The following is a 70,754-nucleotide window of genomic DNA, read 5'->3' on the forward strand; positions in this document are numbered from 1 at the left end:
ATCATGGCTCACTGCAGCCTCTGCCTCCCGGGTTCAAGCAATTCTCCTGCCTCAGCCTCCCTAGTAGCTGGGACTACAGGTGCATACTGCCATGCCCAGCTAATTTTTGTATTTTTAGTACAGACGGGGTTTCACCATGTTAGCCAGGATGGTCTTGATCTCCTGACCTCGTGATCTGCCCACCGTGGCCTCCCAAAGTGCTGGGATTACAGGTGTGAGCCACCGCACCCGGCCTAGTCAACATTTTACTAGAAGTTGTAGCCAGAGCCTTTAGGTAAGAAAAAGCAATAAAAGGCGTCAAATTGGGAAAGAAGAAATAAAACCATCTCTATAAATACAGAAAATCCCAAAGAATACACACATACAAATTACTAGAGCTAATAAGCAAATTCAGCAAAATTTGACAGGTGTGAGCCACTGTGCCTAGACCAGTTGTGTTTCTATGCACTACCAAGAAACAATTCAAAAATGTAATTAAGAAAACCGCTGGGCGTGGTAGCTCACACCTGTAGTCCCACACTTTGAGAGGCCTAGGCGGGTGGATCCCTTGAGCCCAGGAGTTCAAGACCATCCTGGGCAATGTGGTGACATCCCCTCCCTACAGAAAATACAAAAATTAGCCGAGTGTGATGGCATGTGCCTGTAATCCCAGCTACTCAGGAGGCTGACGTGGGAGGATCACCTGAGCCCTGGAGGTCAAGGCTGCAGTGAGCCGTCACATCATGCATCATTGCATTCCAGCCTGAAAAAGAAGTGACATTCTGCAACATGTTACAATGTGAATGAACCTTGAAAACAAATATAAGTGAAATAAGCCAGACACAAAAAGACAATATTGCATATTTCCACTTACAGAGGTACCTACAAGAATCAAATTCATAGAGACGGAAAGTAGAAGAGTGCTTACAAGGGTCTGGGCAGAGGGAGGAAAGGGAAGTTTGTTTTTTGGGTACTGAGTTTCAGTTTGGGATGTCGAAAAAGTTCTGGAGATAAATAATGGTGATGGTTCCATACCAATGGCTACATGAAAGTACTTAATGCCACTGCATTGTATGTGTGAAAAATGGTTAAGATGGTACATTTTACGTCTATTTTATACCATCCCCCCCTAAAAAAATTATTTTTAAGAGTCAAGATCTCACTCTGTCTTCCAGGCTGGGGTGCAGTGGGGCAATCAAAGCTCACTGCAGCTTCGAACTCAGCCAGCTTCCCTGGCGCAAGCGATCATCCCGCTTCAGCGTCCGGAGTAGCTGGGTCTACAGGCGGTGCCACCACACCCAACTCATTTTTAATTTACTTCATTTTATTTATTTATTTATTTATTTATTTATTTATTTATTTATTTTTGAGGTGGAGTTTTGCTCTTATTGCCCAGACTGGAGTGCAATGGCGCAGTCTCGGCTCACCGCAACCTCTGCCTCCCGGCTTCTAGCGATTCTCCTGCCTCAGCCTCCTAAGTAGCTGAGATTACAGACATGCACCACCAACGCCCAGCTAATTTTGTATTTTTATCAGAGACGGTGTTTCTCCATGTTGGTCAGGCTGGTCTGGAACTCCCGACCTCAGGTGATCCGCCCGCCTTGGCCTTCCAAAGTGCTGGGATGACAGGCGTGAGCCACCGTGCCCAGCCTGATTTTTACTTTTATTATTATTTTTGTTTTCCCCTTGGTAGGGACCGGATTCCGCTACGTTGCCTGGGCTGGTCTCCAACTCACAGAACAAAGGATCCTCCCGCCTGGGCCTGGGCGTGGGAGCCCAGAACGCTGAGATTACCGGATTACAGGCGGGCGCAGCACACGAGGAACAAACACGTCCCACTTTAAAAGTTCAGGTTTGTCATTAAGCATTCCTTAAATTAAATTAATTTCGTTTAATTTAAATACATTTTAAAAACAATTTTTAAAAATTACATTTCCACCTAAAACATTAATATAAATTATTATTATTATTATTATTATTTTATTTTATTTATTTTTTTTTTTTGAGACGGAGTCTCGCTCTGTCGCCCAGGCTCGAGTGCAGTGGCCGGATCTCAGCTCACTGCAAGCTCCGCCTCCCAGGTTCACGCCATTCTCCTGCCTCAGCCTCCTGAGTAGCTGGGACTACAGGCGCCCGCCACCTCGCCCGGCTAATTTTTTGTATTTTTTTTAGTAGAGACGGGGTTTCACCGTGTTCGCCAGGATGGTTTCGATCTCCTGACCTCGTGATCCGCCCGTCTCGGCCTCCTAAAGTGCTGGGATTACAGGCTTGAGCCACCGCGCCCAGCCAATTTAAATTAATTTTTAAAACAAATTTTTAAAATTAAGTTTCCACCTGAAACATTAATATGTGTCGTTAAGTGATGATATTGGAAAAGAAGTTATTGCCAAACTATTTTCCTATTTATTTCCTAATGGAATCGGAAATAGCGAAAGTATCTCCCCATCAGTTAAAAGTGTGTGGCGGATGTGGACCCAGCAGAGGCTGAATGTGGGGGATTAAGACTATACTTTCAGGAATCATTTTTATTGTTTGTTAGTAGAGAAGTTTTTCTTTTTTTTTTTTTTTTTTTTTTTTTGAGACGGAGTCTCGCTCTGTCGCCCAGGCTGGAGTGCAGTGGCCGGATCTCAGCTCAATGCAAGCTCCGCCTCCCGGGTTCACGCCGTTCTCCTGCCTCAGCCTCCCGAGTAGCTGGGACTACAGGCGCCAGCCACCTCGCCCAGCTAGTTTTTTGTATTTTTTAGTAGAGACGGGGTTTCACCGTGTTAGCCAGGATGGTCTCGATCTCCTGACCTCGTGATCAGGCCGTCTCGGCCTCCCAAAGTGCTGGGATTACAGGCTTGAGCCACCGCGCCCGGCCAGTAGAGAAGTTTTTCTGAACGTGTAGAGCATGCAAAGTCACGAGGAAGAGGCGTAGTGTTCTTTCCTGAGCGTGAAGTGGGGGTTTTTGGTGTTGCCTCAGTGCAACTGCTCTTTGCCATTCATGATCGTTCTTCTCTCCACTTTGGAGAGTAAGAGGGAGAGGGCGTGGTCTGAGTGGTTTCCTTTCTTAGTGGTGTAAGGACGGATGATGGTTTAGTAAGTTCTGTGTTTTTATTTTGGTGGTGGTAAACCTGGCATTTTATCTTAGTGATTTTTAAATCTTAATCTTGACAGAGGGGATTCTGTGATATATTCTACCTGTTTTTCCATTTCTTCTCACCCGCTGCCTCCTCTGCTCTCGCTTTTTTTTTTTTTCTTTTTTTTTTTTTTTCTCCCCCAACAACCCTAGATGGAGTCTCACTCTGTCGCTCAGTTGCTCAGGCTCGAGTGCAGTGGCGCGATCTCGGCTTACTGCATCTTCTGCCTCCTGGATTCTAGGCGATTTTCCTACCTCAGCCTCCTGAGTAGCTGGGATTACAGGCGCGCACCACCACACCTGGCTAACTTTTTGTATTTTTAGTAGAGACGGAGTTTCACCATATTGGCCAAACTGGTCTCGAACTCCTGACCTCGTGATCCCCCAGCCTCGGCCTCCCAAAGTGATGGGACTACAGGCATGAGCCACAGTGCCCGACGTGCCTCCATTTTTTTCTCTCTCTTTTTTTTTTTTTTTGGAATCGGTAGCATTTGATAGCAGTAGGAGTCTGAGTTTCCCCAATTCGTCTGCTGTTCCTGTGTTTTAAGCAATGCGATACAGCCAACAGTGTAGTTGGCTCTCCTTAAAGAGACTTACAAAGGAAAGCAATTTAACATTCTTCTAATCACTCTTGGGTGCTATGCTTACTTCTTTTATGTTTCTTTAGTAAAATAAAAATCAGCTTTTCTTTTTTTTCAGACGGAGTCTCGCTTGGTCCCCCAGGCTGGAGTGCAGTGGTGCCATCTTGGCTCACTGCAACCACCGCCTCGCGGATTCAAGTGATTCTCCTGCCTTAGCCTCCGGAATAACTGGGACTATAGGCGCATGCCCACCACTCCCGGCTGATTTTTGTATTTTTGGAAGAGATGAGTTTCACCACGTTGGCCAGGCTGGTCTCAAACTCCCGACCTCAAGTGATCCACCTGCCTCGACTTCCCAGAGTGCTGGGATTACAGGCATGAGCCACAGTGCCCAGCCTACAGATACTTTAAAAAACATTGTATTTGTCACGCCTGTAATCCCATCACTTTGGGAGGCCAAGGCGGGTGGATCACGAGGTCAGGAGATCGAGACTTTCCTGGCCAGCATGGTGAAACCCCATCTCTACTAAAAATACAAAAAATTAGCCGGGCATGTTGGCACGCGCCTGTAATCCCAGCTACTTGGATGCTGAGGCAGGAGAATCGCTTGAACCCAGGAGGCAGAGGTTGCAGTGAGCCGAGATCATGCCACTGCACTCCCGCCTGGGCTACAGAGCAAGACTCCATCTCAAAAAACAAAACAAAAAAAACAAAACACACACACACACACACACACACACACACACACACACACATTTATTTGGGCCAGGCTCAGTGGCTCACGCCTGTAATCCCAGCACTTTGGGAGGCCAAGGCGGGTGGATCACCTGAGGTTGGGAGTTGGAGACCAGCCTCATCTCTACTAAAAATACAAAATTAGCCAGGCTTGGTGGCACATGCCTGTAATCCCAGCTATTCGGGAAGCTGAGGCAGGAGAATCGCTTGAACCCGGGAGGCGGAGTTTGTGGTGAGCTGAGATCGAACCATTACACTCCAGCCTGGGCAACAAGAGCGAAACTCCGTCTCAAACAATTTAAAAAAAAAAAACAAAAAACTGTGGTTTGGCATGGTGACTCAGGCTCACACCTGTAATCCTAGAACTTTGGGAGGCCGAGGTAGGAGGATTGCTTGAGGCCAGGAGTTCAAGACTAGTCTGGGCAACATAGCAAGATCCCATCTCTACAGAAAAGTAAAATTTAAAAAACTATGACATTTTGAGCTGCATGATGAAAAAAATTAAAAAAAAGAAAGAAAGGAAGAAAATTGCGGCTGGGCGCGGTGGCTCAAGCCTGTAATCCCAGCACTTTGGGAGGCCGAGACGGGTGGATCACGAGGTCAGGAGATCGAGACCATCCTGGCTAACACGGTGAAACCCCGTCTCTACTAAGAAATACAAAAAACTAGCCGGGCGAGGTGGCGGGCGCCTGTAGTCCCAGCTACTCGGGAGGCTGAGGCAGGAGAATGGCGTGAACCCGGGAGGTGGAGCTTGCAGTGAGCTGAGATCCAGCCACTGCACTCCAGCCTGGGCTACAGAGCGAGACTCCGTCTCAAAAAAAAAAAAAAAAAAAAAAAGAAAATTGGCCAGGTGCACACTTGTAGTTCTAACTAGTTAGGGTGCTGAGGCGGGAGGATCTCCTGAGCCCAGGAGTTCAAGGCTGCAGTGAGCTGTGATCGTGCCACTGATCTGCAGCCTAAGATACAGGAAAAACAAGTGTTTTTCTTTTCTTTCTTTTTCTGCTGTCATTGTATGAAATAGTCTATAGGTTTCCATTATATCCAGTTATAGAGGGTGTTACTGAGTTACGGATTTTCTGCCTGCTGGATCTGTCTGCTTCTGATAGAGGGACATTGAAGTCACCAATTATAATAGTTTCTCCTTGCAGTGCTATCGCTTTTTGCTTCACATATTTTGATGTCCTGTTGTTAGGATCATACATGTTAAGGATTGTTATGTCTTCTTTGAGCATTGACTCCTTAATAATTGTGTAATGCCCTGTCCTTATCCTGGATGACTTTCTTTTCTTTTCTCTTTTTTTTCTGAGATGGAGTCTTGCTCTGTTTCCCAGGCTGGAGTACAGTGGCTGGATCTCAGCTCACTGCAAGCTCTGCCTCCTGGGTTCACGCCCTTCTCCTGCCTCAGCCTCCGGAGTAGCTGGGACTACAGGCGCCTGCCACCATGCCCGGCTAATTTTTTGCATTTTTAGTAGAGATGGGGTTTCACCGTGTTAGCCAGGATGGTGTTGATCTCCTGACCTCGTGATCTGCCCACCTCCATTCCCAAAGTGCTGGGATTACAGGCGTGAGCCACCGCACCTGGCCTTTTCTTTTCTTTTCTTTTTGAGACAGGGTCTCTGTCAACCAGGCTGGAGTGCAGTGATCTCGGCTCAGTGCAACCTCTGCCTCCCACGCTCAAGTGATTCCCGTGCCTCAGCCTGCAGAGTAGCTGGGATTACAGGCAAGTGCCACCACGCCCCACTAATTTTTGTATTTTTAGTAAAGACAGGGTTTCATCGTGTTGGCCAGGCTGGTCTCGAACTCCTGGCCTCAGATGATCTGCCTGTCTTGGTCTCCCAAAGTGCCGGGATTACCGGTGTGAGCCACTGTGCCTGGCCTATTCCTGATGACTTTCCTTGCTCTGAAGTCTGTACTGTCTGAAATTCATATAGAGACTCCTGCTTTCTCTTGATTAGTGTTGGCATAGTAGATCTTTCTTTATCCATTAATACATATGTCTTTAAAGTGTAGTTCTTGTAAGTAACATATAGTTATGTCTTGTTTTTTGCTCTACTCTGAAAATCTCTGTCTTTTAATTGGTTCATTTGGACCATCGATATGCAAAGGGATGTTGATGTAATTGGATTAATAGCTGCCTAGTTTTGTTTTTACTGTTTTCTATTTGTTGCCATTGTTTCTATTTTTGTATTTTTGTCTTCCACTCTTTTTCTGCCTCTTGTAGTGTTTTGTCTTTGGTGTTTTTCTTCTCTTTTCTTTTCTTTCTTTTTTTTTTTTTTTGAGACAAAGTCTTGCTCTGTCAAGCAGGGTGGAATGCTGTGGCACAATCATGGTTTATTGTAGCCTCAAGCTCCTGGGATCAAGCAATCCTACCATCTTGGCCTCCCAAGTAGCTGGGACCACAGTTGTGCACCACCGTGCCTGGCTAATTTTTTTAAAATTTACTTTTTTGTAGAGACAGGGTCTACTATGTTGCCCAGGCTGGTCTCAAACTCCTGGGCTCAAGTGATCCTTCTGTCTCAGCCTCTCAAGTAGCTGGGACTACAGTCACATGCCACCATGCCCGGCTAATTTTTTTATTTTTTGTAGAGATAGGATCTTGCAGTGCTGTTCGGGCTGGTCTCAAACTCCTGGCCTCAAGCGATCCTCCCGTCTCAGCCTCCCAAAGCACTGGGATTACAGGTGTGAGCCGCTATGCCCAGTCATAAATAAAATATGTTTTAGAGTATCTGTGTCCACTGATAAGGGTGTAGTCACTTCTTCCCTCACCCGCTCCTATAAGTGCCGAGGATTCCACTGCACTGACCCAGGGAATGTTGTGCCCTCAGGGAATGTTGAGGCCTAGCAGATGTTAAACAACATATGACACACCTAAGGATTTCGTTGGACTTATAGTACACAGGTGGCTCTTGGTTTGATTTTCTTCTGACTTTATTTCTCTCACTCCTGCCTCTCAGAGTAAAAGATTTGCTGCTCATCTTTGCTGTCCGTGGGCTGTGGGGGCTGCTGGGCCGAAAGAAGGCACCACTTAAAAAGAAAGTCTTCGGCCGGGCGCGGTGGCTCAAGCCTGTAATCCCAGCACTTTGGGAGGCCGAGACGGGCGGATCACGAGGTCAGGAGATCGAGACCATCCTGGCTAACACGGTGAAACCCCGTCTCTACTAAAAAATACAAAAAACTAGCCGGGCGAGGTGGCGGGCGCCTGTAGTCCCAGCCACTCGGGAGGCTGAGGCAGGAGAATGGCGTGAACCCGGGAGGCGGAGCTTGCAGTGAGCTGAGATCCCGCCACTGCACTCCAGCCTGGGCGACAGAGCAAGACTCCGTCTCAAAAAAAAAAAAAAAAAAAAGGAAAGTCTTCTTGCTCTTATAAAAATTCTAATGTAACCCACTTAAGGTGAAGAGGTCGATGATGACAAGAGTAAGGAGAGCAGGCAAAGCTTTCTCAGGACAGAGAGAAGATGGGGTACCAGGATTAGATTCTCAACCTATTAGGAAAAAAAAAAAAATACCAGTGATTTATACAAGAAAAGGGTTTATTTCTCTCTCCCATAACAAAATCTGGGGGTAGACACTCCAAGACCAGTCTTGGACCTTGACTCTCTCCCATGCCACACTCAGTAAGGGCTGGTCTTGGTGACAGGCTCCTAAAACATGGAATGTGGCTAGTGGGAACAGTGGCTCATGCCTGTAATCACAACACTTTGGGAGGCTAAGGCAGGCAGATCACTTGAGGTCAGGAGTTCGAGACCAGCCTGGCCAACATGGCGAAACCCTGTCTCTACCAAAACTACAAAAATTAGTCAGGCGCGGTGGCACACGCCTATAGTCCCAGCTACTCAGGAGGCTGAGGGACAAGAATCGCTTGAACCCGGGAGGCAGAGGTTGCAGTGAGCCGAGATCGCACCACTGCACTCCAGCCTGGGTGTCAGAGTGAGACTTTGTCTCAAACAAACAAACACACAAAAAAACACAAAGAAATGGAATGCGGTCAGGCGCGATGGTGCACCCCTGTAATCCCAGCACTTTGGGAGGCTGAGGCTTGTGGATCGTTTGAGCTCAGGAGTTCGAGACCAGTCTGGGCAACATGGTGAGATCCTGTCTCTACAAAAAATGCAACAAATCAGCCAGGCACGATGGAGCATGCCTGTACTCCCAGCTACTTGAGAGGCTGAGGTGGGAGGACCTCTTGAGCCTGCGAAGTCGAGGCCGCAGTGAGCCAAGATTGCACCCCTGCATTTCAGCCTGGGCAACAGAGTGAGACCCTGTCTTTTAAAATAAATTTTAAAATAAAACTTTTAAATAAAGAAAAACAAGGAAGTTGATTTTTGTACTGTGTAAGATAAGGATCCAATTTGTTCTGCATGTGGGTATACAATTTTACCAATACCGTCTATTGCCACTTTGTCCTTGAAGAGACAGTCCTTGGTCCCTTTGTCGAGAATCAATTGGCCATAACTGTTGGGGTTTATTTCTGGGAGCGTGAGATCCTGTCTCAAAAGAAAGAGTGAAAGAAAGGGAAAGAACAAGCAAAGAAAAGAAAAGAGAAGAAAGAAAGAGAGAGAGAGAAAGAAAGGGAGAGAAAGAGAGAGAGGAAGGAAGGAAGGAAAGGAAGGAAGGAAGGAAGGAAGGAAGGAAGGAAGGAAGGAAGGAAGGAAGGGGAAACGAAAAGAAAGGGAAGGAGAGGAAGAAATGGAACGCAAAAGAAGTGACACTGTGTAAACTTCAAGGCTAGGTCATGAGCAGTGTCCACCCTCTCTCTGGAAAACTCACTCTTGGAACCCTGCCACCATCCTGTGAGGAGGGCCAGGCCACACACAGAGGCTGCCTGAAAGCCCCACTGAGGTCTCAGCTGACAGACAGACAGCATCCGCCATCAGACATGGGAGTGGTCTTCACTTGTGGTCTCCATCTCTGCCCTCCATCTGACAGAAACCACAAGGAAGACCCGAGGCAGCCACCATCTAGCTGAGCCGAGGCAATCACCAGAACCAAGAGACGTAATAAACAATTAATGATAATTTAACACCACAAGTTATGACTCAGGGACATTTCCTAAAGAAAAAAAAAAAAAAAAAAACCTTAAGTTTGGGGTGGTTCATTAAGTGGCAGCACGTAACAGCTGTGTTCTATCCTGTCTCCCAGAATTCCCTGACAGGATTAAGACCCAGTTACCTGTAGCAGTAATTTACTTAATAACAATGCCATTTGGTGACTATTTCCCCCATCCTACTCCCTTATCACTATTTCTTAAGGTCATCTCTCAGCCGGGCGAGGTGGCTGACGCCTGTAATCCCAGCACTTTGGAAGTCCGAGGCGGGCGGATCATGAGGTCAGGAGATCCAGACCATCCTAACTAACATGGTGAAACCCCGTCTCTACTAAAAATATAAAAATTAGCCGGGAGTGGTGGTGCTCTCCTGTAGTCCCAGCTACTTGGGAGGCTCAGGCAGGAGAATTGCTTGAACCCAGGAGGTAGAGGTAGCAGTGTGCCAAGATTGTGCCACTGCACTCCAGCCAGGGCGACAGAGCCAGACTCTGTCTCAAAAAAATAAAAATAAAAATAATAGTGATAATAATTTTTCACTATTTTTTCAAAAATCAATTTTAACTGGGCATCCTGTTTTTGCTTGTTCGTTTGTTGGTTTGTTTTGAGACAGAGTCTCACTCTGTTGCCCAAGCTGGAGTGCGGTGGTGTGATCTCAGCTCACTGAAAGTTCTATCTCCCGAGTTCATGCCATTTTTCTGCCTCAGCCTCCCAAGCAGCTGGAACTACAGGTGCCCACCACCACACCCAGCTAATTTTTTGTATTTTTAGTGGAGACGGGGTTTCACCGTGTTAGCCAGGGTGATCTCGATCTCGTGACCTCGTGATCCGCCTGCCTCAGCCTCCCAAAGTGCTGGGATTACAGGCGTGAGCCACTGCGCCCGGCCATCCTGTGTTTTTGAGGTGTGAAGCAGTAGTCATGGATAGGAAGTATGTGGCTGGCAGTTGCTGCTGGCTGCCAGCTAGAAGCTTAGCTGGGGCTGTTAGCCCAGGGCCTCAGTTCTCTGCATGGGTCTTTCTGTGTTGCTTCTTGGGCTTCCTCCCAACATGGTGGGTCATTTCCAGAAGGAGCATCCCAAATGATAGCAATCAGAAGCTGCTAGTCCTCTTGAGGTCTTAACTCGGAAGTCCCAGAACATTGCTTCTGGTGCATTCTAGTGGGGGTGCATTCCAGGGGTGAAAAGAGCCACAGGGCCAGGCCAGATGCAAGGGGAGGAGAAATAGGCTTCACCTCCGGATGTGGGAGTGGTGGAGTGTACAGGGCGTGGAGAAGTTCTTGGTGGCCACCTCAGTAGATAATCAACTATAGTGGGAAGGCAATTTCCTTCTTCATTCACTTTCATTCTGTGGATTATGCCCAGATAAAATATCTGCACAGTGTTAGGGCTTTCTGTATTTTGCACTCAGTTTTTTCAATTATGGGGTGTGACCGCTTAGTGAGCTATAAAGTTAGTATACTGAATCCAAACTAGTTTTTTTAAAAACTTCTTTTTAAGGCCAGACGCGGTGGTTCACGCCTGTAATCCCAGCACTTTGGGAGGCTAAGGCGGGCAGATCACGAGGTCAGGAGATCGAGACCATTCTGGCTAACACAGTGAAACTCCATCTTTACTAAAAACACAAAAAATTAGCCAGGCGTGGTCATGGGCGCCTGTAGTCCCAGCTATTCAGGAGTCTGAGGCAGGAGAATGGCGTGAACCCGGGAGGCGAAGCTTGCAGTGAGCCAAGATTGCACCACTCGCCGGGCGCGGTGGCTCAAGCCTGTAATCCCAGCACTTTGGGAGGCCGAGACGGGCGGATCACTAGGTCAGGAGATCGAGACCATCCTGGCTAACACGGTGAAACCCCGTCTCTACTAAAAAATACAAAAAACTAGCCGGGCGAGGTGGCGGGCGCCTGTAGTCCCAGCTACTCAGGAGGCTGAGACAGGAGAATGGCCCGAACCCGGGAGGCGGAGCTTGCAGTGAGCTGAGATCCGGCCACTGCACTCCAGCCTGGGCGACAGAGCGAGACTCCGTCTCAAAAAAAAAAAACAAAAAAAACAAAAAGATTGCGCCACTGCACTCCAGCCTGGGCAACAGAGCGAAACTCCCTCTCAAAAACAAAAACAAACAACTTCTTTTTAATTTGCAAATTAAATCTGGACATGTACAAAAGTGGAACGTATGAGCCATGAGCCCCCACTACCACCACTCAGCCACGACCCCCATCTGTTGTTTTTGTTTTTTTTTTTTTTTTTTTTTTTTGAGATGGAGTCTAGCTCTATCGCCCAGGCTGGAATGCAATGGCCGGATCTCAGCTCACTGCAAGCTCCGCCTCCCGGGTTTACGCCATTCTCCTGCCTCAGCCTCCCTAGTAGCTGGGACTACAGGTGCCCGCCACCTCGTCCAGCTAGTTTTGTGTGTTTTTTAGTAGAGACGGGGTTTCACCGGGTTAGCTAGGATGGTCTCGATCTCCTGACCTCGTGATCCGCCTATCTCGGCCTCCCAAAGTGCTGGGATTACAGGCTTGAGCTACCGCCTCCGGCCCCCCCACCTGTTTTTATACTTCTTGCCTCTACCCACCTTTGAGTGCTTTAAAAAATAAAAATAAATAGATGGAAAAACAGAGAATAGAAAATATCAGAAAAGGAAGAATGTTACTTTGTGAAAAATTGTGTCTACTGAGTTGGAATGTGAAACATGTTTGCAAAACTGTCCTTACACTTTGCTAAAATACACTTTGCTAGAACAAAGCACTCACCCTGCACAGCCTCTGTGGGGAAGCATCCAACAGCATTTAATAACGTTTTGTTTTCATTCTATTCACTTTCATTGTTATTGGCTATGAAAGTGACACAAAATTTCCAGTTAAGAGTAGCAATAGATAAAGTTCCCCTTTAAGTACATGTATTGACCAGGTGTGGCCGCTCACGCCTGCAATCCCAGGAACTCTGGGAGGCTGAGGCAGGAGGATGGCTTGAGTCCAAAAGTTTAAGACCAGCCTCCGCAACATACCAAGACCCCGTGTCTCTACAAAAAATACATCAATTAGCTGGGAGTGGTGGCACAAGCCTGTGGTCCCAGCTACTCGGGAGGCCGAGGCAGAGGATTGCTTGAGCCCACGAGGCGGAGGTTGCAGTGAACCGAGATTGCACCACTGCAGTCCAGCCTGGGGGACAGAGGGAGACCCTATCTCAACAAACAAACAAACACCCCCCCCATCTATTTATAGAATATAAAAATTTTAAGTTTTATTAGGTAGTTATAGATGAGGGAGGGTGTGGTGAAAACAGGAGAGTGGCCTCAGCCCAGTCCCACCACAGTCTGCGGAGCCGCTGTCTGTCCCGGCTCCTGGCCGATCTGCGGCAGATCCCGTCATTTCTGCCTCGGTCTCTGCGTCTATAGGTACCGGTTCGTGGGTGGGTCAGTCTCTCTCTTGCGTTCTGTGTCTGTGTGGCCTGGGCGCTGGCGGGTGTGGAGTGGCCCTGCCTCAGGCCGTCCTTAGCACATCCCCCGCGAGGACCCCTCATTCGCTTCTGGGACCGGAAGGCGACTGTAGTTCCGGGAGCCGCCGCAAGAGGGCAGAGGGGGCCATAGGATGGGGCTCTGCCCGTTGGGGCTGCCTTGGGATGAGACTAAGAATTAACTCGGCAGCCCTGGGAGGAACCGCACTCCCAGCGCCCCAGACTCAGATTCGAACCCGGGCTCCATTCCTAGGTTAAGGCTCTTAATCCTACCACCTTCAAAATGGGTTACTGTAAGCATTAAGGAATGTGAATATAAGGTACCTAGTTTGTGAACCTGTTTTTCCCGTTTGGTTGGGGAACTGTGGACCTCCCACAGGGGCTGCGACCATTTAATAAGTCATACAATTTCAGGAATTTTTATTTCCCTAGTGCCTGGTACTGAGAGCAGTGAGCAAGGGAATGACATGATTACAAAATGAAATAGAAGGAAAAGGAGGAGGGGGAGTGGAAGAGGAGGGGGAAGAGGAAAAATAATATGATAAAATGCACTTAAAAAAATCCAGGGGCCAGACATGGTGGCTCACACCTGTAATTCCAGCGCTTCGGGATGCTGAGTTGGAAGGATTACTTGAAGCCAGGAGATCAAGACCAGCCTGGGCAACATAGTGAAATCCTGCCTCTACAATAAACAAATAAGTAAATAAATAAATAAGTCAGGTATGGTGGCGAGCACCTCTGGTCTCAGCTACTTGGGAGGCTGAGGTGGGAGGATGACTCGAGCCCAGGAGTTTGAGGCTGCAGCAGGCAGTGATCATGCCACTGCACTCCAGCCTGGGTGACAGAGCAAGACTCTTAATCTCTGAAAATACAAACAAACGAACAAACAAACAATTATCCTACCTCTCATTAATAACTACACTGGGTTTTTGGGTTTTCATATATGGATTTGTGGTCTTTTTCTCACAACAAACTCAAACATCCAAATATAAATTTATGAATATTTGCTCACAAACTCAGAAGTGCAAGAAATGTCACACTACTTCATTAAATTAAAAAAAAAATTTTTTTAAAGTACTTGTTTCATAAACATGCTGAACAGAAAAATTCCAAGCCACTTAGAAAGTATACAGAAAAGGCCAGGCGCGGTGGCTCACGCCTGTAATCCCAGCACTTTGGCAGGCCGAGGTGGGCGGATCACGAGGTCAGGAGATCGAGACCATCCTGGCTAACACAGTGAAACCTCGTCTCTACTAAAAATACAAAAAAATTAGCCGGGCGTGGTGGTGAGCGCCTGTAGTCCCAGCTACTCTAGAGGCTGAGGCAGGAGAATGGCGTGAACCCGGGAGGCGGAGCTTGCAGTGAGCCGAGATCGCGCCACTGCACTCCAGCCTGGGTGACAAAGTGAAACTCCATCTCAAAAAAAAAGTATACAGAAAAAAAGAAATAAATCTCCCCCTATCTGTGCGGTTTTATATTTCATGAATATCATCATAGAATTCTCTCCACACAGCCTCAATCTATCTATCTATCTATATAGGATGAACGAACGGATGGACAGGTAAGTTTTTCGGTTTTTTGAGACTGGGTCTGGCTCTGTTACCCAGGCTGGGAGGCAGTGGTATAATCTCGGCTCAGTGTAACCTCCACCTCCTGGGCCCAAGCCATTTTCCCACCTCAGCTTCCCAAGTAGCTGGGACTACAGATGCGTGCCACCATGCTTGGCTAATTGCTTTGTATTTTTTTGTAGAGATGCAGTTTCATCCTGTTGCCGAAGCTGATCTTGAACTACTGAGCACAAGATATCCGCCTAACTTGGCTTCCCAAAGTGCTGGCATTATAGGCGTGGACCACCGCGTCCAGCTGACAGATAAGTTTTTTTTTTTGAGATGGAGTCTTGCTCTGTCACCCAGGCTGGAGTGCAGTGGCGTGATCTCAGCTCACTGCAAGCTCCGCCTCCTGGGTTCACGCCATTCTCCTGCCTCAGCCTCCCAAGTAGCTGGGACTAAAAGCCCCCGCCACCATGCCCGGCTAATTTTTTGTATTTTTAGTAGAGAGAGGGTTTTGCTGTGTTAGCCAGGATGGTCTCAATCTCCTGACCTTGTGATCCGCCCGCCTCAGCCTCCCAAAGTGCTGGGATTACAGGCGTGAGCCACTGCGCCCAGCAAGATTTTTTAAGACTGGGATCATAATCCATGCTATTCTGTTTGTGTGTGTACAGCCAGTGACTTGTCATTATGCCAGTGTATTTTAAAAAATTAGTAGAGTTCAGGCACAGTGGCTCATGCCTGTAATCCTAGCATTTTGGGAGGCCGAGGTGGACAGATCACCTCAAGTCAGGAGTTCAAGACCAGCCTGACCAACACGGTGAAACTCCGTCTCTACTAAAAATACAATCATTAGCCAGGCATGGTGGTGCATGTCTGTAATCCTAGCTACTTGGGAGGCTGAGGCAGGAGAAGCTCTTGATTCAGTGAGACAAGATCGCACCACCGCACTCCAGCTGGGACACAGAGCAAGACTCTGTCTTTAAGAGAAAAAAAAAAAAATTAATTAGTAGAATTTTCTGGGAGGAGCGGTTATAGGTTTACAGAAGAATTGAGCCCAAAGAACAGAATCCCCATACATCCTCTCTCCCACACCCCTACACTCATTTCCCTATTAGTAACATTTTGCATTATAGCATGATACTTCTGTTACAACTGATGCGCCAATGTGCACAAGGAGTTCCATAGTTCACATTACAGCTCATTCCTGGTGTTGTACATTCTGTGGGTTTGGACAAATGTGTAATCCCGTATCCACCATTGTCATGTCATAGAGAGTAGTTTCGTGGCCCTGAAAGTCCCCTGTGCTCTGCCGGTTCATCCCTCCCTCCCCCAACCCCTGCCAACCACTGAGCCTTTTACTGTCTCCATAGTTTTGCTTTTCCAGAATGTCATGTGTATGGAATCATACAGTATATGGCCTTTTCACAGTGGCTTCTTTTGCTTAGTAATATCCATTTAAGGTTCTTGAATGTTTTTTCATGGCTTGATAGCTCATTTGTTTTTAGCGCTGAATAATATCTAATTCTCTAGATGTACCACAGTTTATTTATCCATTCATCTATGTAGGACATTTTTTTTTTTTTTTTTTTTTTTTTTTTGAGATGGAGTCTCACTCTGTCTCCCAGGCTGGAGTGCAGTGGCGCAATCTCAGCTCACTGCAACCTCTGCCTCCCAGGTTTAAGCGGTTCTCCTACCTCAGCCTCCTGAGTTGCTGCGATTACAGGTGCGCGCCACCGTGCCCGGCTAATTGTTGTTGTTGTTGTTGTTGTTGTTGTTGTTTTCTGAAATGGGGTCTCCTCTCACCCAGGCTGGAGTGCAGTGGCGCCATCTCGGCTCACTGCAAGCTCCACCTCCAGGGTTCACGCCATTCTCCTGCCTCAGCCTCCCGAGTAGCTGGGACTACAGGCGCCTGCCACCACGCCTGGCTAATTTTTTGTATTTTTAATTTTTTTTAGTAGAGACGGCATTTCACCGTGTTAGCCAGGATGGTCTCGATCTCCTGACCTCGTGATCCGCTCGCTTCGGCCTCCCGAAGTGCTGGGATGACAGGCATGAGCCGCTGCGCCCGGCCTAATTTTTGTATTTTTAGTAGAGATGGGGTTTCGCCATGTTGGCCAGGCTGGTCCTGAACTCCTGACCTCAGGAGATCCACCTGCCTCAGCCTCCCAAAGGGAACACATATTTTTTATTTTATTTTATTTTATTTTATTTTATTATTATTATTTTTTTTAGAGACAGGGTCTCCCTCTGTTGCCCAGGAAGCTATTAAACCCCTGATCTCAAGTGACTGCCTGCCTCAGCTGCCCAAGTAGCAGGGATTACAGACACAAGCCACCTCCCCCGGCTCTATTTAGCAACATCTTAGTTCCAAGTTTTGGCAATTATGGGTAAAGCTGCTATAAACATATGTGTGCAGGCTTGTGTGGACATACGTTTTCAACTCATTTGGGTAGACACCAAGAGCTGCGTTCCAGCCTGGGCAACAAGAGTGAAACTCCGTCTCAAAAAAAAAAGAAAAACAGAAATGTAGGCCGGGCATGATGGCTTGCACCTATAATCCCCGAACTTTGGGAGGCCAAGGCAGGCAGATCACTTGAGGTCAGGAGTTCAAGACCAGCCTGCCTAACATGGAGAAACCCCGTCTCTACTAAAAATACAAAAATCAGCCACGCGTGGTGGCGCAGCCTGTAATCCCAGCTACTTAGGAGGCTGCGGCACAAGAATCACTTGAACCCAGGAGGCAGAGGTTGCAGTGAGCCCAGATTGTGCCACTGCACGCCAGCCTGGGTGATGAAGTGAAACTCTACCAAAACAGAAATTACTCTCTTGCAGTTCTGAAGGCTCCAAGTCAGGAATCAAAGTGTTGAAGCCTCGAAGGGGGATCTTTCCTGGACTCCTCCAGCGTCTGGAGGCTACTGGCCATCCCGGTGTTACCAAAACACCAGGGGTTCCATCTAGGGCCTGCTGCTCACCTCACAGAAAGCCAATCACCGAGACAAACGATTATTGTCAAGGAAGAAAGCTTTAAACAGGTGCTGCAGCTGAGGGGATGGGAGGGATTTACCCCAGGAATGCAGGGGGTGGTTCAACATAAGAAAATCAATTAAAGTCTTATACCGTATTAGTAGAACAAAGGGAAAAACAGGTATTCCAGCTGACACAGAAAAAGCATCTAAGAAATTTTAACATTTCATGATTAAAACACAGAGAAAACTATGAAACGAGGGGATTTGTCTCAACATAATAAAAGATATTTGTGAAAAACCCACAGTTATCATCATACTTAATGGTGAAAGACTAAAAGCTTTTCCTCTAAGTCCAGGAACAAGACACAGATGTTCATCTTTACCACTGCTACTCAATGTTTTGTTTTGTTTTGTTTTTGAGAGGGAGTCTTGCTCTGTCGCCCAGGCTGGAATGCGGTGGCGCGATCTTGGCTCACTGCAGCCTCTGCCTCCCGGGTTCAAGCCATTCTCCTGCCTCAGCCTCCCCAGTAGCTGGAACTACAGGTGCACACTGCCACGCCTGGCTAATTTTTGTGTTTTTAGTAGAGACGGGGTTTTACCATGTTGGCCAGGATGGTCTTGATCTCCTGACCTTGTGATCTGCCTGCCTCGGTCTCCCAAAATGCTGGGATTACAGGTGTGAGCCACCGCGCCCGGCCTAGTCAATATTTTACTAGAAGTTATAGCCAGTGCCTTTAGGTAAGAAAAAGCACTAAGAGGCACCAAATTGAGAAGGAAGAAATAAAACCATCTGTATAAATACAGAAAATCCCAAAGAATACAAACGCACAAATTACTAGAGCTAATAAGCAAATTCAGGAAAGTTTCAGGACACAAGATCAACTCACAAAAACCAGTTGTGTGGTTTCTTGTTTGTTTTTTTGAGGAGTTACGCTCTTGTCACCCAGGCCTGAGTGCAATGGCACGATCTTGGCTCACTGCAGCCTCTGCCTCCCGGGTTCAAGCCATTCTCCTGCCTCAGCCTCCCCAGTAGCTGGGACTACAGGCACGCGCCACCACGCCCAGTCAATTTTTGTATTTTTAGTAGAGACGGGGTTTCACCATGTTGGCCAGGATGGTCTTGATCTCCTGGCCTCGTGATCCACCCGCCTCGGCCTCCCAAAAGGGTGGGATGACAGGTGTGTGCCACTGCACCCGGTCCAGTTGTGTTGTTATACACTAGCGAGGAGCAACTCAAAAATGTAATTAAGAAAACCACTGGGCGTGGTAGCTCACACCTCTAGTCCCACACTTTGAGAGGCCTAGGCGGGTGGATCCCTTGAGCCCAGAAGTTCAAAACTTTCCTGGGCAATGTGGTGAAACCCCCTCCCTACAAAAAATACAAAAATTAGCCGAGCGTGATGGCATGTGCCTGTAATCCCAGCTACTCAGGAGGCTGACGTGGGAGGATCACCTGAGCCCTGGAAGTCAAGGCTGCAGTGAGCCGTCACGTCATGCATCATTGCACTCCAGCCTGAAAAAGGAGTGATGCAACATGTTACAACATGAACAAACCTTGAAAACGTCATTCTAAGTGAAATAAGCCAGATACAAAAGGACAATATTGCATGTTTCCACTTATAGAGATATCTACAAGAATCAAATTCGTAGTGTAAAGGTAATCTGAGGCTGGAGCCGAACCAGGAACGAAGACACAAGGCAAATGGCAGTGAGAATAGCCTTTATTAGGACTCGCGGGCGAGGTTCCTCCGTCCAAAGGTGCAGGCAGAGGAAGTCGCGCTGAGGGAGGAGGGTAGGGGCTTCTTATAGCACGAGAGGTAGGGAAGCGTCTGTAATCACAGCTACAGGCAAACAGGGCCTGGGGGGTCTTGAAACTACTAGGGCAGGAGTCAAGTAAGGGTCCTGAGGAAGGGGTCTTTGGAAACTGTCAACTGAAATTGCTGTTTACGAACTTGTGGAATGCAGGTGAGCTGCAGGTCATGGGGGAGTGTGGTTGCCCAGCCAGAACTGATGCATGTAAGTCTTCGGGTGTGTACAAGGGTGAAGGGAGTCTTTAACAAAAGGCCTGCTACGCCGGGTAATGCCGCCATGTTGGGTCTAGATTCCTGCCTAACACATAGAGATGGAAAGTAGAAGAGTGCTTACAAGGGTCTGGGCAGAGGGAGGAAAGGGAAGTTTGTTTTATGGGTAGAGTTTCAGTTTGGGATGTCGAAAAAGTTCTGGAGATAAATAATGGCGATGGTTACATACCAATGGCTACAGGAATGTACTTAATGCCCCTGAACTGTATGTGTGAGAAATGGTTAAGATGGTACGTTTTACGTCTATTTTATACCATCCCCCCTAAAAAAAATTGTTTTTAAGAGTCAAGATCTCACTCTGTCTCCCAGGCTGGGGTGCAGTGGGGTGACCAAAGTTCACTGCGGCTTCCAACTCAGCCAGCTTCCCTGGCTCAAACGATCATCCCGCTTCAGCCTCCCGAGTAACTGGGACTACAGACGGTGCCATCACGCCCAGCTCATTGTTGATTCCCCCCGCCCCTTGGTAGAGACGGGATTCTGCTATATTGCCTAGGCTGGTGTCGAACTCGTGGAACAACGGATCCTCCCTCCTGGGCCTGGGCGTGGGCTCGCAAAACGCTGGGATTCCCGGATTACAGGCGGGCGCACCACGCCAGGAGCAAACACTTCCCGGCTTAAAAATTCAGTTTGTGATTGGCTGCCATTCAGCATTATGCTAATTAAGCATGCCTGTTTTTTAAACTTCTTAAAACAATTTTTTAAAATTCCGTTTCCACCTAAAACGTTAAAATTTGTCAAGTGATAATATTCGAGAAGATGTTGCCAAACTATTTTTCTATTTGTTTCCTAATGGCATCGGAAATAGCGAAAGTATCTCGCCATTAGTTAAAAGTGAGCAGCAGATGTAGACCCAGCGGAGGCTGGCACCGGAGTGTCAAGACTATACTTTCAGGGATCATTTCTATAGTTTGTGACTAGAGAAGTTTCTCTGAACGTGTAGAGCACCGAAAACCACGAGGAAGAGACGTAGTGTTCTCTCCTGAGCGTGAAGCAGGCGTTCAGTGTTGCTTCCGTGCAACTGCTATCAGCCATTGATGATCGTTCTTGTCTCCGCTTTGGAGAGTAAGAGGGAGAGAACGCTGTCTGAGTGGTTTTTCTTTATTGCTGGTTTCAAAAACAGACCCCAGAGTGGTTGCTTTCAGGCGTTTGTGGGTGTTGGCGTAGGTCTGGTGCCGCAACCAAGTTGTTTGCTTTCGTTTTACGACCGACAGAACGTGTGTGCATCGTCTGTCTGGGTGGTTTTTCAATCTCAGCCTTGGGGGAGAGGATTCTGCTCTACGTTCTGTTGTCTCTCCATTTTTTCGCCTTCTCGTTGCCTCTTTTGACGTCGTTTCCCGCCTGCCACTCCACCCCCAGACGGGGTCTCGGGGTCTCTTGTTCTGCCTGTAGCCCAGGCAGGAGTGCAATGGCGCGATCTCGGCTCATAGCCAACGTCCGCCTTCCGGGCTCAAGGGATCCTCCTAAGTCCTCCCGAGTGGCCGGGGTTACAGGCCAGGCTTTGCTTTGCTTTGCTTTTTTTTTGTAGAAACGGGGTGTCACCATGTTGTTCAGGCTGGTCTCCAACTTCTGACCTCAGGTGATCCGCCGCCTCGGCCTCCGAAAGTGCTGGGATTGCAGGCGTGAGCCGCCGTGCCCAGTCAGTGAAGACTTTTTTTTTTTTTTTAATTGTTGATTGATTTTGAGATGGAGTCTCGCTCTGTTGCCCAGGTTGGAATGCAGTGACGCGATCTCGGTTCACTGCAGCCTCCGCCTCTGGGGTTCAAGAAGGCTGGAGTTCGGCCGGGCGCGGTGGCTCAAGCCTGTAATCCCAGCACTTTGGGAGGCCGAGACAGGCGGATCACGAGGTCAGGAGATCGAGACCATCCTGGCTAACACGGTGAAACCCCGTCTCTACTAAAAAATACAAAAAACTAGCCGGGCGAGGTGGTGGGCGCCTGTAGTCCCAGCTACTCGGGAGGCCGAGGCAGGAGAATGGCGTAAACCCGGGAGGCGGAGCTTGCAGTGAGCTGAGATCCGGCCACTGCACTCCAGCCTGGGCGACAGAGCGAGACTCCGTCTCAAAAAAAAAAAAAAAAAAAAAAAAAAGAAGGCTGGAGTTCAATGGCACAACCTGGACTCACCGCAACCTACGCCTTCTGGGTCCAAGCGATTCTCTTGCCTCAGCCTCGCGAGTAGCTGGGATTACAGGCATGTGCGACAACGCCCAGGTAATTTTATATTTTTATTAGAGACAGGGTTTCTCCATGTTGGCCAGGCTAGCCGGTCTCGAACACCTCGGCCTCCTAAACTGCTGGGGATTACAGGCGTGAGCCACTGCGCCCTGCCGAGAGTCTATTCCAGCTGCTAGAAGGCACCTGAGGCTGGGCGTGGTGGGTCACGCCTGTAATCCTAGCACTTTGGAAGGCCAATCCCTTGAGCTCACGAGCTTGAGATCAGCCTGGGCAATATGGGAAGACCCTGTCTCTAAAATAAAATAAGACTGGGCACGACGGTTCACGCCTGCAATCCCAGCACTTTGGAGGCCGAGGCGGGCGTATCACCCGAGGTCAGAAGTTCGAGACGAGCCTGAACAACATGGTGACACCCCATTTCTACCAAAAGAAAAAAATCCGGGATGCTGAGGCAGGAGAATGGCGTGAACCCGAGAGGCGGAGCTTGCAGTGAACCGAGATCGCCCCACTGCAGTCCAACCTGGGCGACACAGCGAGACTCCGTCTCAAACAAAATCAATCAACAATTAAAAAAAAAAAAAAGTCTTCACTGACTGGGCACGGCGGCTCACGCCTGCAATCCCAGCACTTTCGGAGGCCGAGGCGGCGGATCACCTGAGGTCAGAAGTTGGAGACCAGCCTGAACAACATGGTGACACCCCGTTTCTACAAAAAAAAAGCAAAGCAAAGCAAAGCCTGGCCTGTAACCCCGGCCACTCGGGAGGACTTAGGAGGATCCCTTGAGCCCGGAAGGCGGACGTTGGCTATGAGCCGAGATCGCGCCATTGCACTCCTGCCTGGGCTACAGGCAGAACAAGAGACCCCGAGACCCCGTCTGGGGGTGGAGTGGCAGGCGGGAAACGACGTCAAAAGAGGCAACGAGAAGGCGAAAAAATGGAGAGACAACAGAACGTAGAGCAGAATCCTCTCCCCCAAGGCTGAGATTGAAAAACCACCCAGACAGACGATGCACACACGTTCTGTCGGTCGTAAAACGAAAGCAAACAACTTGGTTGCGGCACCAGACCTACGCCAACACCCACAAACGCCTGAAAGCAACCACTCTGGGGTCTGTTTTTGAAACCAGCAATAAAGAAAAACCACTCAGACAGCGTTCTCTCCCTCTTACTCTCCAAAGCGGAGACAAGAACGATCATCAATGGCTGATAGCAGTTGCACGGAAGCAACACCGAACGCCTGCTTCACGCTCAGGAGAGAACACTACGTCTCTTCCTCGTGGTTTTCGGTGCTCTACACGTTCAGAGAAACTTCTCTAGTCACAAACTATAGAAATGATCCCTGAAAGTATAGTCTTGACACTCCGGTGCCAGCCTCCGCTGGGTCTACATCTGCTGCTCACTTTTAACTAATGGCGAGATACTTTCGCTATTTCCGATGCCATTAGGAAACAAATAGAAAAATAGTTTGGCAACATCTTCTCGAATATTATCACTTGACAAATTTTAACGTTTTAGGTGGAAACGGAATTTTAAAAAATTGTTTTAAGAAGTTTAAAAAACAGGCATGCTTAATTAGCATAATGCTGAATGGCAGCCAATCACAAACTGAATTTTTAAGCCGGGAAGTGTTTGCTCCTGGCGTGGTGCGCCCGCCTGTAATCCGGGAATCCCAGCGTTTTGCGAGCCCACGCCCAGGCCCAGGAGGGAGGATCCGTTGTTCCACGAGTTCGACACCAGCCTAGGCAATATAGCAGAATCCCGTCTCTACCAAGGGGCGGGGGGAATCAACAATGAGCTGGGCGTGATGGCACCGTCTGTAGTCCCAGTTACTCGGGAGGCTGAAGCGGGATGATCGTTTGAGCCAGGGAAGCTGGCTGAGTTGGAAGCCGCAGTGAACTTTGGTCACCCCACTGCACCCCAGCCTGGGAGACAGAGTGAGATCTTGACTCTTAAAAACAATTTTTTTTAGGGGGGATGGTATAAAATAGACGTAAAACGTACCATCTTAACCATTTCTCACACATACAGTTCAGGGGCATTAAGTACATTCCTGTAGCCATTGGTATGTAACCATCGCCATTATTTATCTCCAGAACTTTTTCGACATCCCAAACTGAAACTCTACCCATAAAACAAACTTCCCTTTCCTCCCTCTGCCCAGACCCTTGTAAGCACTCTTCTACTTTCCGTCTCTATGAATTTGATTCTTGTAGGTACCTCTGTAAGTGGAAATATGCAATATTGTCTTTTTGTGTCTGGCTTATTTCACTTATATTTGTTTTCAAGGTTCATTCACGTTGTAACATGTTGCAGAATGTCACTCCTTTTTCAGGCTGGAGTGCAATGATGCATGACGTGATGGCTCACTGCAGCCTTGACTTCCAGGGCTCAGGTGATCCTCCCACGTCAGCCTCCTGAGTAGCTGTGATTACAGGTACATGCCATCACGCTCGGCTAATTTTTTGTAATTTTTGTAGGGAGGGGGTTTCAACACATTGCCCAGGATGGTCTTGAACTTCTGGGCTCAAGGGATCCACCTGCCTAGGCCTCTCAAAGTGTGGGACTACAGTTGTGAGCTACCACGCCCAGCGGTTTTCTTTTCTTTTCTTTTTTTTTGAGACGGAGTCTGGCTCTGCCGCCCAGGCTGGAATGCAGTGGCACAATCTTGGCTCACTGCAGCCTCTGCCTCCCGGGTTCAAGCAATTCTCCTGCCTCAGCCTCCCCAGTAGCTGGGATTACAGGCGTGCGCCACCACACCTGGCCAATTTTTGTATTTTTAGTAGAAACGGGGCTTTCACCATGTTGGCCAGGATGGTCTTGATCTCCTGACCTCGTGATCCACCCGTCTCGGCCTCCCAAAGTGCTGGGATGACAGGCGTGAGCCACCGCGCCCGGCCAGGCCGGTTTTCTTAATTACATTTTTTTTTTTTTTTTTTTTTTTGAGACGGAGTCTGGCTCTGTCGTCCAGGCTGGAGTACAGTGGCCGGATCTCAGCTCACTGCAAGCTCCGCCTCCCGGATTTACGCCATTCTCCTGCCTCAGCCTCCCGAGTAGCTGGGACTACAGGCGCCCGCCACCTCGCCCGGCTAGTTTTTGTATTTTTTAGTAGAGACGGGGTTTCACCGTGTTAGCCAGGATGGTCTCGATCTCCTGACCTCGTGATTCGCCTGTCTCGGCCTCCCAAAGTGCTGGGATTACAGGCTTGAGCCACCGCGCCCGGCCCTTAATTACATTTTTGAATTGTTCCTCGCTAGTGTATAAAAACACAACTGGACCGGGTGCGGTGGCTCACGCCTGTCATCCCAGCACTTTGGGAGGCCGAGACGGGTGGATCACGAGGTCAGGAGATCAAGACCATCCTGGCCAACATGGTGAAAGCCCCGTTTCTACTAAAAATACAAAAATTGGCCAGGTGTGGTGGCGCACGCCTGTAATCCCAGCTACTGGGGAGGCTGAGGCAGGAGAATTGCTTGAACCCGGGAGGCAGAGGCTGCAGTGAGCCAAGATTGTTCCACTGCACTCCACCCTGGGCGACGGAGGAAGTCTCTGTCTAAAAAAAAAAAGAAAAAAACATTGACTAGCAGTGGTAAAAGTGAACCTCTATGTCTTGTTCCTGATCTTAGGGGGAAGCTTTTAGTCTTTCGCCATTAAGTGTGATGATAACTATGGGTTTTTCACAAATACCTTTTATCATGTTGAGACATATCCCCTCGTTTCACAGTTTTCTCTGTGTTTTAATCATGAAATGTTAGAATTTCTTAGATGCTTTTTCTTTTTTTTTTTTTTTTTTTTTTTTTTTTTTTTTGAGATGGAGTCTCGCTGTGTCTCCCAGGCTGGAGTGCAGTGGCCTGATCTCGGCTCACTGCAAGCTCCGCCTCCCGGGTTCACGCCATTCTCCCGCCTCAGCCTCCCAAGTAGCTGAGACTACAGGCGCCCGCCACCACGCCCGGCTAGTTTTTTGTATTTTTAGTAGAGACGGGGTTTCACCATGTTAGCCAGGATAGTCTCGATCTCCTGACCTCGTGATCCACCCGCCTCGGCCTCCCAAAGTGCTGGGATTACAGGCTTGAGCCACCGCGCCCGGCCTAAAGTGGGACGTGTTTGTTCCTGGTGTGCTGTGCCCGCCTGTAATCCGGTAATCTCAGCGTTCTGGGCTCCCACGCCCAGGCCCAGGCGGGAGGATCCTTTGTTCTATGAATTGGAGACCAGCTCAGGCAACATAGCGGAATCCGGTCCCTACCAAGGGGAAAACAAAAATAATAATAAAAGTAAAAATCAGGGCCGGGCGCAGTGGCTCAAGCCTGTAATCCCAGCACTTTGGGAGGCCGAGACGGGCGGATCACGAGGTCAGGAGATCGAGACCATCCTGGCTAACACGGTGAAACCCCGTCTCTACTAAAAAATACAAAAAACTAGCCGGGCGCGGTGGCGGGCGCCTGTAGTCCCAGCTACTCGGGAGGCTGAGGCAGGAGAATGGCGTGAACCTGGGAGGCGGAGCTTGCAGTGAGCTGAGATCCGGCCACTGCACTCCAGCCTGGGTGACAGAGCCAGACTCCGTCTCAAAAAAAAAAAAAAAAAATCAGGCTGGGCGCGATGGCTCACGCCTGTCATCCCAGCACTTTGGAAGGCCAAGGCGGGCGGATCACCTGAGGTCGGGAGTTCCACCAGCCCAAAGTGGAGAAACATCCTCTCTGCTAAAAATACAAAATTAGCTGGGCGTTGTGGTGCATGTCTGTAATCTCAGCTACTTAGGAGGCTGAGGCAGGAGAATCGCTTGAAGCCAGGAGGCAGAGGTTGCCTGAGCCGAGACTGCGCCATTGCACTCCAGTCTGGGCAATAAGAGCAAAACTCCACCTCAATAAATAAATAAATAAATAAATAAATAAATAAATAAATAAATAAAATGAAATAAATTAAAAATGAGCTGGCTGTGGTGGCACCGCCTGTAGACCCAGCTACTCCGGACGCTGAAGCGGGATGATCGCTTGCGCCAGGGAAGATGGCTGAGTTCGAAGCTGCAGTGAGCTTTGATTGCTCCACTGCACCCCAGCCTGGGAGACAGAGTGAGATCTTGACTCTTAAAAACAATTTTTTGGCCGGGCGCGGTGGCTCAAGCCTGTAATCCCAGCACTTTGGGAGGCCGAGGCGGGCGGATCACAAGGTCAGGAGATCGAGACCACAGTGAAACCCCGTCTCTACTAAAAATACAAAAAATTAGCCGGGCGCGGTGGCGGGCGCCTGTAGTCCCAGCTACTCGGGAGGCTGAGGCAGGAGAATGGCGGGAACCCGGGAGGCGGAGCTTGCAGTGAGCGGAGATCGCGCCACTGCACTCCAGCCTGGGCAACAGCGTGAGACTCCGTCTCAAAAAAAATAAATAAATAAAAACAATTTTTTTTAGGGGGGATGGTATAAAATAGACGTAAAACGTACCATCTTAACCATTTCTCACACATACAATTCAGGGGTATTAAGTACATTCATGTAGCCATTGGTATGTAACCATCAGCATTATTTATCTCCAGAACTTTTTCGACATCCCAAACTGAAACTCTACCCATAAAACAAACTTCCCTTTCCTCCCTCTGCCCAGACCCTTGTAAGCACTATTCTACTTTCCGTCTCTATGAATTTGATTCTTGTAGGTACCTCTGTAAGTGGAAATATGCAATATTGTCTTTTTGTGTCTGGCTTATTTCACTTGTATTTGTTTTCAAGGTTCATTCACGTTGTAACATGTTGCAGAATGTCACTCCTTTTTCAGGCTGGAGTGCAATGATGCATGACGTGATGGCTCACTGCAGCCTTGATCTCCAGGGCTCAGGTGATCCTCCCACGTCAGCCTCCTGAGTAGCTGGAATTATAGGCACATGCCATCACGCTCGGCTAATTTTTGTATTTTTTGTAGGGAGGGGGTTTCAACACATTGCCCAGGATGGTCTTGAACTTCTGGGCTCAAGGGCGTAACTCCTCAAAAAAAACAAACAAGAAACCACACAACTGGTTTTTGTGAGTTGATCTTGTGTCCTGAAACTTTCCTGAATTTGCTTATTAGCTCTAGTAATTTGTGTGTTTGTATTCTTTGGGATTTTCTGTATTTATTTATTTATTTATTTATTTATTTATTTATTTTTTTTTTTTTAAGACGGAGTCTCGCTGTCGCCCAGGCTGGAGTGCAGTGGCCGGATCTCAGCTCACTGCAAGCTCCGCCTCCCGGGTTCCCGCCATTCTCCTGCCTCAGCCTCCCGAGTAGCTGGGACTACAGGCGCCCACCACCTCGCCCGGCTAGTTTTTTGTATTTTTAGTAGAGACGGGGTTTCACCATATTAGCCAGGATGGTCTCGATCTCCTGACCTCGTGATCCGCCCGTCTCGGCCTCCCAAAGTGCTGGGATTACAGGCTTGAGCCACCGCGCCCGGCCAAGGGATTTTCTGTATTTATACAGATGGTTTTATTTCTTCTTTCTCAACTTGGTGCTTCTTAGTGCTTTTTCTTACCTAAAGGCTCTGGCTACAACTTCTAGTAAAATGTCGACTAGGCCGGGCACGGTGGCTCACACCTGTAATCCCAGCATTTTGGGAGGCCGAGGCAGACAGATCACAAGGTCAGGAGATCAAGACCATCCTGGCCAACATGGTGAAACCCCGTCTCTACTAAAAATACAAAAATTAGCCAGGCGTGGCAGTGTGCACCTGTAGTTCCAGCTACTGGGGAGGCTGAGGCAGGAGAATGGCTTGAACCCAGGAGGCAGAGGCTGCAGTGAGCCAAGATCGCGCCACTGCATTCCAGCCTGGGTGACAGAGCAAGACTCCCTCTCAAAACAAAACAAAACAAAACAAAACATTGAGTAGCAGTGGTAAAGATGAACATCTGTGTCTTGTTCCTGGACTTAGAGGAAAAGCTTTTAGTCTTTCACCATTAAGTATGATGATAACTGTGGGTTTTTCACAAATATCTTTTATCATGTTGGGGCAAATCCCCTCGTTTCATAGTTTTCTCTATGTTTTAATCATGAAATGTTAAAATTTCTTAGATGCTTTTTCTGTGTCAGCTGGAATGACTGTTTTTCCCTTTGTTCTACTAATACGGTATATGACTTTAATTGATTTTCTTATGTTGAACCACCCCCTGCATTCCTGGGGTAAATCCCTCCCATCCCCTCAGCTGCAGCACCTGATTAAAGCCTTCGTCCTTGACAATAATCGTTTGTCTCAGTGATTGGCTTTCTGTGAGGTGAGCAGCAGGCCCTAGATGGAACCCCTGGTGTTTTGGTAACACCGGGATGGCCAGTAGCCTCCAGACGCTGGAGAAGTCGAGGAAGGATCCCCTTTCGAGGCTTCAACACTTTGATTCCTGACTTTGAGCCTTCAGAACTGCAAGAGAGTAATTTCTGTTTTGGTAGAGTTTCACTTCATCACCCAGGCTGGAGTGCAGTGGCACAATCTGGGCTCACTGCAACCTCTGCTTCCTGGGTTCAAGTGATTCTTGTGCCGCAGCCTCCTGAGTAGCTGGGATTACAGGCTGCGCCACCACGCGTGGCTGATTTTTGTATTTTTAGTAGAGACGGGGTTTCTCCATGTTAGGCAGGCTGGTCTTGAACTCCTGACCTCAAGTGATCTGCCTGCCTTGGCCTCCCAAAGTTCGGGGATTATAGGTGCAAGCCATCATGCCCGGCCTACATTTCTGTTTTTCTTTTTTTTTTTTTTTTTGAGATGGAGTTTCACTCTTGTTGCCCAGGCTGGAATGCAGCTCTTGGTGTCTACCCAAATGAGTTGAAAACGTATGTCCACACAAGCCTGCACACATATGTTTATAGCAGCTTTACCCATAATTGCCAAAACTTGGAACTAAGATGTTGCTAAATAGAGCCAGGGGAGGTGGCTTGTGTCTGTAATCCCTGCTACTTGGGCAGCTGAGGCAGGCAGTCACTTGAGATCAGGGGTTTAATAGCTTCCTGGGCAACAGAGGGAGACCCTGTCTCTAAAAAAATAAAATAAAATAAAATAAAAAATATGTGTTCACTTTGGGAGGCTGAGGCAGGTGGATCTCCTGAGGTCAGGAGTTCAGGACCAGCCTGGCCAACATGGCGAAACCCCATCTCTACTAAAAATACAAAAATTAGGCTGGGCGCAGCGGCTCATGCCTGTCATCCCAGCACTTTGGGAGGCCGAAGGGAGCGGATCACGAGGTCAGGAGATCGAGACCATCCTGGCTAACACAGTGAAACGCCATCTTTACTAAAAAAAAAGAAAAAATACAAAAAATTAGCCGGGCGTGGTGGCAGGCGCCTGTAGTCCCAGCTACTCGGGAGACTGAGGCAGGAGAATGGCGTAAACCCTGGAGGTGGAGCTTGCAGTGAGCCAAGATGGCGCCACTGCACTCCAGCCTGGGTGACAGGAGACTCCATTTCAGAAAACAACAACAACAAAAATTAGCCGGGCACGGTGGCGCGCGCCTGTAATCGCAGCGACTCAGGAGGCTGAGGTAGGAGAATCGATTAAACCTGAGAGGCAGATGTTGCAGTGAGCTGAGATTGCGCCACTGCACTCCAGCCTGGGAGACAGAGTAAGACTATATCTCAAAAAAAAAAAAAAAAAAAAATGTCGGCCGGGCGCGGTGGCTCAAGCCTGTAATCCCAGCACTTTGGGAGGCCGAGACGGGCGGATCACGAGGTCGGGAGGTCGAGACCATCCTGGCTAACACGGTGAAACCCCGTCTCTACTAAAAAAAATACAAAAAACTAGCCGGGCGAGGTGGCGGGCGTCTGTAGTCCCGGCTACTCGGGAGGCTGAGGCAGGAGAATGGCGTGAACCCGGGAGGCGGAGCTTGCAGTGAGCCGAGATCGGCCACTGCACTCCAGGCTGGGGGACAGAGCGAGACTCTGTCTCAAAAAAAAAAAGAAAAAGAAAAAAAAGAAAAAGAAAAAAAAAATTGTCCTACATAGATGAATGGGTAAATAAACTGTGGTACATCCACAGAATTAGATATTATTCAGTGCTAAAAACAAATGAGCTATCAAGCCATGAAAAAACATTCAAGAACCTTAAATGCATATTACTAAGCAAAAGAAGCCAATGTGAAAGGCCATATACTGTATGATTCCATACACATGACATTCTGGAAAAGCAAAACTATGGAGACGGTAAAGGGCTCAGTGGTTGGCAGGGGTTGGGGGAGGGAGGGATGAACAGGCAGAGCACAGGGGACTTTCAGGGCCACGAAACTACTCTCTATGACATGACAATGGTGGATACAGCATTACACATTTGTCCAAACCCACAGAATGTACAACACCAGGAATGAGCTGTAATGTGAACTATGGACCTTATTTAACAACTCCATGTGCACATTGGCGCATCAGTTGTAACAGAAGTATCATGCTATAATGCAAAATGTTACCAATAGGGAAATGAGTGTAGGGGTGTGGGAGAGAGGATGTATGGGGATTCTGTTCTTTGCGCTCAATTCTTCTGTAAACCTATAACCGCTCCTCCCAGAAAAGTCTACTAACTAATTTTTTTTTTTTTTTTTAAAGACAGAGTCTTGCTCTGTGTCCCAGCTGGAGTGCGGTGGTGCGATCTCGTCTCACTGAATCAAGAGGTTCTCCTGCCTCAGCCTCCCAAGTAGCTAGGATTACAGACATACACCACCATGCCTGGCTAATTTTTGTATTTTTAGTAGAGACGGGGTTTCACTGTGTTGGCCAGGCTGGTCTTGAACTCCTGACTTGAGGTGATCTGTCCACCTTGGCCTCCCAAAGTGCTAGGATTACAGGCATGAGCCACTGTGCCTGAACTCTACTAAATTTTTTAAAATACACTGGCATAATGACAAGTCACTGGCTGTACACACACAAACAGAATAGCATGGATAATGATCCCAGTCTTAAAAAATCTTGCTGGGCGCAGTGGCTCACGCCTGTAATCCCAGCACTTTGGGAGGCTGAGGCGGGCAGATCACGAGGTCAGGAGATTGAGACCATCCTGGCTAACACAGCAAAACCCTCTCTACTAAAAATACAAAAATTAGCCGGGCGTGGTTGTGGGCGCTTGTAGTCCCAGCTACTCAGAAGGCTGAGGCAGGAGAATGGCGTGAACCCAGGAGGCGGAGCTTGCAGTGAGCCGAGATCACGCCACTGCACTCCAGCCTGGGCAACAGAGCGAGACTCCGTCTCAAAAAAAAAATCTTATCTGTCAGCTGGACGTGGTGGTCCACGCCTATAATCTTAGCACTTTGGGAGGCCAAGTTAGGCGGATATCTTGTGCTCAGTAGTTCAAGATCAGCTTCGGCAACAGGATGAAACTGCATCTCTACAAAAAATACAAAGCAATTAGCCAAGCATGGTGGCACGCATCTGTAGTCCCAGCTACTTGGGAAGCTGAGGTGGGAAAATGGCTTGAGCCCAGGAGGTGGAGGTTGCACTAAGCCGAGATCATACCACTGCCTCCCAGCCTGGGTAACAGAGCCAGACCCAGTCTCAAAAAACCGAAAAACTTACCTGTCCATCCATTCGTTCATCCTATATAGATGGATAGATAGATTGTGGCTGTGTGGAGAGAATTCTATGATGATATTCATGAAATATAAAACCGCACAGATGGGGGAGATTTATTTCTTTTTTTCTGTATACTTTCTTTTTTTTTTTTTTTTTTTGAGATGGAGTTTCACTTTGTCACCCAGGCTGGAGTGCAGTGGTGCGATCTCGGCTCACTGCAAGCTCCGCCTTCCGGGTTCACGCCATTCTCCTGCCTCAGCCTCTAGAGTAGCTGGGACTACAGGCGCTCACCACCACGCCCGGCTAATTTTTTTGTATTTTTAGTAGAGACGAGGTTTCACTGTGTTAGCCAGGATGGTCTCCATCTCCTGACCTCGTGATCCGCCCACCTCAGCCTGCCGAAGTGCTGGGATTACAGGCGTGAGCCACCGCGCCTGGCCTTTTCTGTATACTTTCTAAGTGGCTTGGAATTTTTCTGTTCAGCATGTTTATGAAACAAGTACTTTAAAAAAAATTTTTTTTTAATTTAATGAAGTAGTGTGGCATTTCTTGCACTTCTGAGTTTGTGAGCAAATATTCATAAATTTATATTTGGATGTTTGAGTTTGTTGTGAGAAAAAGACCACAAATCCATATATGAACACCCAAAAACCCAGTGTAGTTATTAATGAGAGGTAGGATAATTGTTTGTTTGTTCATTTGTTTGTATTTTCAGAGATAAGAGTCTTGCTCTGTCACCCAGGCTGGAGTGCAGTGGCATGATCACTGCCTGCTGCAGCCTCAAACTCCTGGGCTCGAGTCATCCTCCCACCTCAGCCTCCCAAGTAGCTGAGACCAGAGGTGCTCGCCACCATACCTGACTTATTTATTTATTTATTTATTTATTGTAGAGGCAGGATTTCACTATGTTGCCCAGGCTGGTCTTGATCTCCTGGCTTCAAGTAATCCTTCCACCTCAGCATCCCGAAGCGCTGGAATTACAGGTGTGAGCCACCATGTCTGGCCCCTGGATTTTTTTAAGTGCATTTTATCATATTCTTTTTCCTCTTCCCCCTCCTCTTCCACTCCCCCTCCTTCTTTTCCTTCTATTTCATTTTGTAATCATGTCATTCCCTTGCTCACTGCTCTCAGTACCAGGCACTAGGGAAATAAAAATTCCTGAAATTGTATGACTTATTAAATGGTCGCAGCCCCTGTGGGAGGTCCACAGTTCCCCAACCAAACGGGAAAAACAGGTTCACAAACTAGGTACCTTATATTCACATTCTTTAATGCTTACAGCAACGCATTTTGAAGGTGGTAGGATTAAGAGCCTTAACCTAGGAATGGAGCCCGGGTTCGAATCTGAGTCTGGGGCGCTGGGAGTGCGGTTCCTTCCAGGGCTGCCGGGTTAATTCTTAGTCTCATCCCAAGGCAGCCCCAACGGGCAGAGCCCCATCCTATGGCCCCCTCTGCCCTCTTGCGGCGGCTCCCGGAACTACAGTCGCCTTCCGGTCCCAGAAGCGAATGAGGGGTCCTCGCGGGGGATGTGCTAAGGACGGCCTGAGGCAGGGCCACTCCACACCCGCCAGCGCCCAGGCCACACAGACACAGAACGCAGGAGAGAGACTGACCCACCCACGCACCGGTACCCATAGACGCAGAGACCGAGGCAGAAATGACGGGATCTGCCGCAGATCGGCCAGGAGCCGGGACAGACAGCGGCTCCGCAGACTGTGGTGGGACTGGGCTGAGGCCACCCTCCTGTTTTCACCACACCCTCCCTCAACTATAACTACCTAATAAAACTTAAAATTGTTCTATAAATAGATGGGGGGGGTGTTTGTTTGTTTGTTGAGATAGGGTCTCGCTCTGTCCCCCAGGCTGGACTGCAGTGGTGCAATCTCGGTTCACTGCAACCTCCGCCTCGTGGGCTCAAGCAATCCTCTGCCTCGGCCTCCCGAGTAGCTGAGACCACAGGCTTGTGCCACCACTCCCAGCTAATTGATGTATTTTTTGTAGAGACACGGGGTCTTGGTATGTTGCGGAGGCTGGTCTTAAACTTTTGGACTCAAGCCATCCTCCTGCCTCGGCCTCCCGAGTAGCTGAGACCACAGGCTTGTGCCACCACTCCCAGCTAATTGATGTATTTTTTGTAGAGACACGGGGTCTTGGTATGTTGCGGAGGCTGGTCTTAAACTTTTGGACTCAAGCCATCCTCCTGCCTCAGCCTCCCAGAGTTCCTGGGATTGCAGGCGTGAGCGGCCACACCTGGTCAATACTTGTACTTAAAGGGGGACCTTATCTATTGCTACTCTTAAGTGGAAATTTTGTGTCACTTTCATAGCCAATAACAATGAAAGTGAATAGAATGAAAACAAAACAACGTTATTAAATGCTGTTGGATGCTTCCCCACAGAGGCTGTGCAGGATGAGTGCTTTGTTCAAAAAGGAGTTTTAGCAAAGTGTGAGGACAGTTTTGCAAACATGTTTCATATTCCAACTCAGTAGACACAATTTTTCACAAAGTAACATTCTTCCTTTTCTGATATTTTCTATTCTATGTTATTCCATCTATTTCGTTTTATGTTTTAAAGCACGCAAATGTGGGTAGAGGCAAGAAGTATAAAAACAGGTGGGGATCGAGGCTGAGTGGTGGTAGTGGGGGCTCATACCTTCCACTTTTGTGCATGTTCAGATTTAATTTGCAAATTAAAAAGAAGTTGTTTTTTGTTTTTGTTTTTGAGATGGAGTTTCGCTCTGTCGCCCAGGCTGGAGTGCAGTGGCGCTATCTCGGCTCGCTGCAAGCTCCGCCTCCTGGGTTCACGCCATTCTCCTGCCTCAGCCTCCCTAGTAGCTGGGACTGAAGGTGCCCGTGACCACGCCCGACTAATTTTTTGTGTTTTTAGTAAAGATGGAGTTTCACCATGTTAGCCCAAATGGTCTCGATCTCCTGACCTCGTGATCTGCCCGCCACAGCCTCCCAAAGTGCTGGGATTACAGGCGTGAGCCACCGTGCCTTGTCTTAAAAAGAAGTTTAAAAAAAAAACTAGTTTGGATTCAGTATACTAACTTTATAGCTCACTAATTGGAAAAACTGAGTGCAAAATACAGAAAGCCCTAACAGTGTGCAGATATTTTATCTGGGCATAATCCACAGAATGAAAGTGAATGAAGAAGGAAATTGCCTTCCCACTATAGTTGATTATCTACTGAGGTGGCCACCAAGAACTTCTTCCCGCCCTGTACACTCCACCACCCCCACATCCGGAGGTGAAGCCTATTTCCTCTCCCCTTGCATCTGGCCTTGCCCTGTGGCTCTTTTCACCCCTGGAATGCACCCCGACTAGAATGCACCAGAAGCAATGTTCTGGGACTTCCAAGTTAAGACCTCAAGAGGACTAGCAGCTTCTGATTGCTATCATTTGGGATGCTCCTTCTGGAAATGACCCACCATGTTGGGAGGAAGCTCAAGAAGCAACACAGAGGCCGGGCGCGGTGGCTCAAGCCTGTAATCCCAGCACTTTGGGAGGCCGAGATGGGCGGATCACAAGGTCAGGAGATCAAGACCATCCTGGCTAACACGGTGAAACCCCGTCTCTACTAAAAAATACAAAAATGTAGCCGGGCGAGGTGGCGGGCGCCTGTAGTCCCAGCTACTCGGGAGGCTGAGGCAGGAGAATGTCGTGAACCTGGGAGGCGGAGCTTGCAGTGAGCTGAGATCTGGCCACTGCACTCCAGCCTGGGTGACAGAGGGAGACTCCGCCTCAAAAAAAAAAAAAAAAAAAAAAGAAGCAACACAGAAAGACCCATGCAGAGAACTGAGGCCCTGGGCTAACAGCCCCAGCTAAGCTTCTAGCTGGCAGCCAGCAGCAACTGCCGGCCACATAGTTCCTATCCATGCCTACGGCTTCACACCTCAAAAACACAGGATGGCTGGGCGCGGTGGCTCACGCCTGTAATCCCAGCACTTTGGGAGGCTGAGGCAGGCGGATCACGAGGTCAGGAGATGGAGACCATCCTGGCTAACACGGGGAAACCCTGTCTCTACTAAAAATACAAACAATTAGCCGGGTGTGGTGGCAGGCACCTGTAGTCCCAGCTGCTTGGGAGGCTGAGGCAGAAAAATGGCATGAGCTCGGGGGGAGGTAGAACTTTCAGTGAGCCGAGATCACGCCACTGCACTCCAGCCTGGGCAACAGAGCGAGACTCTGTCTCAAAACAAACAAACAAAAACAGGATGCCCAGTTAAAATTGATTTTTGAAAAAATAGTGAAAAATTATTATCACTGTCATTTTGATTTTGATTTTGATTTTGAGATGGAGTCTGGCTCTGTCACCCTGGCTGGAGTGCAGTGGCACAATCTTGGCGCACTGCTACCTCTACCTCCTGGGTTCAAGCAATTCTCCTGCCTGAGCCTCCCAAGTAGCTGAGACTACAGGTGAGCACCACCACTCCCGGATAATTTTTATATTTTTAGTAGAGACGGGGTTTCACCATATTGGCCAGGCTGGTCTCAAACTCCTGACCTCGTGATCTGCCCACCTCGGCCTCCCAAAGTGCTGGGATTACAGGCGTGAGCCACCGTGCCTGGCCTATTTTAGAAGAACTCAAACTAAAACAGGAAGAGCTGGGTAAACACTAACTTTAATGATGGCCATTATTCCAATTATTCACTCACATTTCCTCTTACTGTAGAGGAAAATAAACAGGAATGTAATAATCACAGCTAACATTAATTAAGCGCCTACTGGATATGATACATGTTCCAGATGTACTAACTCACTTCTCAACAACAACCCTCTGAAATATCTTTAGGTCCATTTTACACATGGGGAAACCAAGGCACAGAGAGCCTGAGCAACTTAACATCTCATTGCCAACAAGCAACAGAGCAGAATTCACACCTAGAAAGTGGGGCTTAATAAAATGTAAAATTGTTCTATAAATAGATAAAGTGTTATTAAAAAGAAAAATAGCCGGGCGCGCTGGCTCACGCCTGTAATCCCAGCACTTTGGGAGGCCGAGGCGGGCGCATCACGAGGTCAGGAGATCGAGACCATCCTGGCTAACACGGTGAAACCCCGTCTCTACTAAAAATGCAAAAAATTAGCCGGGCGAGGTGGCGGATGCCTGTAGTCCCAGCTACTCGGGAGGCTGAGGCAGGAGAATGGCGTGAATCCGGGAGGCGGAGCTTGCAGTGAGCCAAGATGGCACCACTGCACTCTAGCCCGTGCGACTGAGCGAGACTCCATCTCAAAAAAAAAAAAAAGAAAAATAGAATGAATTTTGAAATGTCAATTAATGTACTTATTCATTTTATTCTTGAGACAGGGTGTCACTCTGTTACCCAGGCTGGAGTGCAGTGGTGCAATCGTGGCTCACTTCAACCTCGAACTCTTGGGCTCAAGTGATCCTCTCACCTCAGCCTCCTGAGTAGCAGGTGGACACCACTCAGGGCCCACGTGTTCACATTAGGCCGCAGTGCCTCTCCAAGCCCCAGAATGATATCCAAGCCCCTTGGCCTGGTCCTCAAGTCTTTCTCTGACCTGGTCATCCCTGCCACCTGCCCTTCCTTCTCCAACTACCTTGAATCACTTGAAGAATCTCCAGGCCTCACGCCTTTCATTGCTGCTCCTTCTGCCTTGAACACCCTCCCTCCTTGTCATTCCCACTTTTCAAGTCTCACATCGGTGTGCACTGCCTCCTTCAGGAAGCCTCTCGGCACACACCCCAGAGTCTGTCAGGCTCCTCCAGGTTCCCATGGCCTCCCAGGTGTCCCCTATTTGATCACAAGCGCGGGCTTTGGAGGAGTTGATAGAGGAGTGGGCGGCCGAGTGAGAGGCACCATGAGGAGTGGGTGACTGAGTAAGAGGCACCATCCTGCCTCATGGTTAGCTCAAAAATCGATAAACCAGCACCCAGTGGGCACCTACTGTATGCAAGGCACTGTTCTCAGTGCTGGGGCTACCCACGGAAGTAAACAGACAAAAATCCCTGCACTAACAGGCCAACTTTCTCCTGGGCAGGCAGATGATAAACACAGTAAGTAGGATGGCGGTGGTCCAAGGAGAGCACACGAGGGAGGGTGCTGGGCGTTCATGTCGTTTGCATGGCCACAAGAGCATGCTGTGGGGGCATCGATGTTCCCACCTCCCCATGAGGCCTCCCCTAGCCTCTTGCAACACACACCGGCCCCTCCAGCTTCACTTCTTTTTGTTCTGTTTTGTTTTGTTTTTTGAGATGAAGTATTGGTCTGTCACCCAGACTAGAGTGCAGTGGCACCATCTTGACTCACTGCAACCTCTGCCTCCCGGGTTCAAGCCATTCTCCTACCTCAGCCTCCCAAGTAGCTGGGATTACAGGCGCCCACCACCATGCCTGGTTATTTTTTGTATTTTTAGTAGAGACGCGGTTTCAACATGTTGGCCTGGCTGGTCTCCAACTCCTGACCTCAGGTGAGCCGCCCGCCTCGGCCTCCCAAAGTGCTGGGATTACAAATGTGAGCCACCACGCCCGGCTTTTTTTTTTTTTTTTTGGCGGAGTTTCGCTCTTGTTGCCCAGGCTGGAGTGCAATGGCATGATCTCAGCTCACCACAACCTCTGCTTCCCGGGTTCAAGTGATTCTCCTGCCTCAGCCTCCCGAGGAGCTGGGATTGCAGGCATGCACCACCATGCCTGACTCATTTTGTGTTTTTGGTAGAGACGGAGTTTCTCAGTGTTGGTCAGGCTGGTCTCAAACTCCTGACCTCAGGTGATCCGACTGTCTCGACCTCCCAAAGTGCTGGGATTACAGGCGTGAGCCACCGCACCAGGTTTGGCTTCATCTCTTTAATAGGCACTCACCCTGTGCTAGACAATGGACTTTCCGCGTTGTGTTTATTGTTTACTGCCTATCCCTCTGTGTCAGCTTCCTGAGGCAGTGATTTTGCTCATCCTTGTCCCTGCTATATCTCCGGTGCCCAACTCAGTATGTAGCACACCGTAAGTACTCAGGAAAGAGTTGTGGAGTATACATTTTGCAGAAGGGGAAACTGAATCTCAGGGAAGGAGGATGATTTGCTCGAGGTCACATGAAAATTAGAAATCAGGACAGGGATTTGAGCAGGGTCTGTGGCTCCGAGACCGAGGCTCCTCTCTGGGTGACTCTTTCCTGGATTCTGGCCTCATTTGGACCCCCAGGGCCCTCGACCTGAGCCTTGGGCAGAGCTGGGACCCAGGCGGGCGAGGCTGAGCTGCTAGCTGAGAGTCGCCAGCAGAGAGCGCTGTCTACACGTGTCCAGGCGCAAGGAGGCACCAGTAGGGCTGAGCCGGGGGAGAAAGAGGGAGCGGCGGGTAGTGGGGTGGTGGGGTGGTGGGGTGGTGGGGCGACAGGATGGGGAGGAGACTGAGGCCGGGGGGCTGTGGGAACCTGCAGGAGAACTTTTCCAGCTGGATGAAAGCAGGTTTCCCAGGAGTTTATTTTTTAACTGTATGCTGAAAAATAAATGGGAGGTGGCCTTTGAGATAGCGAAATGTGTTCCAGGTGGAGGGAGCAGCATGTGCGAAGGCCCAGAGCCGGCCTCCGGATCTTTTCAGTATGCATCTTGGTCAGGGGACGATGGTCGGCCAGGGCATGTGCATGGCTGCCTGGAGTGCTGCAGCACTGGCCTTGGTGAGTCTTCCGGCACAGATGGAGGGGTAAAGGAGGTACTCCTGCCGAACTTTAATTACACCCAGGCGTGGTATCCCAGCACCTTGGGAGACCAAGGTGAGAGGATTGCTTGAGGCCAGGAGTTCGAGACCAGCCTGGGCAACATAGTGAGATGCGATCTCTACAAAAAGTTTAAAAATTAGCCAGATGGGCCGGGCACGGTGGCTCAAGCCTGTAATCCCAGCACTTTGGGAGGCCGAGGCGGGTGGATCACGAGGTCAGGAGATCGAGACTATCCTGGCTAACATGGTGAAACCCCGTCTCTACTAAAAATACAAAAAACTAGCAGGGTGTGGTGGCGGGCGCCTGTAGTCCCAGCTACTTGGGAGGCTGAGGCGGGAGAATGGCGTGAACCCGAGAGGTGGAGCTTGCAGTGAGCCGAGATCACACCACTGCACTCCAGCCTGGGAGACACAGCGAGACTCCATCTCAAAAAAAAAAAAAAAAAAAAATTAGCCAGATGTGGTGGCATACACTTGTAGTCCCAGCTACTCTGGAGGCTGAGGTGGAAGGATCATGTGAGCACAAGAAGTGGAGGCTGCAGTGAGCTGAAGCAGCCACTGCACTCCAGCCTGGGTGACAGAGCAAGACCGTGTCTAAAAAACAAACAAACAAGTAAATCCCCTAGTCTCAGATATTCTGTTAGAGCAACATGAAACACACTAAGACACTAAGACAAGGAGGAAGGGGCTGGGTGGGCTCCCACAGTCCTGTCCAGTCACTGGGCCTGTGCAGCACAGCACTTCCCGGGTGCATCCGCACCGAGCCTTTCCAGAGTGCTGCTGCCATCTGTCCTCCAGTTATGAAGGGAACAAGAGACCCAGAAGGGGTGGGGTCGGCCCATGGTCTCCCTTGCTCACAGCTTTGGGCTGGAGCCCTTGTACAGAGCTGCCTCCTGGTCAGCCAGGAAAGGCTCACTGGAGGAGGAGGGGTAGGTCAGGCCTCTTCCCAGCCTCAGAACAGGACATGGGTGGGGGATGTTGGTGTCTTCTACACTGGGGCCTGCCCATCTTCTTCCCCCAATGTTCCTCCATCCTGCTCTGAGCGCTGTGCAGAGGACCCTGGACTATGGGGTTCATCCTTTCCTAGGGAGGTTTCAAGGGCCCGCTCCCCGCACCCCATGGAGGCGCAATGATAGCACAATTACCGGCACTGTTAACCCGCTGGAGTTGGAACCTGGAGTCCTGGAAGGTCAGAGGTCAAGCTGGGGGGCTGGGGGGGGAACTGCCTGCACTGGCCACTGCAGTGCAGAGAAGCTGAGGTGACCTCAGTCTGAGAGACTGGAGACCATGGCTGGGTGAGGGTGCATGGGAACTGGGTGGGTGGGGACTGGGTGGATGGAAACTGGGTGAATGGGGACTGGGTGGATGGATACTGGGTGGATGGGGACTGGGTAGATGGATATTGGGTGGATGGAGACTGGGTGGATGGGGACTGGGTAGATGGGTACTGGGTGGATGAGGACGGGTGGATGGGGACTGAGTGAATGGATATTGGGTGGATGGGGACTGGGCAGATGGATACCGGGTGGATGGGGACTAGGTGGATGGAGACTAGGTGGATGGGGACTGGGTGGATGGAAACTGGGTGGATGGAGACTGGGTGAATGGAGACTGGGTGGATGGGGACTGGGTAGATGGATGCTGGGTGGATGGGGACTAGGTGGATGGAGACTAGGTGGATGGAGACTGGGTGAATGGAAACTGGGTGGATGGGGACTGGGTGGATGGAGACTGGGTAGATGGATACTGGGTGAATAGGGACTGGGTGTTTTTGAGACAGAGTCTCGCTCTGTCACCCGGGCTGGAGAGCAGTGGGGCTATCTCGGCTCACTACAACCTCTGCCTCCCGGGTTCAATCGATTCTCCTGCCTCAGCCTCCTGAGTAGCTGGCATTACAGGCACCTGCCATCTCGCCCGGTTAATATTTTTGTATTTTTTTTTTACTAGAGACAGGGTTTCACCATGCTGGCCAGGCTGGTTTCAAACTCCTGACCTTGAGTAATCCACCCGCTTCAGCCTCCCAAAGTGGTAAGATTACAGGCCTGAGCCACCACGCCCGGGTGTTTGTTTTTTGATACAGGGTCTCACTCTGTCACCCAGACTAGAGTGCAGTGGTGCTATCATAGCTCATTGCAGCCTCAATCTCCTGGGCTCAAGTGATCCTCCCACTTCAGCCTCCTGAGTAGCTGGGACTACAGGTGCACACTGCCATGCCTGCCTAGTTTTTTATTTTGTAGAGATGGGGTTTCACCATGTTACCATGGTCTTGAACTCCTAAGCTCAAGTGATCCACCCACCTCGGCCTCCCAAAGTACTGAGATTACAGGCATGAGCCAACATGCCCAGCCTGAATGGCCGCTTTTGATGGAGCACTTACTATGTGTCGCTAAACCCTTCTGAACCTCAGTTTCCTCCTTTGTAGTGTGGGACTTGCTCGAGGACTCACTGCTGGCTTTGGGGAGCACAGAGAGAACTCAGGTCTTTGTGATTCTGAAGTCTAGGTTCTTCCATCAGCAACTGCCATTTCCAGAATTGGTCCCACCCCAGGGGGATCAGTCAGGTGATGTGAGATCCTGCTCGGGGATGTGGAAAGGGAATGGGGGCCGGGCGCGGTGGCTGAAGCCTGTAATCCCAGCACTTTGGGAGGCCGAGACGGGCGGATCACGAGGTCAGGAGATCGAGACCATCCTGGCTAACACGGTGAAACCCCGTCTCTACTAAAAAAATACAAAAAACTAGCTGGGTGAGGTGGCGGGCGCCTGTAGTCCCAGCTACTTGGGAGGCTGAGGCAGGAGAATGGCGTAAACCCGGGAGGCGGAGCTTGCAGTGAGCCGAGATCCGGCCACTGCACTCTAGCCTGGGCATCAGAGCGAGACTCCGTCTCAGAAAAAAAAAAAAAAAAAGAAAGGGAATGGGAAGTCAAGGCACCCTGCCTGGTCCCATGCTGATCCACCTGGGGTACCCATCTGAGAAACAGGGGTGGGGACCAGACTGGATGATGCAAATGGCATGTGGCATTGACCCTCACCCTGGCCACGGCCTCCAGGTGGGCAGAGTGCACTCCCTGTCTCTGGACTCTGGGCTCAGCCATGTAACTTGCTTTGGTCAAAGGGATGGCAGCAGATATAACAAGACCGAAGGCTTGAGGTGCACTTTCACAGTGGGGCTGTCTTCTTGTGCTTCTGCTATGAGAAGATCGTCCCCCTGCATGGCTGCCGGTCCTTCAGCCTCGCCCCACCAAGAGACACATGGAACAGCCGGAGCCCAGCCTAGAGCCTGTATCCCAGCCTAGCCTGAGGCAGAGCCACCCAGCCAAGACCAACTGACCCTCAGCTAACCTGTAGATGCATAAGGGGGAATTCAATGATTGTTCTAAGCCACTTGAGTTTTGGGGTTGTTTGTTATGTGGCATTACTGCAGTGATAGCTAACACAAGCCTGACATCACTGTACAACACTTGGACTCTGAGCTGCATTTACGTCCTGAATCCATCACTTACTGAGAATCAGGTCTTTATTATTATTATTAATTTTACTCCATCAATTTCAAGTTTTCCATAAGAGACATAGATAATGTAAAGGTCAAAAATTTTGGGCAACAAAACAGAGATAACTACAAAATCTCTGGCGAACAACAGTTGCTACCTTTGCACCAAGCTGAACTCTGAGCTTCCTGACAGGCATGGCAAAGAGAGGAAGTAGATGCACTAGTCATATGCTGGGGAGCATCCAGGTCCCACGGGCTGCATCCCACGGGCTGGTGACCTCCCCACTGGGGCCCTCTTCACATTGCTATGGGATACCCACATAATCTTTTCCCCAGCTTTCCTCCTTCCAGACCCTACTCCAGTGTTACCCCAACTTGAAGCCTTCCTGGCTGTTAGAATTTCTCACAGCAGATTGCCTCAGTCACTCATTAGTTCATCCCGTATCTACTGGCATCAACCTATGTTGTACTTAGAAAAGACGTATCAAGGCCGGGCGCGGTGGCTCATGCCTGTAATCCCAGCACTTTGTGAGGCCAAGGCAGGTGTATCATGAGATCAAGAGATCAAGACCATCCTGGCCAACATGGTGAAACCCCGTATCTACTAAAAAAATACAACAAAATTAGCTGGGCGTGGTAGTGAGTGCCGGTAGTTCCAGCTACTTGGGAGGCTGAGGCAGGAGAATCACTTGAACCCGGAGGCAGAGCTTGCAGTGAGCCGAGATTGTGCCACTGCACTCCAGCCTGGCGACAGAGCGAGAGGCTGGGCACTGTGGCTCATGCCTGTAATCCTAGCACTTTGGGAGACCAAGGCGGTTGGATTGCCTGAGCTCAGGAGTTCAAGACCAGTCTGGGCAACACGGTGAAACTCCCGTCTCTACTAAAATACAAAAGAAATTAGCTAGGCATGGCGGCATCCACCTGTAGTCCCAGCTACTTGGGAGGCTGAGGCAGGAGAATGGCTTGAACCCAGGAGGCAGAGGTTGCAGTGAGCCAAGATCACATCCCTGCATTCCAGCCTGGGTGACAGAGCAAAACTCCATCTCTAAAAAAATAAAAAGAAAAAAAAGAAAAGAAAAGATGTATCGAGTGAATAATGAATAAATGAGTGAATAAGGAAATGAATTTACAGATGGGGAAGTGAATTAATGAAGTTAAAAGCAAGTACATGGAAGCAAGTGTTTGTTTACCTGAGTCTGAAGAGCAGAGTTACTTAGGGGAAGGAGCCCTAAGTGGAGGCACGGGCGTTTGAGGTGGTCTGGCCTATACATTTGTAAAGAATGCTTGAGAAGTTTCTTGAGAGGTTCTGGGAGCTGAGGACCACACCAGAATTCTAGCTGAGAACAATTTGTCAGCTGTCGCAGTGCAAAGCATGGTGGTTGAACTCAAATGCCGCCCAGCAGATGACAGGGACACTTTCCACCTAGTTCAGGAACATAGGCTAAGGCACTTCAGGGAGCTTTTGTTTGTTTGTTTTTAATTTTTTTGAGACAGGGCCTCACTCCGTCACCCAGACTGACTGCAGTGATGTGATCTTGACTCATTGCAGCCTGGAACTCCTAGGATCAAGGGATTCTCCTACCTCAGCCTCCTGAGTAGCTGGGATCACAGGCTTTCCCCACTATGCCCAGCTAATTTTAAAATTTTTTCTAGAGAGAGGGTCTCGCTTTGTTGCCCAGGCTGCTCTCAAACTCCTGGCCTTAAGCAGTCCTTCCACCTCGGCCTCCTAAAGTGCTCTGATTACAGGCATGAACCACCGTGCCCAGGTGGGGAGTATTTTTATGTCCCCAAATGCAGGATCTGCCTCCAGTTGATTTATCTTTAGTGAATAAGGATGAAAATGCCAGGCCGGGCGCGGTGGCTCACGCCTGTAATCCCAGCACTTTGGGAGGTCGAGACGGGCGGATCACGAGGTCAGGAGATCAAGACCATCCTGGCTAACACAGTGAAACCCCGTCTCTACTAAAAAAAATACAAAAAACTAGCCGGGCGAGGTGGCGGGCGCCTGTAGTCCCAGCTATTCGGGAGGCTGAGGCGGGAGAATGGCGTAAACCCGGGAGGCGGAGCTTGCAGTGAGCTGAGATCTGGCCACTGCACTCCAGCCTGGGCGACAGAGCGAGACTCCGTCTCAAAAAAAAAAAAAAAAAAAAAAAAAAAAAAAAAAAAAAGGATGAAAATGCCATCTATTTCCTGGAACATTCTCTTGGCCTTCAACCAAAAATGGTTAAAACAGATCTTGAAGAAGAGCTAGTTAAGTGGGGCAAAATGGGAGCCTGTGGTCATGAAGAAGGGAGCGTCCTTGGGATACAGAGATGAGAGTATTGTAGGCCTACAGAAGGACTGTAGGAGCCCACAAGAAAGAAAGAGCCCTAGTGAATGTGCTGTTAATCTACATCTTCTACTGTTATCCAGGGTCTCACTCTGTTGTCCAGGCTGGAGTGCAGTGGCACAATCACAGCTCACTGCAGCCTCAACTTCCCTGGCTCAGGTGATCCTCCCATCTTAGCCTCCCAGGTAGCTGGGACTACAGGCACACACCACCACGCCAGACTAATTTTTGTAATTTTTTTAATAGAGATGGGGTCTTGCCATGTTGCACAGGCTAGTCTTGAACTCCTTGGATTACAGGCGTGAGTCACCGCGCCCAGCCTTAGTCCAGTTATTGTTTCAGCCTATACCAAATGGTATAAAATTCTTATAGAAGCCAAAGCTTTCTCTTTTAATCATAAGACTATTGAGTCACAGCTACAACTCCATGGAGTTAACATTGAGGAAAGTGGGGGTTATAAAGCCAAGAGAGGAGAAGAAACCTTAAGAATAAAGGATATTGGCCAGGCACAGTGGCTCAAGCCTGTAATCCCAGCACTTTAGAGGCCAAGGCGGGAGGATCAACAGAGGTCAGGAGTTTGAGACCAGCCTGGCCAACACCGTGAAACCCCGTCTCTACTAAAAATACAAAAATTAGCCGGGCATGGTTGCAGGCGCCTGTAATCCCAGCTACTCTGGAGGTTGAGGCAAGAGAATCGCTTGAACCTGGGAGGCAGAAGTTGCAGTGAGCTGAGATTGTGCCATTGCACTCTAGCCTTGGGGGACAAGAGCAAGACTTCATCCCCCCCCAAAAAAAAAAAGAATAAAGGATATCAGCTGGGCGTGGTGACTCTGGTGGCTCAAACCTGTAATCGAGGCACTTTGGGAGGCCAAGGTGGGCGGGTCACTTGAGGTCAGGAGTTTGAGACCAACCTGGCCAACATGGTGAAACCCCATCTCTGCTAAAAATACAAAAAAATTAGCTGGGTGTGGTGATGTGTGCCTGTAATCTCAGCCACTCAGAAGGCTGAGACAGGAGAATCACTTGAACCCAGGAGGTGGAGGTTGCAGTTAGTCAAGATCGCATCACTGTACTCCAGCCTGGGTGACAGAGCAAGACTCCATCTCAGAAAAAAAAGAATAAAGGATATCCCTGAAGCAACTGAGAAGGGAGGAGGCTCGATTATAGCAATCCTGTTGAGTGGGCTGCATTTTTATACTGGGCAGCTCTTTTTTTTTTTTTTTTTTTTTTTTTTGAGACGGAGTCTCGCTCTGTTGCCCAGGCTGGAGTACAGTGGCACGATCTTGGCTCACTGCAAGCTCCACCGCCTCCCGGGTTAACACCATTCTCCTGCCTCAGCCTCCCTAGAAGCTGGGACTACAGGCACCCGCCACCATGCCCAGCTAATTTTTTTGTATTTTCAGTAGAGACGGAGTTTCACCATGTTCGCAAGGATGGTCTCGATCTCCTGACCTCGTGATCCGCCCACCTCGGCCTCCCAAAGTGCTGGGATTACAGGCGTGAGCCACCGTGCCCAGCCCTGGGCAGCTCTTTAATATACCTGCTACCACGAAAGCTGGACAAGTGAAGAGATATTTTGCTGGCTTGATCTAGCACGTACAGTTGGAAATACTGAACTCCACTTACATGACGGCAGAGTTGACTTTGCCCACTGGTGTTCCCACAGTAATTTAAATGCAGGAGCAGGAGGTCTTGCAGGCGCTTTTTCCATGAAAAGCATGCCCATATGATTAAAGCTGTGCTGGTGGGCTGGTTTGGCTGTGAACTCAGCACCAGATTTGAGATAGATAACCAACTGCAGTTAATCCCTGGGGTCAGTGGATTCCAAATTTCTTTTTTTTTTTCTTTTTTTTTCCGAGATGGAGTCTCGCATTGTCGCCCATGCTGGAGAGCGGTGGCTTGATCTCGGCTCACTGCAAGCTCCACCTCCCAGGTTCATGCCATTCTCCTGCCTCAGCCTCCCAAGTAGCTGGGACTACAGGAGCCCACCACCACGCCCCACTACTTTTTTGGAGTTTTAGTAGACGGGGTTTCACCGCGTTAGCCGAGATGGTCTCAATCGCCTGACCTCGTGATCTGCCTGCCTCTGCTTCCCAAAGTGCTGGAATTACAGGCGTGAGCCACCGCGCCCAGCCGGATTCCAAATTTCAAATCCTTCCATTTTGCTGGTCTGTTTCGTACACACTAGTTTAGAGATCTTTAGGCAGGCAGCGATTAAAGCATTGTGGAGGAAATCTATTCTGCTAACTGGTTATCCGGAATACCTGATCTAGCACTGCTATGGCAAAAATAAGGCAGAATCTAAGAAGCCAATGGTGAATACCATTACTCCATCCCATGTGGAGGATCAGGGCTGCCAGATGACATTAACATTTTTCTGTTCCAAAGAAAGATGTTTTCCAAGAGGTAGAAAAAAGAGGAGTGGTTTATGATAAGTGGAATCCAAATGGCATTCAAGTGGCTCCAGTTCCTTTCTATCATTCTTTCCATGATGTTTATAAATTTATCAATCTGGGCTGGGTACAGTGGCTTACACCTGTAATCTCACCACTTTGGGATGCTGAGGCCAGAGGATCACTTGAGTTTGAGAACAGCCTGGGCAACATAGTGAGACGCTGTCTCTACCAAAAAAAAAAAAAAAAATTATTTTTAATTAGCCAGGCATGGTGGCACACACCTATAGTCCCTGCTACCCAGAAGGCTGAAGCAGGAGGATCCCTTGATACCAGGAGATCAAGGCTGCAGTGAGCTGTGATGGCACCACTGCACTCCAGCCTGGGCAACAGAGTGAGACCCTGTCTCCAAAAAAAAGAAAAAAAATTATCAACACGGTGAAACCCCGTCTCTACTAAAAAATACAAAAAACTAGCTGGGCGAGGTGGCGGGCGCCTGTAGTCCCAGCTACTCGGGAGGCTGAGGCAGGAGAATGGCGTGAACCCGGGAGGCGGAGCTTGCAGTGAGCTGAGATCCAGCCACTGCACTCCAGCCTGGGTGACACAGCGAGACTCCGTCTCAAAAAAAAAAAAAAAAAAATTATCAATTTGCTCACTTCTGTACTTCACTCTGCAGAAACAAAAAATTAGCAGTGTTTTCTAGAACAACTTAAGCAAATTATACTGAAAGTTGATGTGTTGTTTTTTCTTTTTTACCATTATTCAATTTTTAGTTATTGAAAGTATTTTATAATTGATTGCATGTAGCTGGCAGTAAGTAATATACTTTACAGAAAAAACATAAAATAAGTAAATGAAACAAGTAAGACTAAGGAGTGATGGATGGGCTATGGAAATTGCTTTTATTTTATACAAGTTTATTGAAAACCTCCTGCACTTATCCCTGAGAGAGGATGCAGATATGGCCCCTGCTTCTGAGAAGCACAGGTCTGAGGGGGGAGGCAGATCCAGACCCAGCCAATCATCGCTGAAGGTGATCAGTGCTGTAACAAAGGAGTCCCAGGGACTGAAGGGCCCAAGAAAGCCCCAGTCCATCATGGAGGTCAGGGAAAGCTCCCTGGGGATGGAAAGAAATGGGTTGTATAGGAATTTGCCAGGGGAAGAGGTGGGAGAAGATGGAGCAACACGAGCAAAGGGTGAGGAATGAGAACTAAGCAAATGCCAAGGAGAAATAAATGGAGCTTCTAGAAATTTGACACCTTGTAACATATTAACAACTCAATGGAGAGTTTAAACGAGAGTTTAGACAAAGCTGAATAAAGAATTCATAATCTGGAAGATGGATTTGAAGAAATTATCCAGAATTCAACCCAGAAAGAAAAATAAATGGAAAATAGGGGGAAAAAAGAATAATTCTGAGAAACTGAAGAAGGAGGAGGAGCAGGAGGAGGTGGCAGCAGCAGCAGTAGCAAGGAGAAGGAGAAGAAAAAAGAGAAGAAGAAGAATGAGGAGGAGGAGAAGGAGGAGGAGGAGAAAACAAACAAAAAAAGTGGTTAGGAGCCAGGGAGAATACAACAGGAAGATCTAACAACATAGGTAGCAGTTCCAGACAGAGAAGAGAAAACGAGACAAATGCAGTATTTGAAAACATAAAGTCTGACATTTTTTCTCCATATCTAATAAGCACCACCAAATGCATAGATTCTAGAGATCCAGTGAATCCCAACCAAGCAAGATAGGTAGGAAGAAATTCATGCCTGGACATATTGTAGTGAAAATATAGAACACCGAAGTCAAAGAAGAGACCCTAGAAGCAACCAGAGAGAAAGGACAGCAGACTCTTTAAGTGTTTCAGTGTTACAACAGTGAGATATTCAAAGGCAGGCAGTATAGGGAAATGGGGCTCCAGGAGAGCCAATTATTAAGGGTGATTTTGAGCCAGAACACAATGAGATTTGTGTTTTAGAATCTGAGTATAGAAAGTCAGGTGCACTGCTCAAACCTGTAATCTCAGCACTTTGGGGGGCCAAGGTGTGTGGATCACTTGAGACCAGTAGTTTGAGACCAGCCTGGGCAACAAAGTAAGAGACGCTGTTTCTTTTTCTTTTTTCTTTTTCTTTTTTTTTTTTTTTTGAGACACAGTCTCACTCTGTCACTCAGGCTGGAGTGCAGTGGTGCGATCTCGGCTCACTGCAACCTCCACCTCCTGAGTTCAAATGATTCTCCTGTGGCAGTCTCCCAAGTAGCTGGGACTACAGGTGCCCACCACCAGACCTGGCTAATTTTTGTATTTTTAGAAGAGATGGGGTTTCACCATATTGGCCAGGCTGGTCTCGAACTCCTGACCTTGTGATCCACCTGCCTTGGCCTCCCAAAGTGCTGGAATTACAGGCGTGAGCCACCACGCCTGGCAAGAGACACTGTTCCTACAAAAAAATAAACAAAAAAAAGTAGCTGAGCATGGTGGCATGCACCTATAGTCCCAGCCACTCGGGAGGCTGAGGTAGGAGGATCACTTGGGCCCAGGGGGTTGAGGCTACAGTGTTCGCACCACTGCACTCCAGGCTAGTGTGCAGACTGGAGTGATGGAGTGAGACTCTGTCTCAAAAAAAAAAAAAGAAGAAGAAGAAAAGATGCAGTTCTACTCAGTGTCATCTGATTGCTACCCTGCAGAAGTGCAGCCCCAGAGTTGTGAGCTTCTGACATCCCAAAAGAAATGGAAACAGGTGGCCCCTGGATGAAGGAGGAGGTCAGGGGTGGCTGGAGGGCAGGTCCTGGGGAATGGAGGGGCTGGAAGAAGACGGAGGGGTAAGGTGTGGCAGACACTATTATAATAGCTGACTGACCCATGTGTGCCATTCCCAATTCCCCTCTTCCCTGCTGCTTTCCACTGTGGAGGTTGGAAAAGATAAACTAATTACCTTCTCAGCCTTTGTTGCAGCTAGGAGTGACCATGTGACACGGTTTTGGCCAATGACATCTAAGGAGTCTCATTAGATCTCATTGTGTGGGTCGGGGGTGGGCGTGGGGGGTGAGGGGGTGGGGTGCCTGGGAAATTATTGACAAAATTGACAAATGCTTTCAATTAACCCTGAAAGTTATCATTCCTTTTCCCTTCTGTCTTAAATGCGGAGGGAGATGCAACGCCAGGAGCAGCATCAGCCGCGCTGTAAACAAGAGGGAAACGCCAAGGGCATTACAGAGGACGTCAGCCCTGCCATCACCGGGCTGGGGAAACAATGCCAACCATGGCTGGTCTCCAGGTTCACAGTGATAGGGGAAATAAACCCTTATTTGTCTAAGCCATTGTGATCTGTTTTCCTTTTTTTTTTTTTTTTTTTCAGCCAAACACTTTACAGAAGAGGGATATTTGTTAAAATTCAGAAGGGGAGGGAAAAGGAGAGACTGCGCAGGAAACCGTGGTGGGTAAATGTCAAAGAATTTGTTTGCAGGTGGGAGGGGCCTGAGCACGATTTTGTCACAATAGCAGATTGAGCACAGGCACAGGGCTTTATACTGATCAAGGTGTTTTAAAAAATATTTTGTAGGGGCCGGGCGCGGTGGCTCAAGCCTGTAATCCCAGCACTTTGGGAGGCCGAGACAGGTGGATCACGAGGTCAGGAGATCGAGACCATCCTGGCTAACACGGTGAAACCCCGTCTCTACTAAAAATACAAAAAAAACGTAGCCGGGCGAGGTGGCAGGCGCCTGTAGTCCCAGCTACTCGGGAGGCTGAGGCAGGAGAATGGCGTGAACCCGGGAGGCGGCCACTGCACTCCAGCCTGGGTGACAGAGCGAGACTCCATCCCAAAAAAAAAAAAAAAAAAAAAAAATTTTGTAGGCCGGGCGCGGTGGTTCACTCCTGTAATCCCAGCACTTTGGGAGGCCGAGGCGGGCGGATCACAAGGTCAGGAGATCGAGACCATCCTGGCTAATAAGGTGAAACCCCGTCTCTACCAAAAATACAAAAAATTAGCCAGGCGTGGTGGCGGGCTCCTGGAGTCCCAGCTACTGCAGAGGCTGAGGCAGGAGAATCGCTTGAACTTGGGAGACGGAGGTTGCAGTGAGCTGAGATCGCTCACTTGAGATCGCGCCACTGCACTCCAGCCTGGCGACACGGCGAGACTCCAGTTCAAAAAAAAAGTAGAGACGGAGGTCTCACGATGTTGACCAGGCTAGTCTCGGACTCCTCACCTCAAGCCATCCTCAGGTCCAGGTCTCCCAAAGTGCTAGGATTAAGGCCTGAGTCACCGCGCCCAGCAGAACGCATTTAGTTCTCACTGCAACTTTCTGAGGCAGGCTGTGCTGTTATCTTCACCACACAGAGGGAACTGTGGCTTAGACAAGAAAAGCGCCAGCCAGCCGGTGGTCAGGCAGGATTTGAACTCAAGCACACGGTGCCCATCCAGTCCCGATGGACTCTGACTCCTCCGACAGCGGAGGGAGCGAGTCGCCTGGTGAACAATGAGTGTCTCAGGGTCCCGAGTATAAGATGGGGCGTCTGATGTGTCGCGGGGTCCTGCCTGGCCGTGTCCGGGTCTCCGGGAGGGCCAAGGCAGAGGACGACGATCCGGGGCAGGGTGGCCGGCACTGCTCTCCCTGAGGGCCGGGGCTGCGCGCTGCGCGGTCTGTGCGAGGGGTACGCCGGGCTCCGCCTCGCCTTCCTGCCCCGTCTCCCAGTCCTCCGCCCTGGCCCTGCCAAAGGGAGCCCGGCCCGGGCCCTCGGCTACCGGCGGGGATGCGGGGTCCTGCTGATGCCGCAGCCCTGGCAGGGGACGGGGCGTGGAGGGAGTGGGCCGGTGCTGGCGCAGCCGCAGAACTGTGCCGGAGGGACTGTGACCCCGATGGCCCTCTCTGAGCCTTGGTTACTTCCTCCGTAAAATGGGGCTTGAGTAGCGCCTCCGCGACGGGGAAGAGGGCTCGCAGGGACAGCGCGCCAGAGAGCCCAGGGCAGCGCGAGGAAGGCGCCTGCGGCTCCCTCCCAGGCCCATCCCACTGCCGATCCCGCCCAGGGGTGGCCCCGAGCATTTCCTGAAGGACCTCAGGAAATACCAGGCCCCCGCCCCCCACCCTCCCGCCACCCCCGCCCCCGCCCCCGTCCCCGCCCCCGCCCCCGCCCCCGCCCCCGCCCCCGCCCCCGCCCCCGCCCGTCCGCCCGCTCGCGTCCAGCTCCCTGGCCGCCCCTCCCCCGCCTCCTTCCGGCCCGGCCCCTGCTCTCATCTTGGCCTGCTGAGGCTGCAGGGCTTGGCCCGGCCTTTGAGAATCTCCCGCCGCCTTCCCGAGCCTTCTAGATGTATCTGCGCCGCCTCCTCTCTCCCTCCCCTTCCTTCCAGCCCTTCATTCCCTCACTGCGGGCAGGCCCGCAGGCCCCGCGCAAACGTGGGGAAAGGTAGGTTGAGGGGGCTGTGTCCGATAATGGGCAGCCACACCCAGTAGGCCAATCAGCTGCAGGAAAGAGGCCAAAGGAGTTGGAAGAGATTCTGGGAACCCAGAAAAGGAATCAGGGAAGGCTGCCTGGAGGAGGCGACATTTAAGTTTGGACTGGAAGAGCAAGGCGGGTCAGACAATAATTCATGTATTTACCAAGCATTTATTGGGCACTTATTGTGTTCAAGACCCTGGGGTTGGGGCAGGAGGCAAGATAACTGTGTCCTCATGGGTTTTGCAGTAGGGAAAACAGTGGAGGCAACCATCTTACAAACTGCTGGAGCTGAGACCACCAGAGGGGACAATAGAATGTTAGTTCCATATGATCAATGAGACCAGAGAGGACTGGGATGAAATGACTTGCCCACAGTCACAAGTGGTAGAACTGGGATTCGAACCTGTGCTACATGGAACATGAGCCCCTAACCACAGGAATCTCTGTGGCTTTTCAAAACAAACACGCTGCTGCACACAGGAGCAGCTGTCAGCCTGCCCTGCAGCAGCCATAGCCATGCTGCAGGCCCCACCGGGGGGCAGGTGCTGGCAGAGGGGACAGCCAGCCATTGGTGGGAGACCTTGCCCTGGGGAGAGGCAGCAGCGGAAATTGCTGTGGGATGGTGGAGGCTGTGGTGGCCATGATGTGGTTGCTTCAGGGGCCCTGTGGTTCCAACCGGGGCACTGTGCCTGCCTCCTGTGGCTTCTTCACCCACAGAGAACCCTCACTGGGGCCATGTCCTGCTTCCTGGAGCTGAGATTGAGTCTGGGAGCCCAGGTGGAACCCTTCTCACTCTCCGGGGAACTCCCACTCTTTATCTCCTGGGAGGCTGGGCTAGCATTTCTGCCTTATAGAAGAGGAAACCAGGGTCAGAAAGGCATGATGGCTGGTCCAGGGCCACGCAGCAGAAGGGCTGTGTCTGCTCAATGACTGAAGATATGCGGCTCTTTTCTTGATACTCCATTCATTCATTCATTCATTCACTGTAACACGTGCACATATCCTTTGGGTACTGACTATTCCCTTGCACAGCAACCTGAAGCCTTCCAGCTAAGCTTGAGCACCCGAGGACCAGTGACTGTGCCTGGGGGCTTCATCCAGCAGCTGCAGCCTGCTGGCACCTGCCCCAGAAGGCCGCCGTAGTGCTAGGGTAGGCTGTAAAGTGCTATCCCACCAGTTGCCTTGATGCATGACTGACCTGGTGAGAGTTAGTGAAAAACAGTTCCGCATCATCACCCAAGGTTCTCCAGCTGTCCGTAGTGTTATGTGCTAATTCCCATACCCTTTATTGGCTTCTTCCCTTTCCTGTGTCATTTCCCTGACAACCTAAACGTGATTCTTGGGATCGCATTCAAACCAAAAACCTTGCACTGGAATTTTTGTTCCAGACTGGGCTTCTGAGGGTAGCAAACGAAGACATTCATTTATTCAGTCTTCAAACACGATTGACGTAACCTGAGCCCGCCCCCATGCTGGGCTCTGGGGATGTGGGCAAGATTCATCGGCGTTTCCTGGCCTCCAGAGCCCTTTGCTTGGTGGGAGAGGCAGGAACGGCTTCTGATGATTCTAATCCAGTGTGGTTAATGACATTATCACATCATCTCCAGGGAGAGTGACCCCTTCTGCCTGGGAGGTCAAGCGGCTTCTCCAAAGATGTACCCCTCCCGCTTGGCTTTGAAGGATGAGGAGGCGTTCCCCAGCGGGACCAAGGGGCTAAGGAAATGGCATTATTGGCAAAGAGAACAGCACGTGCAGACCAGGAGCAGGAGCAAGGAGGGGCTGACAGATGGTGGCACTAGGGATGTTGGCAGGGTCAGACCGTGCCAGACTTGAAGGCCAGGGGAGACCCTGGGACTGTGGCATGGTAATGGGAAACCACCACTGAAAGTTTTGGAGCAAGGGCAGGATTTGGTTTTAGGAAACGCACTTTCTCTGAAAAGACCTACAGGTTTAATGTCCTTCCTTCCTCATTGTAACTCCCAGCAAGTCAAGGGAGGCCACCCTGGTGCAGCTGAACTGCAGGATCGCTGTATGTGGAGCTCTTATTAACACTTCATTCACTGGGTCTTCACACCCTTGAGTGAGGCATCCTTTTTAGTAACCTCTTTTTATAAGTGGGGAAACTGATGCACGGTACAGGAACTGAATCAAGGTCCCATAGCTAGGAAGCAGGGACAGGCACGTTGGCTCACGCCTGTAAATCTCAGCACTTTGGGAGGCCGAGGTGAGCAGATCACCTGAAGTCAGGAGTTCAAGACTGGCCTGACTAAGATGGCAAACCTTATCTCTACTAAACATACAAAAATTAGCCAGGCGTGGTGGCACATGGCTGTAATCCAAGCTACTCGGGAGGCTGAGGCAGGAGAATTGCTTGAACCCAGGAGGCAGAGGTTGCAGTGAGCCGAGATCATGCCACTGCATCTAGCCTGGGCAACAGAGCAAGATTCTTAAAAAATCTTTAAAATGTCTTAAAAAAAAAAAAAAAAAAAGCTGGGCGCGGTGGCTCATGCCTGTAATCCCAGCATTTTGGGAGGCCAAGGTGGGCGGATCACGAGGTCAGAAGATTGAGACCATCCTGGCTAACACGGTGAAACCCTGTCTCTACTAAAAATACAAAAAATTAGCTGGGCATGGTGGCGGGTGCCTGTAGTCACAGCTACTCGGGAGGCTGAGGCAGGAGAATGGTATGAACCCAGGAGGTGGAGCTTTCTGTGAACTGAGATCACGTCACTGCAATCTCGGGGGACAGAGTGAGACTCCGTCTCAAAAAAAAAAAAAAAAAAAAAACACAAACAAAAAAACAAGAAGAAGAAGAAGCAGCTGTGTTTCTTTGGCTTTAAGCCCATCCTCTACGTTGCCACACTGCCATGGTTTTCAGAGGCTGGAGGGCTCCAGGAACCACCTTCTCTCCCCAGCACAGCCCTGGGGATGGGTGGGTGGGCAGAGAAGGGACAAGCAGCCCAAGTCACAGCCAGGGACGGAGACAGCGTGGCTTCTTTCGGAGATATGAAGAAGCAGGAGTGTTATTCTTGGCCAGGATGGGAAACGGGTTGGAATCTTGGCGCCTATGCTCACTAGCCATGTGGTCTGTAGCAAGCCACATCCTCTCTCTGTGTCTTGCCTTACCCATCTGTAAAATGGTGGCTCCTCATAACCCCCACCTCATAGGGCTGTTGTGAAGATTGCACGTACTGAAGACTCAAATTCTCAGTACACTGCCAGGCACGTAGGAAGAATGTTGTTTTATAGCCCCCATTTGGGAGTGGGTGGACAGGAGCACAGACTCTGGGCTCCAATCCCCAAACTGCCATCTACTAGTCCATTTGTGAGCTGGCTGGTAAATTCACCTCCCTGTGCCTCAATTTCTTCATCAGTAAAATGGGATAACAATGGTGCCTTCCTGGTTGGGTTGTTGTGAAGGGTAAATGAGATGCCACGTGAAAGTGCAGAGGAGAAGGGCTACCATAAGGGGTTCCATGTGGGTGCTGCTGTTATTATTGGGTACCTACTGCATGCTATGTGCCTGCATACAGGAGTTGACCTTTGAGGCCTGCTTGTTCATGGCTGTTTCACAGATGTCGAAGTGGAGGCTCGGCAGGGTTGGAGGTTACCGGAGTCTCCCAGCTGGTAAGGGCGGTGTCGGGACTGGAACCCCAGCCAGGCTGACTCAGACATCCCTAGGGCCTGCGCCTAGCACGGCAGCTGTGACTCAAGTTTGCAGGAAGAGGAGGAGGAGGGTGGGGTAAATGGGTGCTTGAGGGAAGCCACGACCTCTATTCCCTCAGAAATGGAAGTGCTTGGTGAGGTTTGAGGTGTCTGAGCCGAAGAGCAGCCAGTGACAGGCCTGGGGATCGTCTGACACAGCCCACTTGACAAGGCCTTGGAAACTTTTGGTCTCTGCAGCAGCAACCGGATTTCAGCCTGGGCTTCGGACACCTCAGCCTGGGTACAGATGTGACTTGGGTACAGTCCTTCCCTGGCAGTGGAGGGATGCCCAGGCTGGTACAGGAGTCTCGGGTCCTCTCTGACTCTACCCCAATCTGCTGTGTGATTTTGGGCCCAGGCAGGGACCCCTCTGGGCTCTGTTACTGGAGAAAAGACAAGTGGCTGGGACAGGTGGGTCCCCAGCCCTCCTTGCCTGGAGGTCTGCGAGTTGGAGGGCTCTGGGGTAAAGCCAGAGCCAAGCCAGGGGAGAGCCTAGGCCACCTGGGCTCATGTCTGGTGAACAGGGTACCCTCTAGCCAAAGCAGGGGCAAGACAAGGCACATGTCCCTCATATGGGAGCTGGGGCTGACCCCCTCTCCCAGCCCTGCACACCTCAAGCACATGGCCTTGGCCCATCTGCCCTGTGGGTGGACACTTTCCAGCCCTGGGTCCTGGACTCCACCAATCAGCAGGAACCTAGACTCCTGAGGGGTGCAGCCTGGATGGGAGGTCAGGGAACTGGGTTCCTGAGCACATCTCTGGGCCATTCTTCTCTCCATTGGTTTCCCAAATGTGGACTGAGCACACACTGTGAGTCAGGCCTGAGCTAGGTTCTAGGGATGCTACTGTCAACAAGACAGATGAAGGTTCCTGCCCTCATGGAGGGGAGGGAGACAATAAGCAAATAAATAAATTCATGATGTAATGTCAGCCAGGGAGCGATGCTGCTAAGCAGGGCGGGGGTGGGGAGTGACGCAGGCTGCTGTTGGGGAGGCACCGTTGTAGTGGTCAGGAAGACTGCTCTGAGAGGCAGACTGAGGGAAAGAGGAAGGACATCTAGATGTCTGAGGGAAGGGCCATTTAGGCAGAGGGAACAGCACAGGGCTCAGTGTGTGTGTGGAGGGGTGAGGTTGGAGGGGGCTCCGTGTGCAAGGGTGCCAGTGGGGAAGGGGGACAGGCTGTGAGTGGACAGGGCTATAGACTTCATTCTAACTGCGACACAAAGGACTTGCAGGGTTTGGGAGGGGGACATGATCTCATTTGGTCTTCCCAATAACCCCCTGCCAGAAAGAGACAGAGCTCCAAATTGCAGTGAGGAAGCTGAGGCTCAGAGGACATCCCAGCACATGTCTAGGGTGTCATATCATCATTGGAGGAGCTGGGACTCAAACCCAACTCTGGAAGCTGTTTTGTCCTCAGCTCCGTGATAACATTGTGTGAGGTGCCGGGTGCAGCTCCCAACTCCTCCCTGCCCAACCACCACGCTCTGTTAGCCTGTGGTCTACAGAGTGACTTCCACCAGGGATGCCTTGCCTTCTTCTTCTTCTTTTTTTTTTTTTTTTTTTTGAGACAGGGTGTTTCTCCATTGCCCAGGCTGAAGTGCAGCGGTGCGATGGTAACTCACTGCAACCTCAACCTCCTGGGCTTAACTGATCCTCCCACCTCAGCCTCTCAAGCAGCTGAAGTTACAGATGCACATGAACACGTCTGGCTAATTAAAGAACAATTTTTTTCTTTTTTTTGTAGAGATGGGATCTCATTGGGTTGCCCAGGCTGGTCTGAAACTCCTGCCCTCAAGTGATCCCCCCATCTCAGACTCCCCAAGTGCTAAGATTGACCCACTACTCCCATCTGGGATGCCTTATCTTTTATCCCTTTATTCTACAAATATGTGCTTAGGCTTTGCTGTCTGTGGCCAGAACCTTGCAGGGGTGAGAGACACAGGGAAATGAGAGCTGGTCCCAGCCCTCCCTTAGAAAGCTGCTGGACCACAGGGTGGCAAAACAAGTTGTCTGTCACATCCGGGAGCAGATGCTATGAGGATAAGCAGCCAGAGAAGACCCCTAACTTGATCTGTGGCCATCAGAGAAGGCACCCAAGGCAGGATGCCTCCCTGAATCCTAAAGCCAATTAGCAGTCAGCCAGGAGAGCTGCTAGAGGGTGTCTATGGGGGAGTGGAGAGGATGTTCCAGGCAGAGGGAACAGCAGACTGGAAGGCTCAGAGGTGAGTGTGAGCAGGCAGTCTCAGGGACCCCAGGCAGTTGGTGAGGATGCAGTGCTCAGGGGTGGTGTGCCGACAGGTGAGCCGTCAGGGTCAGGTCCCTGGGGGCTGGCTTGTCCTTTCCGCCATTGTCTGAGTGAGTGGGTGACTGGTATCTAGTGGTCCAGATGAAGATAATGGAGATACAATTGTGTTCTTCTTTCTGCTCAGTGCCTCTCAGTTAAGCACATTTGCAAAAATTAATAATAACATATGCTTTTACATCCTCCACTTAAATTTCCTTTGGAGTAAAGAAAGTAATGGAGGGAAAGGAAGAACAGCAGGAAGGAGTGAGAGAGGGAGAGAGGGAGGGGAGAAAGAAACAAAAGAAGGAAAATAATTCGGGGGAAAAATTGTTCTTTTCTGGGCTAAGATAGCCCCAGTCTTTGCATTTTCTCACCCACTGAGTCACCAGCCTCCTGCCCTCTTTCAGGACTGTACATCTTGGCCTCTTACCTACTGTGTCTGCGTCAACCTCCCTCACAGCCTGATGGCCCCTGCGGCAGCCCCACCCCAGTTGTAGGGGCTAAGAAAACTACAGTTGCATGAAAGAGCAGAAGTGAGTGAGAGGCAGAAGTGGCGGGGAGAACCAGTCTGGAGAGGTGTTCCGAGATCTCTAGACCAGCCAGTGGATCCTGATGCCTCACATGGTTAGCCTTGTCTAGAGCCCCTTCCAGCATGGAGGCCAGCCCTCCTGGCATTCTTCTAATGACACTGAGCTATGAGTTATGTGTGCCAAGTCTGTGCTGGGTTTTGTACCAAGTGCTTTCCATTCATCAGTTCAGGGTAGTGAAGCAGGTAGCTCCAGGCTCAGAGAGGAACAGGGACTTGTCCCAGTTTACACAGCTGGAAAGTGGCTGAGTCTGGATTCAAACCCAGACTTCCTTGTCTCTAGGACCTGTATTTTCAACTACTGCCTATGCCTCTATAAGGAGCCAGCTTATGGCTACGTTCACACAAAGAGAAAAACATCCAAATGGGAAGGCTGGAGAATTCAAACAATCTTCCCACACGTCAGACAGTCCTGTTTCCCTCTCCCTTCATAGAAAGTCCTGGATTATATTGAAACAGGGTCTTTCTCTGTTACTCAGGCTGGAGTGCAGTGGTGTGATCACAGCTTACTGCAGCCTTGATGTCCCTGTCTCCCTGATCTCAGGCGATCCTCCCACCCCAGCCTCCTGAGTAACTGTGACTATCCCTAGTAGCTGAGACTACAGGTGTGCACCATGCCATCACCCCTCACTAATTATTTTATTTTTTGTAAAGACAGGTTTTTTTTCGCTGTGTTACTCTGGCTGGTCTTGAACTCCCAGGCTTGAGTGATCCACTGACTCCCGAAGTGTTGGGATTACAGGCATGAGCCACTGCACCTGGCCTGACATCTCAGTCTTGATTTGTAGTTTTTGCCCAAAACGATCGAGTGTAATGCAGGCCAGAAGTGGTCAGGGGGCAGGGACAGTCCCCAGCATGGTGGCAAATCTTCTTTCTGCAACATTTTTGGAATACAAGCATGCTATTACACACAAAACATGATTGGGAGGGCACTGGATGAATACAACTAAGATTTAAGCATTATTTCAACAAATATATACACAGAGCTAAATCAGTATCAGGAAGTAGTGGAGAAGCACTCAGAATAAGTACAGATCTCCACAGCTGTGAGAGTCTTGTTACTTTTTTTTTTTTTTTGAGACGGATTCTTGCCCTGTTGCCTAGGCTGGAGCGCAGTGGTGCGATCTTGGCTCGCTGTAACCTCCGCCTCCTGGGTTCAAGTGGTTCTTCTGCCTCAGCCCCCCAAGTAGCTTGCATTAAGGAGCATGTACACAAAGCAAGGGAAGGGTCCCTGAAGAGATCCCGGCCCATAGGGTCAGTGCCTCATTCCCACATAATATAAAAAGCAGCCTGGGACAGGTGCCCACCACCACATCTGGCTAATTTTTGTATTTTTTAGTAGAGATGGGGTTTCACCAAATTGGCCAGGCTGGTCTCAAACTCCTGACCTGGTGATCCACCCTCGTCGGCCTCCCAAAGTGCTGGGATGACAGGCGTGAGCCACCGCACCCGGCCACATTCTTTTTTTTTTGTTTTTTTTTTTTTGAGACGGAGTCTCGTTCTGTTGCCCAGGCTGGAGTGCAGTGGCACGATCTCATCTCACTGCAATCTCGGGCTCCCGGGTACAAGCAATTCTCCTGCCTCAGCCTCCCGAGTAGCTGGGATTACAGGTGCCTACCACCATGCCCAGCTAATTTTTGTATTTTTTTTTGGCAGAGATGGGGTTTCACCATGTTGGTCAGGCTGGACTCAAACTCCTGACTTCATGATCCGCCCACCTTGGCCTCCCAAAATGCTGGGATTACAGGCATGAGCCACTGTGCTTGGTCAGCTGTTTATCGATTTTGAGTATGTTATTGATTTCGTGAATGGAGAAAGGATCATCGGGTAGGGTTCTTTGATCTAGAGCAAAAGAAATGGATTCTGATTCACCAAAGGGGAAAAAAGAGCGGGGTAGATTTAGTGGAAAGAAGTGGAGTAGCTCAGAGAATCAAAGGCAAGCCAGCACGGTGGCTCACACCTATAATCCCAAATACTTGGGAGGCTAAGGTGGGAGGATCACTTGAGCCCAGGAGTTTGAGGCTGCAGTGAGCCATGATCATGCCATGGTGCTCCAGCCTGGGTAACAGAACAAGACTGTCTCAAAACAAATAAACAAAACAAAACAAAGGCCAGGCTTGGACAGGCCACCACCCAAGGTAGCTCCAGGATCTCAGAAATGAGAATTAACAGGCAAGTTTTTTGTTTGTTTTTTGAGGTGGAGTCTCACTCTGTCACCCAGGCTGGAGTATAGTGGTGCGATCTCGGCTCACTGCAACATCTGCCTCCCACATTCAATGGATTCTCCTTCCTTAGCCTCCTGAGAAGCTGGGACTACAGGCGTGCACCACCATGCCCTGCTAATTTTTGTATTTTTAGTAGAGACAGGGTTTCACCATGTTTGCCAAGCTGGTCTTGAACTCCTGACCTCAGGTGATCCGCCTGCCTCAGCCTCCCAAAGTGCTGGGATTACAGGCATGAGTTACCGTGCCTGACCAACAGGCAAGTTTTTGAAGGCAACACTGCTGTGGGTGGTCCACAGGGTGGATAGATGCTGGGCAGTTAATTCAATGGAGGACCTCTCCAGGTGGCTAGGGTGTTGGCTGACAACATGCAAATCCCCAGAGCTCTCACCTGCGGCTGGCATGTGAAACCCCACTGAACATGAAGCAATTTTGTTCTTTAAATCCTACCTTTGGATCTGAGAACCAAATATAGGCTGAGATACCTGGGCTACCAGTAACCTTTAGTCTAGACTATGGAATTTCCCTTTTAGAAACTTACCCTGCAGATAAATTTGTGCAGGAATGCAAAAATATATATGAGAAACAGAATGCAGGGTATAATGTACTTCATCTGCTGGGGACTGGTTAAATATAGGAAGGCTTTAAGAATGAGGTTGGAGGCCGGGCATGGTGGCTCATGCCTGTAATCCCGGCGCTTTGGGAGGCCAAGGCGGGTGGATCACGACATCAGGAGATTGAGACCATCCTGGCTAACACAGTGAAACCCCGTCTCTACTAAAAAAAAAAAAAAAAAATACAAAAAATACAAAAAATTAGCCGGGCGAGGTGGTGGATGCCTGTAGTCCCAGCTACTTGAGAGGCTGAGGCAGGAGAATGGCATGAACCTGGGAGGCGGAGGTTGCAGTGAGCTGAGATCACACCACTGCACTCCAGCCTGGGCAACACAGTGAGACTCCGTCTCAAAAAAAAAAAAAGAATGAAGATTGGGCGCAGGGGCTCATGCCTGTAATCCCAGCACTTTGGGAGACTGAGGTGGGTAGATCACCTGAGGTCAGGAGTTCGAGACCAGCATGGCCAATGTGGCGAAACCCCATCTCTACTAAAAATAAAAAAAGTAGGGGCCAGGAGTGATGGCTCACGCCTGTAATCCCAGCACTTTGGGAGGCCGAGGTGGGTAGATCACTTGAAGTCGGGAGTTTGAGACCAGCCTGGCCAACATGGTGAAACCCCATCTCCACTAAAAATACAAAAAAGCTGGGCATGGTGGCACATGCCTGTAATCTCAATTACTCGGGAGGCTGAGGCAGGAGAATCGCTGAACCTGGGAGGGAGAGGTTGCAGTGAGCTGAGGTTGCAGTGAGGTTGCAGGTCACACCACTGCACTCCACCCTAGGCAACAGAGTGATACTCCATCTCAAAAAAAAAAAAAAAAGCTGGGCGTGGTGGCTCACGCCTGTAATCCCAGCACTTTGTGAGGCCAAGGCGGGTGGATCCCGAGGTCAGGAGATCGAGACCATCCTGGCTAACATGGCAAAACCCTGTCTCTACTAAAAATACAAAAAAACTAGCCGGGCATGGTGGTGGGCGCCTGTAGTCCCAGCTAGTCGGGAGGCTGAGGCAGGAGAATGGCGTTAACCCGAGAGGTGGAGCTTGCAGTGAGCTGAGATTGCGCCACTGCACTCCAGACTGGGTGACAGAGTGAGACTCCGTCTCTCAAACAACAACAAAAAAATTTAGGCCAGCTGCAGTGGATCACCAGAGGTCGGGAGTTCAAGACCAGCCTGGTCAACATAATGAAACCCCATCTCTCCTAAAAATACAAAAATTAGCTGGGTGTGGAGGTGCATGTCTGTAGTCCCAGCTACTCAGGAGACTGAGGCAGGACAACCACTTGAACCCAGGATGCGGAGGTTGCAGTGAGCTGAGATTGTGCCACTGCACTCCAGCCTGGGCAACACAGCAAGATTCTCCAACTCAAAAAAAAAAAAAAAAAAGAGGCCGGATTACAGGTGGCTCATACCTGTAATCCCAGCACTTTGGGAGGCTAAGGCGGGTGGATCACCTGAGATCAGAAGTTCAAGACCAGCCTGGCCAATATGGTGAAACCCAGTCTCTACTAAAAATACAAAAAAATTAGCTGGGCATGGTGGTGCATGCCTGTAATCCCAGCTGCTCGGGAGACTGAGAGAGGAGAATTGCTTGAACCCAGGAGGTGTAAATTGCAGTGAGCTGACATCATGCCACTGCACTCCAGTCTGGGCAACAGAGTGAGACTCCGTCTCAAAACAAAAACAAACAAACAAACAGAATAAGGCAGTTCTCTTCTGGTGGATGTGCAGCAATCTCCAAGCGTTACACTGTTAATGATAAAAGCAGGAGGCTGTGTGTGGAGGGAGTTACTGTTTGCATGTGTGGGGGTGAAGGAGATACATACAATAAAATTGTGTCAAAATCTCTGTTACACTGTAACAGTGATTGCCTTTAGGGAGGGGGCCTGCAAATCAGGGGAAACAGCAGGAGATAGACTTGTTTTTCATCATATGTCCTTATGCACTGATTGAACTTTTTTCTGTGCATGTTTTTTTTCTTTTTCTTCGAGATGGAGTATTGCTTTGTCACCCATGCTGGAGTGCAGTGATGCGTTGTCAGCTCACTGCAACCTCCGCCTCCCGGGTTCAAGCCATTCTCCTGCCTCAGCCTCCTGAATAGCTGAGATTATAGGCATGTGCCACCGTGTCTGGCTAATTTTTGTATTTTTTTGTAGAGATGGGGTTTCCCTATGTTGCCCAGGCTGGTTAAATGCTACTCTTTTGAGCAGACTTCTTTGCATTACAGTTTGAAGTGGTTATGTTTTAACTCTCAAACCAAGCTGAAAGTTTTAAGTGTGTGAAACTTGTCTGTAAATTTTCTGAAGAAGCAAGCACAATGCCCTTCTGAGGCAGGAGAGGGGCTACAGCTTTTTCAGACCACACCAAGAGTCTCTTGTAGAAAGGTGCTGTGCACATTTCCAAAGAAGGGGCGCTCTGAGAGGAAAGCAGAGAATAGTGGATAGATGCTGGTCCCTGGCTCTGACTGACATGTGAAAATCTCAGCCTATCAGCTGGGCCACCAGCGATTGCCCCTCTCTGCACCTTAGTTTACTTTGCTCATCTGTTAAACAGTGATAAGTGTGCCTGTCCTACCCTGTTGCAAGGATCTGTCAAGAAACGAGCCAAGACCCGGTATCATGGCTTACACCTGTAATCTTAGCACTTTGGGAGGCCAAAGCAGGCGGATCACTTGAGGTCAGGAATTCAAGACCAGCCTGGCCAACATGGTAAAACTGTGTCTACTAAAAATACAAAAATTAGCTGGGCATGGTGGCCTGCACCTGTAATTTCAGGTACTGTGGAGGCTGAGGCAGGAGAATCACTTGAACCTGGGAGGTGGAGGTTGCAGTGAGCCGAGATCTCACCACTGGACTCCAGCCTGGGTGACAGAAAACAAAAAAGACATGAAGCCAAGGTTGTGTCTGTTTACTAAAACAATGCACGTGAAATGTTTAGTCCAAGTAGTTACTATTTATTTTCTTTGGTGGCGGGGGGGGGGTGTTGTTTGGTTTTTGTTGTTGTGTTTTTGTATTTTGTTTGTTTTGTTTTTCTTTCTTTCTTTTTTTTTTTTTGAGTCGGAGTCTTGCTCTATCGCCCAGGCTGGAGTACAGTGATGTGATCTTGGCTCACTGTAAGCTCCGCCTCCTGGGTTCACGCCGTTCTCCTGCCTCAGCCTCCCAAGTAGCTGGGATTACAGGCACACACCACCACGCCCGGCTAATTTTTCTATTTTTTTTTTTTTTTTGTAGAGATGGGGGTTTCACTGTGTTGGTCAGGCTGGTCTCGAACTCCTGACCTTGTGATCTGCCTACCTTGGCCTCCCAAAGTGCTGGGATTACAGGCATGAGCCACCGCGCCCAGTCTTTTTTTTTTTTTTTTTTTTTTTTTTTTGAGACAGAGTCTTCCTCTGTTACCAGGCTGGAGTGCAGTGGCGTGATCTTGGCTCACTGTAACCTGTGCCTCCCAGGTTCAAGCCATTCTCCTGCCTCAGCCTCCTGAGTAGCTGAGATTACAGGTGCCCACCACCACACCCAGCTAATTTTTGTATTTTTAGTACAGACGGGGTTTCGCCATGTTGGCCAGGATGGTCTCGATCTCCTGACCTCATGATCCGCCCGCCTCGGCCTCCCAAAAGAGTGCTGGGATTACAGGCGCGAGCCACCGTGCCTGGCTGATTTGTTTTTGAGACAAGGTCTCGCTACTAGACCCAAGCGATTCTCCCACCTGTCTCCCAAAGTGCTGGGATTACAGGTGTGAACCACCAGGCTCAGCCTATGATAACTATTTCAAGTCAGAATTTGACAAGTTGAAGAAAACTTTTTTTTTTTTTGAGACGGAGTCTTGCTCTGTTGCCCAGGCTGGAGTGCAGTGGCATGATCTTGGCTCACTCCAACTTCCACCTCCTGGGTTCATGGGATTCTCCTGCTTCAGCTTCCCGAGTAGCTGGGATTATAGGCATGCACCACCATGCCTGGCTAATTTTTGTATTTTTAGTAGAGATGGGGTTTTGCCACATTGGCCAGGATGGTCTCAAACTCCTGACCTCAAGTGGTCCCTCCACCTTGGTCAGCCTCCCAAAGTGCTGAGATTGAGATTACAGGTGTGAGTCACTGTGTCTAGTCAAAAACATTTTTTTTTTTCTTTTGAGATGGAGTCTCACCCTGTCCCCCAGGCTGGAGTGCAATGGTATGATCTTGGCTCACTGCAACCTCTGCCTCCTGGGTTCAAGTGATTCTCCTGCCTCAGCCTCCCAAGTAGCTGGGATTACAGGCGTGTGTCACCACGCCCAGGCAATTTTTTGTATCTTTAGTAGAGATGGGTTTTCACAATGTTGGCCAGGCTGGTCTTGAACTCCTGACCTTGTGATCCAGCCACCTCGGCCTCCCAAAGTGCTAGGATTACAGGCGTAAGCCACCGCGACTGGCCCGAAAACATTTTTTAAATGGCCCATCTTGTTTGGAATCTTCACCACTTTGGGAAAAAACCTAAAAATTAATGGAAGAGAAATGTGCCATAAGATCAGAGACTAGATATTGAGTGGATGCTATTTTTATAGTTACACATCATGCTCTAGGGAGAAAAAATGATGAGGGTCATTGAAGCAGAATGATCAGTTTATTAATTGATTTAATGAAGACTGAAAGTATGAAAGTTTGGAACTATCAAAAAAGCTAAATGGAAACCATTTGAAAATGGGGTTAATCTTTTTTTTTTTTTTTTTTTTTTTTTGAGACGGAGTCTCGCTCTGTCGCCCAGACTGGAGTGCAGTGGCGCGATCTCCACTCACTGCAAGCTCCGCCTTCCCGGGTTCCCGCCATTCTCCTGCCTCAGCCTCCCGAGTAGCTGGGACTACAGGCGCCCGCCACCGCGCCCGGCTAATTTTTGTATTTTTAGTAGAGACGGGGTTTCACCGTGTTAGTCAGGATGGTCTCGATCTCCCGACTTCGTGATCCGCCCGTCTCGGCCTCCCAAAGTGCTGGGATTACAGGCGTGAGCCACCGCGCCCGGCCTGAAAATGGGGTTAATCTTAGCACTCTGGGAGGCTGAGGTGGGAGAATAACCTGAGGTCAGGAGTTCGAGACCAGCCTGACCAACATGGTGAAACCCTCTCTCCACTAAAAATACAAAATTAGCTGGGTGTGGTGGCGCATGCCTGTAATCCCAGCTACTTAGGAGGCTGAGGCAGGAGAATCGCTTGAACTCGGGAGGCGGAGCTTGCAGTGAGCCAAGATTGAGCCACTGCACTCCAGCCTGGGATGGAGTCTCTTTTGAAACTTGGTCTCAAAAAACAAAACAAAACAAACCAACCCCCCCCCCAAAAAAAAAAACCAGAAAATGGTGTTACTATCATGAATCTGGATACTGACTAATGAAAATGCAGGTGGACCGCGTGAAGGAGAAAAGGGAATTCATTAGTGTGGTGGATACTCCTGGTCACCTGCCAGCATTTGTTCTTCTCCCAACTCTGGGAGTGAGCCTTGATTTGACTAAGCCAATTACCCTTAATTCCCCACATCACCCTTCCATGATCCAAGTTCTTCCATTCAGAGCAAGCCTAGGATTTTAGTTTGCTGAGCTAGGAGAAAGAGATGCTCTCTGTTTTTTTTTTTTTTTTGTTGTTGTTGTTGTTTTGTTTCCTTCCTTCCTTCCCTCCTTCCTTCCTTCCTTCCTTCCCTCCTTCCTTCCTTCCTTCCTTCCTTCCTTCCTTCCTTCCTTCCTTCCTTCCTTCCTTCCTTCCTTCCTCCCTCCCTCCCTCCCTCCCTCCCTCCCTCCCTTCCTTCCTTCTTTCCTTCCTTCCTTCCCTCCTTCTTCTTTTCTGAGATGGAGTCTCACTCTGTCACCCAGGCTGTAGTGCAATGGCGTGATCTCGGCTCACTGCAACCTCCACCTCCCGGGTTCAAGCGATTCTCCTTCCTCAGTCTCCCGAGTAGCTGGCACTACAGGCACGTGCCACCACACCCGGCTGATTTTTGTATTTTTAGTAGAGATGGGGTTTCACCATATTGGCCAGGCTAGTCTCAACCTCCTGACCTCGTGATCTGCCTGCCTTGGCCACCCAAAGTGCTGGGATTATGGGCGTGAACCACCGCACCCAGCCTGCTGTTTTCCATGGCGTGATCACAGATCTGAGGCATGGATGTGCCACAGCCAATTTGCAGCTAGTCAAAACACCAGCCGAGGAAAATGGCCACATGTCCAAGAGGCATACGTCAAAGAATGGAGCTAGAGCCTTGATCGCACTGCACTTGAACCCTAGCTCTGGAAATTTTGGTTAAATGAGCCAATTGATTCCAATTATCATTTAAGCCAATTTGAGTGGGGTTTTTGTTTTTCTTTCTTTCTTTTTTTTTTTTCTTTTTTCTTTTTTTTGAGTCAGGGTCTTGCTCTGTTGTCCAGGCTGGAGTACAGTGGTACAATCACGGCTCATTGCAGCCTCAACCTGCTAGGCTTAAGGGATCCTCCTGCCTCAGCCTCCCGAGTAGCTGGGACTACAAGTGAGCACCACCACATCCAACTAATTAAAACAAATTTTTTTTTTTTTGTAGAGACGAGGTCCCACTATGTTGCCCAGGCTGGCCTCCTACTCCTAAGCTCAAGTGATCCTCCTGTGTGGAGCACCAAAAGTGCTAGGATTATAACTATGAGCCACTTCACCTGGCCTGGGTTGGGTTTTTTTTTTTTTGAGAAGGAGTCTCATTCTTGCCAGGCTGGAGTGCAGTGGCGCAATCTGGGCTCACTACAACCTCTGACTCCCTGGTTCAAGCAATTCTCCTGCCTCAGCATCCTGAGTAGCTGGGATTACAGGCACGCGCCAACATGCCCAGCTAATTTTTTGTATTTTTAGTAGAGATAGCATTTCACCATTTTGGCGAGGATGGTCTCGATCTCCTGACCTCCTGATCCGCCCGCCTTGGCCTCCCAGAGTGCTGGGATTACAGGCATGAGCCACCACGCCCGGCTTTTTTTTTTTTTTTTTTTTGAGACGAAGTTTTGCTCTCGTTCCCCAGGCTGGGGTGCAGTGGCATGATCTCAGCTCACTGCAGCCTCCGCCTCCCAGGATTCAAGCGATACTCCTGTATAAGCCTCCCGAGTAGCTGGGATTACAGATGCATGCCACCACACCCGGCTAATTTTGTACCTTTAGTTGAGATGGGGTTTCACCATATTGGCCAGGCTGGTTTCAAACTCCTGACCTCAGGTGATCCGCCTGCCTCAACCTCCCAAAGTGCTGGGATTACAGACATGAGCCACCACATCCCAGCCCCTAGAAGCTTCTTTTTTCAATGCTTTCTGTAGAAGTCCTGGGCTTGGCTTGAGACTCATTGGTCTGCCATGAGTCAGGTGCCCATTCCTGAAGCAGTCACTGACCAGGGAGAGAAAGCTCTAATTGACTCAGGCGCAGAGCTGGAAGGGAGGAGGAATCACTCCCTTCAGCCTATTCAGATTCTTAGTTTTAGGCATGGTGGCTCATCCCTGTAATCTCAGCACTTTGAGTGGATGGCTGAGGCAGGGGGTCAACTCCAGGAGTTTGAGAACAGCCTGGGCAACATTGTGTGACCCTGTCTCTACAAAAAAATTAGAAAAAATAGCCAAGTGTGGTGTAGTCCCAGCTACTTGGGAGCCTGAGGTACGAGGATTGTTTGAGCCTAGGAGATTGAGGATGCAGTGAACCATGATTGTGCCACTGCACTCTAGCCTGGGTGACAGAACAAGACCCTGTCACCAAAAAAAAAAAAAAAAAAAAAAAAAAAAAAAAAAAAAAGGCATGGTGGCTCACTCCTGTAATCCCAGCACTTTGGGAGGCCAAGGTGGACAGATCACCTGAATTCAGGTATTCAAGACCAGCCTGGCCAACATGGGCGAAACCCTGTCTCTAAAAAAAATAGAAGGAACGGATGT

General features: G+C 49.5%; 1 long non-coding RNA gene, 3 other non-coding genes and 1 pseudogene across 4 annotated transcripts; 4 read left to right on the forward strand and 1 right to left on the reverse strand.

The window, feature by feature from the left end:
- Positions 1 to 2,812: 2,812 nt before the first annotated feature.
- LOC123569671 (small nucleolar RNA U3) lies at positions 2,813 to 3,020 on the forward strand. The gene has a single exon (XR_006693475.2). It is a non-coding gene; the product is annotated as a small nucleolar RNA U3 (small nucleolar RNA).
- Positions 3,021 to 20,372: 17,352 nt separating this feature from the next.
- LOC123569669 (small nucleolar RNA U3) lies at positions 20,373 to 20,588 on the forward strand. The gene has a single exon (XR_006693473.2). It is a non-coding gene; the product is annotated as a small nucleolar RNA U3 (small nucleolar RNA).
- A 2,217-nt stretch (positions 20,589 to 22,805) lies between these two features.
- LOC123569668 (small nucleolar RNA U3) lies at positions 22,806 to 23,021 on the reverse strand. Its single transcript, XR_006693472.2, has one exon. It is a non-coding gene; the product is annotated as a small nucleolar RNA U3 (small nucleolar RNA).
- Positions 23,022 to 44,691: 21,670 nt separating this feature from the next.
- LOC102129256 (kynureninase-like) lies at positions 44,692 to 48,731 on the forward strand (annotated as a pseudogene).
- Positions 48,732 to 53,253: 4,522 nt separating this feature from the next.
- On the forward strand, positions 53,254 to 60,172 carry LOC107127745 (uncharacterized). The gene is made up of 4 exons (XR_006693109.2): positions 53,254 to 53,430; positions 56,997 to 57,090; positions 57,249 to 57,409; positions 59,862 to 60,172. It is a non-coding gene; the product is annotated as an uncharacterized lncRNA (long non-coding RNA).
- Positions 60,173 to 70,754: the final 10,582 nt, after the last annotated feature.

The sequence above is a fragment of the Macaca fascicularis genome, chromosome 16 (assembly GCF_037993035.2).
Source record: "Macaca fascicularis isolate 582-1 chromosome 16, T2T-MFA8v1.1".
In the NCBI taxonomy this organism is placed as follows: domain Eukaryota; kingdom Metazoa; phylum Chordata; class Mammalia; order Primates; family Cercopithecidae; genus Macaca; species Macaca fascicularis.